The following is a 52,418-nucleotide window of genomic DNA, read 5'->3' on the forward strand; positions in this document are numbered from 1 at the left end:
TCGGAAAGGAAAAGGGCAGTTTTCCGGCGATTTTTAGGCGATACTTCCGACAGTCATTCTTCTTCTCCGGCAACATATCCATGATCCCAATTTTTAATTATAAGTATATTTTCGAAAATTTATTAATGCTATGAAATAGATTCTCATAATTTATAAAATGATTGATGAATGATGAACGATGAATGATGATAAACAATGAACGATGAACGAGATGATGAACAATTTTGACGTAGATGATTTAAGGAATTTAATTTTATGATTTCTAATTATAATTATAAATTTGAAAATTAATTTTATTATAAAACTAGATTTTCATAATTTATAATTATGTATTTCTAAAAATAATTACATGTATTAAAAAAAATGCAAAAAAAAAATTACAATTTTTTTTTTGAAGCAATTTTAATACATTATGGATATTAAAATAATTCGAAATGAAAATAAAAATACAAAATACAGGCCAATCAGATTTTGCCACATCAGTAAGTTGTGGTGTCATTTTTAAAGAATGACATTGTAAAATTTTTACCCAAAATTATACTTCCTCCGTTCTGTTAATATTGCAACAAGGAGGAAATTATGCATCCCAAACATATTTTATATGCTAAATATCTATAATTGTGTAAGACTAAAAATTACAAAAAGTTGATATTGTGAAAGTATTATATGAGACGAATCCAACAAGATCCCACTTGACTATATTTTGTTTAACGTATAACTCATATTATACGGTCAAACAAGAGTGATGAATAGTGCAAAAAGTCCATTGTTGCAATATTAATAGAACGGAGGAAGTATTTTCTATGAAAATTGTATTTCAAATGACTACCACTATTTTAAATTGAACGGTTGTGATTTAATGATTTATATATAATAATAAGAATATTAATTAATACGGAGTAATGATGGTGGTTCACATGTGGTCATATATCACTATCCCAAATGGAAATAAGAATACTCTATATAAATTTGAATATTTGATGGTCTTTCGCTTATAGCTTCAAATTTATTTTGCTGCCTACAATTTCATAAAGTGCGCGACTTTTATTGACAATCAAGTTGATAATTTTCTAGTTTTGAACGTTAGATGGGTTAAGATTGCACTTAAAGTCAAGTTGATAATTTCATAAAGGGATGGAAGATGATGAAAAGAAAGTGGTGCTCCATGGTTTTTTTTCAAGCCCTTATGCTAGATGGGTGAAGATTGCCCTTAAAATCAAGGGCATACCCTATGAATATGTTGAAGAGAACTTGAAAAAGAAGAGCCAAATGCTACTTGAGTACAATCCTATACACAAGAAAATTCCCGTACTTGTTCATAAAGGAAACCCTATTTTGGAGTCATTGGTGATCCTACAATACATTGATGAAACATGGAAGAATTCTCCTCATCTCTTACCATGTACAATACATATACATTTCTTTTTCTTTTCTTTTTTTCTTTTTTTTTTTTTTAATTTATTTATTTTTTATTATATAGATAGATATACCATTAACTTATATTGTGTTTATACAAGTACTATAGTAATATGAAATTTCATGTTTTTTAATAATAAATAATCTTTATGTATTAATTGTTAAATTTGTGTGTTAAACGGTGATGAAATATTTTATTTTATTGTTTTATGATAATGATATGTATTAACTTTTTTTTACGGAAGTAAGTTATTCCCATCAATTGTGAAAATTTTAAGGTGTAGGCGGTTGTACCTTGCTTGGTACAGTAAAAAAACGCAAAAAGAACATGTAACTATTTTGTAAAGAGCATTTATTTTGTAAAGAACATATAGTTGTTTTGTAACGAACATCCAATTTTATATATTTTTTTCATATCTAAAGAACTTCTGTAATATTAATAAAGAACATGATAATATTATGTAATAAACTTTATCTATTTATAACCACCCTAATTTGAAGACAAAATTTAATAAACATTTCACATTAAGCAATGATCATTATGTTGCAAATAAAGTACATTACACTGACTAATCAATGAACATAAACATATGTTCTTTTTATTTATTTTTTTTGGTGCAAATATGTTCTTTTCTTTCTAGGTATATGTTCATTACATTTTGGTAGTATGTTATTTTTACTTTAGATATATGTTCATTACATTTTAATAGTATGTTATTTTCACTATAACTATATGTTCCTTACTTTTATATATCATGTTCTTTCCTACAAAACGACTGTACGTTGCACCGTACAGGCGCCTGTAGGAACCAGCTATTGATCAATTGTGTTAGCTTTATTTGAAATCTGGTCGTGTGCTTGTCAATATAATTAAGCTAATTGGTGTGTTTGTACTAATTGTAACAGCTTTTAATGTCTTTGACGAGGGTTATAGCAAGTCAAGGGACTGAAGAAAAGTTCATAAGAGAATTTCAAATGAACTTGAACATTATAGAAGAAAACATGAAGGTTATATTTCCATATGATGCACCTTCTTGTAATGAAGATATGAGGATGCTAGACATAATGTTATGCGTTATTCCAAGCACTGTCAAAGCCCTAGAAGATGCCTTAAATTTGAAGTTAATGGAACCACAAAAATATCCATTGACAACCTCAAGATTGGCATCTCTTTCGGGCCTCAATGTGGTAAAAGACACTGCATCGCCTCATGAGAGGTTCGTCAAATTGTATCGATCGACCCCGTAGGAAGTTATCTCAGCTTCCATATTGTAATACCAAGTGCAATCCCTCATGCATGGTTTATATTGTGTGTAATAGCTATAAACTACGATGATCTACCTTTATCAATATTGTGTTTTTTTGGTTCTATATGCTACTCAACCTTTGTCTCATTGGACCCCTAGCCACTACGACTGTGCCCAAATCGCAACAATTCTGCCAAGCAAGTGTTGGGATTTTGTAGGTAATTGAAGAACACATGCAGCAAATTACCACATCAATTATAACATTGCTATTGAGTATTAACGGATGAAAATGTTCCCTAATTTATATTATCTAACAAATATGTTTATTATACTTGGTATCTAAATGAATACTATCAATGGCAAATATTTTAAGGGTCGTTCGATATCACATAGGGCTAAATGGGCGACAACCAAAACCATGAAAACCCCCCTGATATGATTGATCAAATGGTAAGATCAAATAAAAAACCAAAAAGAAAAATCACCCATTTGATATTCAATCATGGGAAGAAATCAGGGGAGATAGCCCAGTCTTCTGCTATGGAGGTGGAGGGACAGGGTTTAGCGCAAGGACACAGAGGACTCACCCCTCTTCTGGTAAGAGAAGGCAATGACCAACCCATACCAAACATAGGGGTGACAACAAAATCATTCAGAGATTTGCTAAGAGATACTCAACTTGCACCTCAAAATGATATGGGGAATAACCTTGATCTGGAAGAGGAAGATGTGTCTGATGATGATGAAGCTCCGGAAGGTATGGAAGATAGTGATAGGTGCCCTATCATTTTGCTAACAAAGGAAGAGAAGAGGATTATGAGAAAGCCCTGGAAACATACCCTAATTATTCGAATGTTTGATGGGAGCTTAGGGTACATGGGATTAATGAAGAAACTTAAGCGCAAGTGGCAATTGAAGGGGGATTTAATTTTAACTGATATTGGCTGTAAGTATTTCATTGCTCGGTTTAATAACGTCGATGATTATACTTATGTTCTTACACAAGGTCCATGGCTTATTGATGACAAATATCTTACAATACGAAAATGGACCCCAAATTTCATACCAGAGGAAGCCTCTATTAATGTGTTAACTGTGTGGGTTAGGATCCCAAACCTCTCAGTTGAGTACTTTGACAAAGAATTCTTGAAGAAAATTGGTAAAGTAATTAGAGTGGATAAACCCACTGCGTATGCGGAGAGAGGCCAATTCACGAGACTCAGTGTGGAAATTGACCTCTCTAAACCCCTTCTAGCAAAGTTCTGGCTTAAAGGGAAAATTTGGAGAATCCAATACGAGGGTATTAAGATGCTTTGTTATAAATGTGGAAAACTTGGCCATGTTGAGAGTCAATGTGCTTCGACATACCCGACTGATAATATGATTATCGATGGTGTTAATGCTCAGTTGAAAGTCATCGATAATCAACATAAGGACCCTCCTGCTAAACCTGAACTTACTGACAATTTTGGAGATTGGATGTTGGTGAAGAAACCGGGTCGTAAGAGAAACCCAAGGATGGAGAAATCTGGGTCGGGTCAAGGAAAAGAGGGTCAGAACCTAAACAAGGAAGTTAGTCAACAATTACCCCGTAATCCTTCTAGAGATACAGGGGGTATTGAGGCTAATAAGTCAAGTTTTGATATACTTGCTTCCCAAGATGCGCTAGAGGATTAAGATTTTGGAAATTCTTTGGGGAAAGATAAGTCTAAAACTGTTATCAATTTGGAAACGGGGGAACTTACAAAAGATTTAAATATATCTTCTACTAATTTAGAAGAGAATATTCCAACAGTAAGCCTTGGAGAACAATCTCAAAGCCGGTTGGTCAGCCTTCCAAATATAAATTCCTTTAATCTTGGGAAAATTATTCAAGGCACTAAAAGTGGAGAAAAGAATAAAATCAAGAAGAAAGAAGTTAGTAAAAATACAAAATCTGTTATACAAGGAAGTGGACCACTTGTGCCTATTACAAATATTCACACGTCCAAAGATCCAGCTCAATTATATGTTGCCAAAAATACAAAAGGCAAAGAAAATTCTGATTTTGACCCTTCGAAGATTGTTGCACAGAAGACTTTAGAGGAAATTCAAGAAGCCATCGAGACCGTGCCACAAGATGAATTTTCGAAGGGACTTATCCCATGTTTCCCCCACCTTCGGATGCCATACAACTAAGGATACCGACGGACAAAATATTATGTGTGGGTCAACCAATGGAGATACCATATTTGGGCATAGCCGACCCCCTGACGAATGTAATGGAGGTAAGGATCGAGTCATGGATGGAACCGATCCCAGAGCCGATGGAATTGGTGTTCACCTTGAGGATACCCAATGAAGCAAACCGCTTAATGAGATTCATCTCTAGTGCCTATGTAAGTTCTCTGCCTACTATTCCTACTTTAATGGAAGACACTATACCAAATTTAGCTCCAAATTCCTTGCCTATTTCATGCATGGTGTGGAATGTGCAAGGGGCCGGTAGTCGTACTTTTATTAGTTCTCTACAGGATGTAGTAAGAAACCATAAACCTAATGTTATTGCTCTAGTTGAAACTCATATGGGGGGTCAACAAGCGGAACGTATTTCATCTATTCTAGGATACACAGGACACACTAGAGTCGATGCTCAAGGTTTTAGTGGAGGTATATGGATATATTGGAAACCTGACCTTGTGACAGTGGAACCAATTTTACAGCATAATCAACATATTACTATGGATATTAGAAGAGTTGGTGAGGAACCATGGTATTTCACAGCAGTTTATGCTAGCCCGGATCCAACTAAAAGAAGTGATCTCTGGCGTGAATTACAAGATTTTTCTAGAACTCATAATAAACCATGGATGATTGCAGGAGACTTTAATGATACTCGTTTTACTCATGAACGTAGCACTTGTTGCCCCGAGACTTCTAGGCGGGTAGCAAGGTTCAATGAATGGGTTGAGAATATGAATTTGTTAGAAATTGAATTTAGTGGCCCGAGTCACACTTGGTCAAGAGGTAACAGTATTGACACTCGTACTAGTGCTAGGCTGGATAGAGCATTATGTAATGGAGAATGGAGCTTGAGATTTACTCATGCTGAGGGTAAAAACTTACCCGCAATCCAATCGGATCATTGCCCTATTCTAATTGCACCAAATGGTTTTGCTCCGGTTACATCCGTTAACAAGCCCTTCAAATTTCAGGCTGCTTGGTTAACCCATGAGCACTTTCGTGAGTTTATAGAAGATAAATGGGATAAAAATAGGCCTCTTATTCCTTTATTGAAGAAAGTCAGTGAAGATTTGCAAGAGTGGAATAAGAATGTTTTCCACAATATTTTTTTTAAAAAAAAGGAATTTATCAGCACGGATTGGTGGTGTGCAAAAATGCCTAGCCGAACAAAAATCTAGAGACCTCATCAAACTTTAAGCTAAACTACGCAGAGAGCTTGATGAGGTTCTTATCCAAGAAGAGCTTCTATGGTATCAAAAATCGAGGGTCGATTGGATTCGTGATGGTGATAGGAATACTTCCTTTTTTCATTTGAGTACGATTGCTCGTCGTTGGAGGAATAATATTACTGCAATCAAGGAGAGTACAGATGGAGTATGGATTTATGAGAAAGACTGAATACAAGATCACATTGTCTCGTACTTTACCAAATTATTTGCAGATAAAGAGCAGCCAGAATGCGGACCTTTGCCATCAGATATTTTTCCTGAATTCACGAATAGAGATTGGGATCTTTTGTCAAGGCCGTTTGCAAGATGTGAAATAGAAAAAACAGTGTTCGATATAGGGGCTATGAAAGCTCCGGGTCCAGATGGCTTCCAACCTTTGTTTTTTCAAAAGCATTGGGACTTAGTAGCGGAAAATGTGTTTAAAGTGGCTCTTGATGCTCTAAATGGTAAAGGATTACCGGAAAATTTGAACGATACTTTTATTGTTCTTATTCCGAAGGTGGATACTCTAGAGCTTGCTTCTCAATTTCGACCTATTAGCCTTTGTAATGTGGCTTATAAAATTATTACGAAGGCTATTGTCAACCGTATCAAACCAATGATGCCTCACTTGACTTCCTGTACGCAGACAAGTTTTGTGCCTGGAAGACAAATTACAGACAACATTGTTATTGTTCAAGAGTTCATTCACACCATGAGAAATAAGAGAGGAGGTAAGGGATACATGGCAATTAAAATTGATTTTGAGAAAGCGTATGACCGTCTCAAATGGGAGTTCATTCGAGATACTTTATATGAAGTTCGATTCCCTATTCTTATAAATGAACTTATAATGGAATGTATTACTACCTCTTCGATGCGTGTTCTTTGGAATGGTGAGCCTACTAGGCCTTTTAAACCGGAAAGAGGAATTCGTCAAGGAGACCCCCTATCTCCCTATTTATTTGTATTGTGTATGGAGAGATTAAATCAATTGATTGAAGAATCGATCTTAGAGCAGCGGTGGAAACCAATATATGCTAGTAGGAATGGGCCAAAACTCTCGAATTTATGCTTTGCGGATGATATAATCCTATTTGCGGAAGCAACAGTTGAACAAGCCGTGGTGATTCAGGAGTGTTTGGCTCGTTTCTGCAGTGCCTCTGGTCAGAAGGTGAGCTACCCCAAGTCACGTATTTATTTTTCCCAAAATATGTGTATGGATGAAAAAGTTGGTATTTGTCATGCTTTGGGAATAGACGAGACAGATGATCTGGGTAATTACCTTGGTATGCCCACGCTTACAAGTAGAGTAACGAGGGATACTTTCGCATATTTGTGTGAGAAAGTGGACCGTAGACTTGCCGGATGGAAATCGAAATACATATCTCTAGCAGGTCGTATCACACTAGCAAAGACAACTTTAACTACTATGAGCTCGTACGCAATGAAGACAACTAAGCTTCCGAGAAGTATTTGTGACGAAATTGATAAGCGAATTGAACTAGATGGTTTGTTTGGGGTGGGGATGAAGATCATAGGCTGTAGACACCCATTTGTGTCTCCCCAAAACCAAACCAGTGATGAGTGTCTTTCACGTCGAATCATAATCGAATGAAACGAAAGTGTGGAAAGGTCTAGTGTTACGGAAAGTTTTATTTCTTTTCTTTTCTCTTCTCTCTGTTTTTGAAAACTTTATTTTGAGAAAACAGCCAATCCAGTTTGGTTGGTCCATGATATAGGTCCAATAGTGGTGTAGTTGGATGGGGTTTGCAAAGACCTTTCCAACGATATATTATAAGCCCAATTCCGATGAATATTGAGGAAATTATGGCCAATTTACTAAACTGGGCCCAGTTTGAGTTTTAAGTACGGCCCAATGATCTAGAGGAGGGCCTAATATGATTGATCATTCCTAATGTAATTAGGAATGGTTTTGGTCTTCTAGAACATTCTAGAAGGTTTTATCATTCTTAATTCAATTAGGACTCTTCAGAGTTTTAATTAGATCAAATAGCATTTTCGACTGAAATTATATTATTTTATCTTCCAGTACGGTAAAATTATCAGATTTTCGAAAACGCGTTGAATTCCGAAGTGGCGTCCAACCCCAGGCCTTGGCGCCTGGAACCAGGATTGGCGCCAGACGCCAGCATTGGCGCCTGGCGCTAGCCACTGGTCCTGGCGCCAATGAGCCAGGGCTGGCGCCAAGTTAGTTTTGTGGTCTTCAGACTCTGTTTTGATAAATCATCTTTTTTGGATGATTTTCTCTATAAATATCGTATCGAAAACTCCGTTTTCAATCATCAAGAGTCACCAATTCTCTTCAATTCTTTTCATCATCTTCATCTCTTTCATCAATAATTCTTAACATTTATGCATTCTTTCTTCTTTGCTTTTTAATACAAAATTCCGCATTCACAAGATCTTGATACTCCTAGCCATATTCGAAGTCGCCTTCGCCCTAGACGTGAAAGAAAGAGGTACGAGGCATCCAAGGAATTGGTATTTGCAATCACGCTTAATAAGATATTAATAATCTTGTTTAGGGTTAATTGTGATTATAAATTCAAGTGATCGCCAATAATAGTTTATTTGTGCATTAATGTTCAACCAACAGAGATTAAACAGGTTTAGGGTTAATTCCTATTGATTGTATGTTAATCAGAAAGCGCACATGAATACGAGCAGAATAAAGTAGAGGCCTATTATTAGGGCAAGTTCAATCTCTTTTAGGTTGGATTTGTACCATCATCTCCGAACCCTTATTTGGTTCATGACCTTATGGAGTTGACGATCTCTTGGATCGTTAAGGGGTGTAACCTTCACCTCGTGAACGGTTTACAAGTTCCTTAAAAACTTGTTGGCGACTCTTTTGCTCTATCTTCTTCCCTTTTGGACGCCACCGTACTTTAGTGTATGATCACAGTGGGGTTCAAGCTAGTGGGATTTTAAAGGCTTGAAATTATTCCCTACAGTTTTTGGCGACTCCATTGGGGAGGATTTCTATTTTAATTCCTGAATTTGTTTCGGCAATGATTTAGAATGAGTGGATGAGACTCGAAAAGTTCTAAGTATTTCATGTGCGTAATTTTGATTAACATTGTGTCATATGCATAAAAAGGTTCTAATTGGAAAGACCATCCGTAATGAGTCAAAAACATAGGATTTTACACGTAGGAAATTTGAGAAATGTCTTTCACAACTAGGACTGAAATAACACCGCGCGAAACAGGATGATTTTATTGAGCACAGAAAGCTACCGAGGCATGTGGGAAGTAGCGTCAGGGGCCAGAGCTTGGCACCACACTTTTTGCCGTAGCGCCAGACGCCAGTGTTGGCGCCAGGCGCTGCAGTTAAAAGTTGGCGCCAGTCTCTGTTTGCTGGCCAATTTCCCCCAATACCGAGCCAGAAATATGCGTTCTAATTTCGACCGGTTTTTCGTATTGTTTGCTCGATCCTACTTCCTGATTGAATTTTTTTCTCACTTTTCTGAAACCCATATGTGTTCTACATATGGACATAACCCTCTGGGAATTCATGCTCTATCTACCCGATTGAACGCTCCTGGCAACAAAGGATACATCTGAGATGTTGAATTCACCAAACCATGGAAGTGAGTTTTTTTCTAAAAACTCGCAGTGTTCTATCCACACGCGTTAACCCTTCACGGTTAGGCTTCTACGCGGTGCATCTGGACAATTAACCATGGACCCTATTTGACTAAACCATATCCTGAACTTCAGAGAACTAGAGCCATGGTTAGGTTGCGAACTCATTGCATCATATTGTGACTACTTGCCTAATTGTGCATTATTTGTTGTGCATATATATCCTATGCTCCTCCTAACCGTTTGTTGATTTGTGTTGAGATTAAAATTAATGACTTAAAGAACTTTGCCTAATTAATTAATTAATTAATTAATTCGAGTCAATAAAGTTTTTTCTTCTTTTAATCGAAATCGACCTAGTACGACTTTAGGCATACCCCAGTTGACTAATAATATCGAAAACAGTCCCAGACCGAGGCTCCAATATTGGTGCCAAAATCTGAGCTGTAGCGCCACTGTATGGTGTGTAGCGCCAGACATTTACTAAAAAGTCTAACGCCAACCATCGTACGGTGACGCCAGTTCTGTCGCTTGGCCGACAGTTCGGATTATTTGTCGAGTCATCACCTAATGTCTAATTAACGAGTTTACTAATTAATTCGGTTAATTTTCGCTGTCAATAACACCTTGTCAAGTCATTAATCGAGTCTTGGTCACATAGTCTAGCCACATGGTCATGACACGAGTCTTAACGCACCATCTACACTCACTAGTCTTAGCACACACTTTGAGTATACATCACCATGGCCATGTCTTAGGTTCATGCATGAGTCTGTCTCTTCCGTCATTTGAGTTGAGGGGGTACATTCTACTCCTAATTCTTCATATCCCCCCGTCTAAATCTTCTTCACATTCTTCCATCTTTCTTCACCTCCTCCATCCATGGCATGTTGAATAAAGTTTGAGTCAAATAATTAACAATTAGTATCCCCAAATTCCTTTCCCACAGTACTTGGTCGAGGAGAGAAGGGCGATTAATCAAGGACAACACCTTTGTTCAAGTCTTACTTTTTGATAAACCGATTCGTCAAAAGAGAAAGGCTAAGAAGATAATGGCAACTCAAGAAGAAGTCAATGAGCTTAGGAATCAATTGGTTACCATGACTGAGACACTAAAACTCCTCACACTTAAGGTCGATGATCCCGTGAAGCAACAACGGATGGACCTCATGCAAGAGAGTCTGAGCAAGTTATCTAGTGACTATAAATTTCAGGGCATGAGCTCGCAAGGGGTCTCGCTGGATAAAGAACTTCTTCCGCCTAAGTTTAATGCCAACGACATCCCAAAATTCAAGGCAACAGATAATCCTTACTTCCATCTAAAAGCTTTCGAAACTATAATGACCATCAAGGGTATCGATAAGGAGGTTTTCCCCTCTCTGTTCCCACTATCTCTTGAAACTGTTTGCCAACAATGGTTCTTCTCCCTTGACAAGGAGAAAAACTCTACCTGGGAATCGATAGTAAACGCTTTCGTTGATAGGTATAAGTGCAATATCCAAGTTGAAACCGATCATAGACAACTTGAGATGCTAAGACAAAAAGAAAATGAAGGCTTTACTTCTTTCTTTAATAAGTGGAGGGAAACTTCCGCTAAGATGATTGAAGTCCCTACCGAAAAGGAATCTGTGAGGATGTTTATCAAGAATCTCCAAGAAAAGTATTCGAAGCACCTAAAATATCAACACAATTTGAATACTTTCAAGGTCGTTTATGACATCGGAATTGAAATCGAAGATGACCTCGCAAAGCAAAAAGCTACTAATAATAGCAACCACGGTGGCTGGAAAGGAAAGAAGAGCGACAATCCTTCTTCTTCCGAAAACGCCCACTCTAGTAACAATGTTAGTACCTTTGATCTCAGTGAAGTCTTAGCCATAGATAACCAACGATCTAAGAAGCAACTAAGGAAAGACTTCACCCCCATTGGGATGAGCTACGATACTGCCTTCGATCGACTCCATGCCAAAGGACTCATTACTCCCATTGGACCTATTCAAGATCCCGCACCTGAAAAGAGATTGCCTAGTTGGAATCCAGACGAACACTGCAAGTATCATCAAGGTAGGGGTCATACTACTGAGAGCTGTTGGAAGCTAAAGGAGGCTATCCAACATTTGATTGATAATAACAAGCTTCCCATGCCTCCAGTTAACAAGAAGAGCGAGTGATGATAAAGGAAACAACACAAGACAAGAGGCGAGCTTCAACGACAAGATTTTATGACCTCTTTTTCTATTTCTTTTTCATTTTACCCCTTCCCCAATAAGTCTAGCATAGGCACCTTTTCTTTTCCTTTAGATTAATTTTGTAGATTTTTCCTTTTTCCCTTTTTAATAAAATGAGCATTTAATTCCTTATATATGATCATTCCATTACATTGCATAAAAAAAAAAAAAAAATCCATGTCGAATTAAGCACAAGGTATACCAATGATTTGAGGCACCCCTTGTAGCCACATCATATGTCCTTTCACCCTTCAATTATACAATCCTTTCTTCATAAACCATTTTGAGCCTCGCCTAACGATAGACCCTTCTTTTTTCAACCTACCTCTACCTAACCTTGGGATGGGATGGCGTGCAACTTTTGCAATTCTAGAGAAAGCTTGAGCAAATTCAAAGATTAAAATAGCAAAAAAAAGAAGCAAAAAAATAAACAAGTGTACAAAAGGGTAAGTGTTCCAATGTCTTTGATATGAAAATATCTTCGATAAGAACACGTCTCAGATTGCGTCTCTTACCGAGTGCTCGGTACCGTGCCTGAGAAACATGAATGCCAAGTGAGTGATAGATCGCATGATCGGGATTGCCCACACTTATTAAAATAAAATAAATGCTAGAGCAAAAAGAGCTAAAAAGAGTAGAAACTCAAGCATAAATACAAAGATTCAAAAGCGAGGTTGCACACCTTGGGGGCTTATCTAGGGTCTTGAGCCTTTATCCCCTTCTTCTTCAGCCTTTAGCCTAACCACGTTACAACCCTTAAAAAGATCTTTTTGAGGTATACACACTTGTGCGAGTTTTGGCTAGAGATACGTTCGGCCTGATTCCTAACGGATACGTAGGCAACCTCACATCGAGGTGCGGCCGTAATAAACATGCATTCATATTCACATTCACACACTTACACCATGATCATATCAAGGAGTTCCCTATGCTCATCCCTTTTCATTTAGAGCTAGACTTGGGGGCTTGATCCCTATATTATTAGCTTACCTAGCCTAAGAGTCACCACCATTTGACTCTTTTCAATATATTTTTCCACACACTTAGCTCTTGCGGCCTAACTTTAGTGTCACTATCACACACTGCACATATACATGACCAAATATACTTCCCTTAGGAACCCTTTGTCATGAAATCTTAATACAACGTTGAAGCATGCCTTGTCATATCGAAATCGCTCATCAATCGTAATCATCATTGCATCATGAAGTATGAAGTGCTTGGCCTCCGTGCCTAAGTTACCCAAATACTTTCATCATGGAGTCAACAGTTGAGATAGCCTAGGATGGATTAATCCTTGAACCTTGAGAGATAGTATCAAACAACATTTGACTAAGCTCATTCAACATGCATCTTCAAACTTTTGATTTTCTTTTTCACGTCTTTCCTTTTCGGGAGAAAGTCGGTACCCTCCAAAATTGACGGAAATTTTTTGGTTTTTGCATTTTTCGAGTTGCACGATCACATTACAATGCACACACAAGTCATGTACACACTGAGTCATGTCATGTCATATCACTTTGATTTGAGTCTAACACATGTGTCATTTCACTTTGAGTCGAGTCAATCTCGAGTCAGTCAACATATCGAGTCAAGTTTATGCCTTGAGTCGTGTCAAGTCGATGAGTCAAGCAACGTTAAGCCTTAGGTCAACCCTAAGATGATTAAAAAGATTGGCAAAGTTCTATAGTAAAAAATAAACACAGGTGCAGCAGAACAGGGAAGACCCTATCACAGCATTCGGCGACAGAGTCAATTCTTGGCTCCATAAATATTTCAGCAACGACAGAGCTCGAAGCCTCCCAGAAAGGTGATTTCGACTTCATACAGCAATTTCGGGTTCCTTGGTACGCCAGTTAGCCCCTATAAGCAATTTGACATGATTAAGTAGTCAGTTGGATTACAATTGCATAAAGTGATCGACCTGATAAAAAGATCGTCTCACTTAGCTTAAAGCGCCTAAGCATTGGCTCATTAGCAAAAGGCACCGACATATAGGTTCATTAGCAAAAAGCACCGACATACAGGTTCAAGAGCAAAGAGCGCCGACGTACAGGCATAGCAAAAGCAAGGTTCAGGTGAACTTTTAAAGATCGACGGGCGTGGATCTTCGGTATTTTCCTTTGGGAGATTATCGCATCAAATGAGGATGACTTCAAGAGAAGATATCTTTGGCGGAAAGTTGTCACAAACAACTGAAGGTAATTTCGGGCGAAATTGTCTTCGATCATAATTCCTGAGGCATGGAAGATGATCATAATGCGGATGAGAATTATTTCAAGAGAAATAATTTTCGATGATATTCCCTTGGACGTGGAATATTATCATAGCGGAGAGGATAGTTTCAAGCGAAGCAATCTTCTAAATGGAAGCAGTTACAAGGCGTAGCGGTTTTCAAGCGGGATGGCATTCTCTAGCTTGCAGGAGGTCGTCAAAGCACAACAACAGCAACAATCGGTTACTTTCAGAGACGTGTGCTCGACGGTGCAAGATACGCGTTTCTTAACTCTTTTATCTGTTTAACTAATGCTAGTTTTGCAGGTATCGGCGTTACAAGATTGATTTAGGATCGCAGAACGTTCTGAATCATTCTCCGTCCCTATCGATACTTTGACTTTCGTTTTCGAAACTTGCGTTTCTCCAAACTCAGTCAAAGTGGGGGCTTCTGTAGACACCCATTTTTGTCTCCCCAAAACCAAACCCAGTGATGAGTGCCTTTCACGTCGAATCATAATCGAATGAAACGAAAGTGTGGAAAGGTCTAGTGTTGCGGAAAGTTTTATTTCTTTTCTTTTCTCTCCTCTCTGTTTTTGAAAACTTTATTTTGAGAAAACAGCCAATCCAGTTTGGTTGGTCCATGATATAGGTCCAATAGTGGTGTAGTTGGATGGGGTTTGCAAAGACCTTTCCAACGATATATTATAAGCCCAATTCCGATGAATATTGAGGAAATTATGGCCAATTTACTAAACTGGGCCCGGTTTGAGTTTTAAGTACGGCCCAATGATCTAGAGGAGGGCCTAATATGATTTATCATTCCTAATGTAATTAGGAATGGTTTTGGTCTTCTAGAACATTCTAGAAGGTTTTATCATTCTTAATTCAATTAGGACTCTTCAGAGTTTTAATTAGATCAAATAGCATTTTCGACTGAAATTATATTATTTTATCTTCCAGTACGGTAAAATTATCAGATTTTCGAAAACGCGTTGAATTCCGAATTGGCGTCCAACCCCAGGCCTTGGCGCCTGGAACCAGGATTGGCGCCAGACGCCAGCATTGGCGCCTGGCGCTAGCCACTGGTCCTGGCACCAATGAGCCAAGGCTGGCGCCAAGTTAGTTTTGTGGTCTTCAGACTCTGTTTTGATAAATCATCTTTTTTGGATGATTTTCTCTATAAATATCGTATCGAAAACTCCGTTTTCAATCATCAAGAGTCACCAATTCTCTTCAATTCTTTTCATCATCTTCATCTCTTTCATCAATAATTCTTAACATTTATGCATTCTTTATTCTTTGCTTTTTAATACAAAATTCCGCATTCACAAGATCTTGATACACCTAGCCATATTCGAAGTCGCCTTCGCCCTAGACGTGAAAGAAAGAGGTACGAGGCATCCAAGGAATTGGTATTTGCAATCACGCTTAATAAGATATTAATAATCTTGTTTAGGGTTAATTGTGATTATAAATTCAAGTGATCGCCAATAATAGTTTATTTGTGCATTAATGTTCAACCAACATAGATTAAACAGGTTTAGGGTTAATTCCTATTGATTGTATGTTAATCAGAAAGCGCACATGAATACGAGCAGAATAAAGTAGAGGCCTATTATTAGGGCAGGTTCAATCTCTTTTAGGTTGGATTTGTACCATTATCCCCGAACCCTTATTTGGTTCATGACCTTATGGAGTTGACGATCTCTTGGATCGTTAAGGGGTGTAACCTTCACCTCGTGAACGGTTTACAAGTTCCTTAAAAACTTGTTGGCGACTCTTTTGCTCTATCTTCTTCCCTTTTGGACGCCACCGTACTTTAGTGTATGATCACAGTGGGGTTCAAGCTAGTGGGATTTTAAAGGCTTGAAATTATACCCTACATAGGCGTATGCATTTAATCTCTTGGGAATGCTTACAGAAACCAAAAGAACAGGGTGGCTTGGGACTGCGGTCTTCAAGGCAAGCTAATGCTGCGTTTTTAACTAAATTGGGATGGCGTGTGTTAACGGAGCCGAATGCTCTCTGGTCTCGGGTACTTAGAGCAAAGTATTGCAAAGGGAGATGCGATATTGATATGTTTGAACCTAAATCGAACATGTCAAATGTTTGGAGGGGCATTTCGGAGAATGCTAAGTTAATTAGTGAAGGGTCTCGGATAGCTGTTGGCAATGGCGCTAATACTTTATTCTGGGATCATAATTGGGCCATGCCTAGTCCTCTTCGAGCTGCTGTGATTGCTACAATTCCCCCCCCCCCAGCTCGATAAAGTTAAAGTTGAAGAACTATGGGATGTAGAAAATGGGTGGAAATGGGATATTTTCGCTAATTTGCTACCTGCGAATGTGTTGAAGATTATTGAAGCTCATGCTCTGAGGATTGACTCAAATACAGGGGATTTACTATATTGGGGAGGCTCCTCAAGTGGTAAATTCACAATAAAATCAGCAATGCAAATTATTAGGCGAGATGACGTGATTGAAAATGATAAAATTTGGAATTTAATATGGAGTTTGAGAGTGCAGCAAAGGGCAAAAAAATTTCTCTGGCTTGTTACTCATGATTGAATCATGACAAATGCAAATCGTCTAAAAAGAAACCTTACTGACGACCCCTGGTGCAAGACTTGTAATAATCATGAGGAGACTACAATTCATGCCCTTCGTGACTGTCGTGCAACAAGAGAAGTGTGGCGTCAAGTGGGAGGACCTGCCTCATCTCCGAGCTTTTTTAGTGGATCCCTTCGTCAGTGGATTATGAACAATATTAAAATTCAGCAACGAAGTAATCTCTCTTCTGAGGTTTGGCCTACTTACTTCTCAATTTCCTTGTGGTGGATTTGGAGATGGAGGAATAACTGTGTGTTTGATAGAGCAAGTGAAAATCCGATTGATATTAATCAATTTCTACTTGCTCGTTTTGAGGAAGTCTGGCGTGTGTTGGGAGTTGATGGAAGCAATACCAACCATCGTACTAGGACTCGAGAAGAATCTTTCATCAAGTGGCTAGCCCCACCAATTGGCTGGCTTGCTTTGAATACAGATGGTGCTGCTAAAGGTGCTCTGGGTCCAGCTGGGGGAGGAGGCTTGATTCGTGATTACACTGGAAAGTTCATACATGGTTTTTCTCTTAAACTTGGTAATTGCAATGCTTTTATGGCTGAATTAAAGGCCATTGAATATGGGTTGGAATTGGCGAAAAGAATGAATGCAGCAAAGATTCAAGTGCAACTTGATAGTCAAATTGTAGTAAATGCTATTTGCAATGAAGATGTCCACCGAGGCCAGGGGTATCATATAATCAACATGTGCAAGAAGCTCATTGAGGAAGGCAATTGGGAAGTCCAAATTCATCATGTCTATCGTGAAGCAAATAGAGCCGCAGATTGGCTAGCTAATCAAGGTGTCGTCCAGAACAACAATATAGAGTTGATTCAATTCCCTCCTATTGAATTAGGACGTATCTTGCATGATGATATAGTAGGGGTGGCCTTGCCACGTTTAATTTCTGTTTAGTTTCTTTTAGTTTTGTTTTTGTTCTTTCCCGAGGCTTGTGCCTTTCATTTGCAGCAAAAAAAAAAAATCAATGGCAAATAGAAAAAAGGAATACCATCAAGGGCTATTGGTATCTAAAATAATACATCAAGAATTGTTGGAAAATACCATCAAGAAATTCGTTGGTATGATAAAAAGTATCATCAACAGTAAAAGATAGAACAAGAACAACACCAACGGTTTGTTTCCGTCATGTTTTGGCGCCAAAATTTGTCACATGTTAAGAACTCCATTTGAGAAAATAGCAGAACGAAAAACTCAATTTGCCGGAATTTCTTTTTTAAGAAATTAATATTTGTTCTAAACAGAACAAAAAATTGAAAAGGGCCTTTTTTTTTTTTTTATTTTTTTTTACAGATTTTGTTTAGCTTTTTCTTACCGTAATGTTTTTTATAATTGCTTTTTTTAGATTTACCTTTTTGCCCTTATTAAAGTCTTTTATGACTCTAATAGTTAGAGCCCAAGAATTCTACAACATTAAAAATATATAGAAAGGGAATGAAAGAATAAAATGTGTACCCACATCACCCAATTCTATTTAAGGGGTGTTTGGTTCACATAATTAAGGTATAAGGTATGGGTTTAGAATAGTTTAAACCCATACCTCAAACCCCCAAGGTATGGGGTTTAGAAATCTTAGGGGAGGAGGTAGGTTTGACTCATTCTTATACATTAAGATGTTAAATAAAAGAAAAACATTGCATTTTATAATCATACCAAACATATGGTATTAAGAATCAAGTTCCAAACTTATACCACTATGGTTTCATTCCTGATTTCAATCTCATACCAGTTTGCGAACCAAACGTCCCCTTATAGTACGTCTAGCTTACATTTTACTATCATATTGATCAAAGTAACAAACAATGGACGTTCGTGTATAATTCATTCAGATTTTCTCAGGAATTTTTGCCGCTATTAGCTAGGTACAACCGTACAATAAACTTCTCTATATTATTTCTATATTTATAGTACTTTCGCTTACATTATTGTCGATCAAAATATAGTAACATATGTTCAGTCGTCTGTCATTCATTCAGGTTTGTTTGTTTTTTTTTTTATTATTATTATTATTTAAAAAAAAAAGATTTTTTGCCATTATTTGGTAAAGTAGACTTTGTTAAAAAAATTGTAATCTAGAAAAATTTAAGTAATATCAACAATTCTAGAAAATTAGGTGTAAAATAACCTAATATTTTGAAGACTCTAGCTGAAGTAAGAAAGTAAAGAGAAATCTAGAGAAAGCTAGAAAATTAGGTGTAGAGTGTAGTACGTGGGTGGAGCAAGTAAACCAACATATATCATTATAAATACTAGGAACTTCCCATGCAAATGCTGAAATGCAAGCAATTTCCCATGCAATAATACTTCTAATTTCAACCCACCACTAATTTTTTTTCTCTATTCTAACAGTTTTCTAATTTGACACATTTTGAGTAAGATTTTTATTTGCACATTTTACGTTGACACTATTTTAAAAGATTTGCATGTAAAAAATAAGATAATTAATTAACAATGAGCCAATGAGGGTGGTTCACATGCGGTCATATATCACCATCCCTAATGCAAATAAAAATACTCTATATAAATTTGAAAATTTTATGCTATTTCCCTTAGCTACAAATTTATTTTGCTGCTTACAGTTTTATAAAGTGCGCAATTTCTATTGACAGGTTGATGACATTCTAGCTTTGAACGAAGGAAAAAGAAAGGGATGGAAGATGAAAAGAAAGTGGTGCTCCATGGTTTTTTTGCAAGCCCTTACGCTAGATGGGTGAAGATTGCCCTTAAAGTCAAGGGCATAACCTATGAATATGTTGAAGAGAACTTGAGAAAGAAGAGCCAAATGCTAATTCGGTACAACCCTATATACAAGAAAGTTCCCATACTTGTTCACGAAGGGAAGCCCATTTCCGAGTCATTGGTGATCCTGCAGTACATTGATGAAACATGGAAGAATTCTCCTCATCTCTTGCCATCCGATCCTTACTCAAGGTCCATGGTGCGAATTTGGGCAGATTTTATACTAAACCAGGCATGTGAATATACTTTTCGTTTTTTTTTTTATATATATATATATATATACTACCTCCGGTCCAAATTACTCGCAACTTCGGGGTATTATTTGTGAGATATAAAATATTCCAAAGTTGCGAGTAATTTGGACCGGAGGTAGTATATATATAATGGACTTATAGCATAATAAAACTTATTTTTGGTTGATTGGTAAGTAAAAAGGTTCGACTGGACTAGAATCTCTCAAAGGTTCACCCAAAATGGGTTACGGGCTAGGCCCTTTAGGAAGGGGGAAGGGTAAAGAAATTCCCACCCAAAGCCTCTAGTGGGGCTTAGTTAAACAACTCTAAGTCCCTGATATGCAAAATTAGTATGCACTTTTGTTACTGTTTTTGTATATTTGATTCACTATAACTCAATATCATCTACTAGGTTTTTCAAAAAAGAAAAAAAAAAAAAAATCATTAGTAGGTTAGAAAAGAGAAAAAAAAAAATACAACCCTTGTGATATTAGGAGAATTGTACCCTAAACAATTACTACCTCCGTTTTTTTATTAGTTGACACGTTTTGACTTTAACACTATTCACACACCTCCCTTTGACCATGTTTTGTGATTTATATGCAAGGAAAAATATAGTCAAGTGAGATCTTGTTAGATTCATCACAATGTACATTTTCATAATATTAACTTTTTATAATTTTTTCTTATCGATAATTAAAGATAATAATGATTTAATTTGTGTATTGACAAACGTGATTAAAGAAACGTGTCAACTATAAAGAAACGGATCGGAGGAAGTATTACATAGCAGTTAATGGGTATTAAAAATCACATTTATGTTAATTGAATTGGTATCATCTCTATTATAATATAATTGACATAGTTTGACTTCTTGCCCTTTTTATTTATTATTAACCACATGCATGTATATTGTGTTTATGCAATCACTATCATGAAATTTCATAGGTTTTAATAATAAATCTTTATATTAATTGTCAAACTTGTGTGTTAGATAAATATGTTAAACGGTGTCAGCTATTCATAGACGTATATAGTAATTTTTTTTTGTTGATATGTTACTTCGTATTAATAACTTTGACCATGCCAAAGTTATTCTCAATTGTGTTAGCTTTTGAAAACTTGGTCGTGCACTAGTCTGTTAAGCTAATTGGTGTGCATGTACCCATTGTAACAGCTTTTAATGTCTTTGATGAGAGTTATAGCGAGTCAAGGGACTGAACAAAAGCTCATAGGAGAATCTCAAAAGAACTTGAACATTCTAGAAGAAAACATGAAGGTTATATTTCCATATGATGCACCTTCCTGTAATGAAGATATGAGGATGCTAGACATATTGATATGCGCTATTCCAAGCTCTATAAAAGCCGTAGAAGATGCCTTAAATTTGAAGTTAATGGAACCACAAAAATATCCATTGACAACCTCAAGAATGGCATCTCTAACGGGCCTCAGTGTGGTAAAAGACACTGCACCACCTCATGAGAGGTTGGTCAAATTGTATCGACCTCGTAGGAAGTTATCTTCCAATCTATAATACCAAGTGCAATCCCTCATTGCATGGTTTATATTGATACACAATATTACCAAGGCTCATATAATTACGTATTCGTGATTTTGTATACTATAAATAAGTGAGTCTTATGATAATACATTATGAGAGTTGTATGACTTTTATTTTCACGTTTAAGGGTCTGTTCACATTTACTGAAGCGAGCTGAACTGAACTGATTAGAGCTGAACAGAACTGAAATGAACTGATTAGAGCTGAACTGAACTGAACTGAACTGAAATTAAGTAAATGTGAACAGGCCCTAAGTTATGACACATTTATTTTATTTTTTGATGTTAAATTTTCTCTATTTCTACCTCTTGAAATTTTTAAAAAGTTTAGCATATGTTATTGTTACGCCAAAGTGGTTTGAGGAAAACCTCATTTCTTGATAATGCCAAGGAAATCTATATCTATATTATTATTAAAACTCCAAGACAAGGAGTGCCATTTTGCCATTTGTCAATTCTTTTTTGTCATTTCGCCACATCACTTTAAATTTTTTGCCACGTCACTTTTGCAATTGTAGTATTGTATCTAAATAATGTGTTTGATAATAATGATCACTTTAAATTTTTTTTCCACGTCACCTTATAATAATGATCAATCAAATATTGATTCTAAATTTAAAGAAAGCTAAGAGAAGATGTTAGTTACTTGCAAACCAATAGGCTAGCCATTATTAGTATTTAGTTTGGTCACAATTGATAAGATGAATAATTAAAATGTTTTAAAATTGCTTTGACCCATTTAATTTGTAAAATATGTAACCGATATATATTCAATATATTTATCCCTATAAATTAACTATCTAAGGAAATGATATACTAAATGGTCTAAACCTCTTGGAGAAACATTTTACTAGGCCAGTATTGAGCTAGGTAAGTATTTGTTTACTCTACCTACCTTGGAATGCAATGGATATATTTTGCATACTTAACTCATATTTTTACACTTTTAATAAATCACCCCAAATTAATTATGGGCTATATATGTTTTAATAAGTAGCATTTTGGTTCGATGATTGTGTAATATGTAAGAATTGCTATATTTTAATATGAGATTTCATTGGTTGATTTTCTTTATAGTTCACTCAAAGCTCTAAAAGTTAGTGCGTGTAAAATTTTTCATTATTCACTACCTATGCTCGGTGGTTGAATATTGGTTTGATGATCCATTCGTGCATCCAATTTGAAAACAATACTGCGGAGTACATTTTTTTTAAAAGGATATAATCCATGTAATTATTTGTCATGTACGTAATTGAATATGAAAAAGATAAACAAGCCCGGGGCATTGCCCGGGTCACTAACTAGTTCCTTGGTATAATTGTATAAAGTAGGAAAAATAATGCTTGTTGCTTTGATTGTAATTCACATTAATTGAGCACGTACTCTACAGTTCTTTGTCAGTTTTCGTTAAAATGACGGTCATTATATTAATTTTAAAAATTAAATCAATAATTTATAATAAATTTTAATATTAAAAAATAAATCAAAATAAGCTAATAAAAGATTAGTATAATGAACACGTACTTTTTGTAGTGTACAAGTCTATTAAGAAAAATATATTAAGACTTTTTTTAAAAAATAATGAATGAATAATAAATTTGTAGTGTACAAGTCTAATAAGAAAAATACTCTTTATATGTTTGAAACTTATTACATACACTAGCTAGCTTATTATATACACTATCTAGCTACATGCCTACATATATAGCTAGGGCTGGCAATTCAGTTCGAATCTGACCTTATTTCGCCCCGATCTAAGGGAAAAAATCTATTGAGCATCCAAAAAAAAAGTAATTTGAGTCCGACTTTGTTAACGCGGTCGGATCCCGCAAAAAATTCGAGATAAAAAATCCGACTCCAATGGATTATTTGACTCTGATGGATTGTGAATTTGGTTGTGGGTCGTGGTGGCAGTGGGTGTGGATTGCAAAGGCCCAAATAGCCTAATTTCTCAAAATATATATATTGGATAAACGAAAAAAAACTCGTAGTTGGAGTCAAAGGCCAGTTATTGAAGTCGGTGTTGGATTCGAAGTTAGATTTAGCCTCCGCCATCCTGTAGGGTCGAAATCAGATTTAACATAATCCATTATACCTATTTGTAGCAGACTAGCAAGTAGGTGGGATATGAGTAATTACTAGGAGTGTTTTTATAATGGTTCTTTCAGTTGGAGTTTAGGTAGAGAACTCTAAATAAATTGTTCAAAAGAGTTAATTTCTCCCTTGTCAACGTATTTTTCATTACTTCTAAAATTAAGCCAATTCCTTGATTTATGCTCAATAAGTCAAATTGCTTTAAACTTAATTGGAGTATTTAAATGCTAGCTGTATTTGGTCTAATTTATGACCAGATTCGTTGTATCTGGTTCACTCTCATAACTGTATAAACATATGCTTTTGTCCCCTTTTGGACACAGAAAAAGTGAAAAATATCCTCTCTTAAAATGATTCTTTATGACCTCCTTTTCTATTGAGCATTGTTCAAAGGTATTTTCAATCTAACTCTCTGAGTCCGTGTGTACATGTGCGGGGCAAATTCGACTTTAGGGCAATGATCTATTGTCACGCCACGACATTTTCCAGATAAACCTTTTAAATACTTTAATTGCTATTAGTCATCTTTCCTACACTTTCCACGTAATATTAAAACTTTGGCATAACTGAATTTTTTGAATTAATAAATGTCCATACAGCCATGCTGCATTTCTTTTAAAAAAAAAGAGGTTAAAATGTCTGATAAAAAGTTGGTGCGTAATGCGTTAGCCGTTAGCCTCATGTGGAGGATTGTGGAGCATAATATTGTATATTTTCACTACGTGGATTGGTTACTCAATGCAAAATTTGTGGACAATAGATGGCCAAGATTACATGTTGTCAGTTGCAATTCAATTTTATGGATAAAAATAAAGCCTAATTAATCATCGACGGTCGACCCACCCATCATAATTGTCACGTTCATAAAGCATCAAGCATATATCATAGTAAACCAATCAAATTATAATTACCAAATTTTATTTTTTTACGAACAAATTCAACCAAAAATTATGGCAGAAACAAAGGATTTGAAGTTGCATGGAATGTGGGCAAGTCCTTGGGTTAGAAGGGTAACAATTGCCCTTAAAATTAAGGGTGTATCCTATGAATACTTTGAGGAAGACTTGAAAAATAAGTCTCAATTGCTCCTCAAGTATAATCCAGTTAAGAAGTTGGTTCCAGTGCTTGTTCATCAAGGGAGACCTATTCCTGAATCACTGGTTATTCTTGAATATATTGATGAAACTTGGACAACTTCACCAAAACTCTTCCCTTTTGATCCTTATCAACGAGCTAAAGTTCGGTTTTGGGCTAGTTTTATCGATCTTCAGGTAGTTATTAATATGCTTGCAATTTAGTTTTGTGTAGTACTATTAGTAAAATGTTGCATTTTAGCCTACATTTATTGTGTTATCTTGTTAAAATCCATCCCACATTGAAGTATCGACTAAAATGCCTTAAAAAAAAAAGTCTTAGCTTACGGAGTTAATCTTGATAATTTTAATTTTACAATGGAATCATTTCGGATTTTATGAAGTCACATTTTAAATTACAATTCCATTTGCATGTACCCGGTGTACAGTATTTTTACTGTACATCGGGTTTTTCTCACGTGCAACTTATTTATTGTTTTTTTTTTTTTAAATCGCGGAATTTAAAATCGAGGAATTTTATACCTAAAAATCAAAAAAACGCAGAACAATGGAGGAGAGAGAAAGTGAGAAAACGCAGCTCTCGATCATCCATTGAGGAGAGAGAAAGTGAGAAATCGCAAAAATTGCAAAAAACGATCATCAATCGAGGAGAAAAAAGGTTAGAAAACGCAAAAATTGCAGAAATCGATCATCAATCAAGGAGAAAAAAGGTGAGAAAACGCACAAATAGAAGAATTCGATCATCAATTGAGGAGAAAATAATTGAGAAAACTTACAAATTGCAGAAATCGATCATCAATGGAGAATTCGACTTTCGATACAACAAAATGCAGCAATCTCATTCACGAATTGCTACAAAAACAGAGGCAAGTTGAGACTGAATTTGAAATCGATTTAAATCGATCGATTATAGAAGAAGAAGAAACTTATTGTTTTGGAGATGAATTCGTACCAATATTCAACCATCCAGACAATGCAGATGAAGCAATTGATAATGCAAATGAAGCAATTGATAATGCAGAAGACGTAATACACAATGCTGAAAATCAAGTGGTTCCTGATAAATCAATTGATTCAAATTCAGAACAAACAACCAAAATAAATGCAACTGAAGGTAATTTCTATAAATTTTTGAGATTGTATGCAAAAAAGAACCCTTTGAATACATAATTGTTACCCTTTTTATGCATAAACGTGACCCTATTTATGCCTAAATGTTACCCTCAGATAGAATGCAGAACTTTTGAGATTGCATGCAAAAAGTAACCCTTTGATTGCCTAAATGTTACCCTTTTCATGCTTAAAAGTGACCCTATTTATGCACAAATGTTACACTCATGTTGTATGCTGAAAATTCAGATTGTATGCAAAAAGTAACCCTTTGAATGTCTAAATGTTACCCTTTTCATGCTTAAAAGTGACCCTATTTATGCACAAATGTTACACTCAGATTGTATGCTGAAAATTCAAATTGTATGCAAAAAGTAACCCTTTGAATGCCTAAATGTTACCTTTTTCATGCATAAAAGTTACCCTATTTTCACACGAATGTTTCCCTTTTTTTATGCTGGCTGTGGTTATTATCTGATTTGTTTGTATTAAATAACAGATACAAATCCAATTGATGCTTCTGGTTTAGATCTTAGAGGATCATTTGTTGGTGTGGTAAGAGAAACTTTTGAAGAAATTTTGGAATTGTATGAAAAACATGCTGCTATATTGGGATTTTCAATAAGAAAACATACAACTAGATTCAAACAACACACAAAAATAGTAACTGAGAAAAACTATGTGTGTTCTGCTGAGGGAAAGAGACATTCAGGTCAGAAGAAAACAAAGTTAGTTGAAATGGTTGATGAAGAGGATGTAAATGTAAAAGCAAGAAAGCCAAGACAAGTAGCCATTACAAGATCAAATTGCAAGGCATGCATAAGAGCAAAAGTGAATAAAGAAGGACAGTTTGAGGTGGTGTCTCATGTTATTCAGCATAACCACGAGCTAACAAAGCCACAGTGGCATTATTTGCATCGTTCTGAAAGAAAAATGACAGAGGAAAAAGCTGAAGCAATCAAAACAATGAAATCTTCAGGTTTAACTACAATGGACACTTACTATTACATGGCTACAGAGGCTGGAGGAGAACAGAATGTAGGCCATAGTGTTGTAGATCACCTGAATTTCTGCTCAAGGTTAAGAATGGAACAAATTGAGGCTGGAGATGCTCAAACTTTAGTGAACATTTTAAGTCAAGAACAATCAGAGGATCCAAACTTCTTTTTTAGAGTGAAGTTTGACAAAGAAGAAAGAATTTGCAATATCTTTTGGAGAGATTCAATAATGCTAGAAGACTATAGGATATATGGAGATGTTCTTGTCTTTGATACAACATACAGAACCAACAGATATAATCTTATATGTGCTCCATTTGTTGGCATAAATAATCACTGGCATAATTGTATGTTTGCATGTGCTTTTATTGGGGATGAAACAACAGATTCATTTGTGTGGTTATTACAAACCTTCTTCAAAGCTATGGAGGATAGAAAACCAACTTCAATATTCACTGACCAGGACCAAGCAATGGCAAATGCAATTCTGGAGGTAAAAGATTTATATTGACATCTTACAGATTTGAGATCTGACAATAAAGTTTTTCTTTTCACATAAAAGTTACCCTTTTATCTGCATAAAGTTATCCTTTTTAGTGCATAAAGTAACCCTTTTAACAGCATAAAGTGACCCCTTTATTTTCAATGCAGGTGATTCCTAATACAAGGCATAATCAAGTCAACCATCATCCAAATCAACCATCCTAGACTCCACTTTTGACAAATGCAGAGGTTGCTTCTCAGTAAGACCATAATCAAGTCTCCATGACTGAATGATACGTTTATCTACACTACCTTCTTCAGGAGTCTTCTGAAGTTCAGGAACAACAATCTCACTCATAGGCAAGCCAAAGACATCACATATATCATTTTTAGTAACTACAAACTCTTTACCAGCAGCAATAGTGAACATGCAGCTACCACCATTAAAGTGTTCAACCAGCCAATGTAGCATTTGACGATTCAAAGTTTTCAATTTCAGATGTAATAAACCACCAAAACCTATTTCTTCAACAGCTTTTTGTTGATTAGGACTAAAAGTACTCATCATTAATTCCAATGTGTGTGGTCTGCACCTTGCAATCAAGGGTCTTTTTTCCCTAAGTAATAATAATATAAGTAAAACAATATCAGAATCAGAATCATGATATATATGATTAAAAAATACAAAACAAAAAACATTTATACTTACACAACAGTATCAGAATCAGAATCAGAAACTACTTGCAATTCAGCATCTGCTTTGGCCTTCTTAGATACAATTTTAGACTTCTTAGGAGCTGCTTTAACCTTCTGAGGCTCTGCTTTGGCCTCCTTAGGAACAGTTTTAGCCTTCACAGTTTTAGACTCTGGTTTGTCCTTCTCAGGAGCTGTCTTGTTCTTTTTAGCAGGCTCTTTACCCATTCCTTTTCCCCTTGAAGGCAATTTATAACGATATCCACCTATTGAACCACCTATATCTAATTAATACAGAGGATAACCATAAATTACAAATTCACAAATTACTCATGGGAAAATTTAGAATATATGCATAAAAATCCTTTTAAATGCAAAAAGTGACCCTTTTAAAAGAATAAAGTGACCCTTTTTACTGCATAAAGTCACCCTTAAAATACAACAAGTAACCCTTTTAACTAAAAAGTAACCCTTTAACAAGCATAAAGTGACCCTTTTAACTATATAAAGTGACCCTTTTCACTGCATAAAGTCACCCTTTAAATTACAACAAGTAACCCTTTTAAATACAAACGTGACCCTTTTGACAGAATAAAGTGACCCTTTTCACAGCATAAAGTGACCCTTTTCAAAGCATAAAATAACCTTTGTCATGCATATAAATAACATATGTATATATTACTCACACACAATGCACAATGCACAATGCACATATTACTGGTACTCAAACACATATACACAAACACAATGCAGATATGCATACTATTCTCATAATCTAACTAAAACCTAACATCAAAATTTGAAGAATAATGAATAAACCTTCTAAAAACAAACATGCAAAATTTGTTTAACATGTAACAACACCACAACACATATATATCAAATTTTGAACCAATTATCACAATGAACAATAAAATAAAGCAAAATTAAACATAATAACTTCAAAATTGAAATTCAATTATCATAATATGCATAATAAATCAACAGAAAACAATAAAAAATAACATACACTACTAATTCGACATATATAAGCGAAAATTCAATTGAAAATTCGAAAAAATGATGAAAAATTTAAATAAACACACCTTCTTTAGCATCTACAGCCTTCTTTGTAATCTTCTTCTTCACCATTGCTGAAACTAACACTACAAAAAACGAAAACAAAATCAAAATAAAAAAACCTAAAAATCGAAGAACCAAAACAATTTAAACTAACAAAAATCTCAAAAAAATAAGTAAACTAACCAGAATTAAGCGATAAACAACTTCACAAGTGAAAGAAAAGAGAGAAAAAGCTCGAAAAGCAACAATGGAGGACAGAGAAAACGATCGCAATCGCAAGTTAACTGGTTTTAGAGAGAGAAAAACGAGGAGAGAGAAAGCAAGAGAAAAACGAGGAGAGAGAAACTTTTATTTCTTTATTCAATTTTAGCAATCATTACACCGCACGTGCATACCCACTACATTGCTTGCCCGAAAATTTCGCCATTCATTAAATTAATGAACACCGGCTTTTTTTAAAAATTTGTGTTTAAATTATAGTTAGTTCATGTAACCGATCCCATTATATACCAAAATTAAGTACGTCCTTAATGGTGTATGTGTATGCACAGATATTTGAGAAACTTCGGGATGTTGTCAAAGCCCCTAACGATGATGAAGAGGATAAAATCATCAAAGAAATCCAAGATAATATGAACAAATTGGAAGCAAATGTAAAGGATTTACATTCAGGAGGTACACATGTTAGTGGTGAAAGTATGGAAATCCTAGACGTTTTGATGATCACTTTGTTGCCAATAATAAATGGTGTTGAAGAAGCTATTTCTATCAAATTCATACACCCTGAAAAATTTCCCTTGGCTTTTTCATGGATGAAATCCGGTGATGGACTACCAATTGTTCAAGAATCTGCTCCAAATCATGAAAATCTGGTCAAGTTTCTAAGAAAACTTAGACAACTATTTAGAAGAGTGTAATTTTCTCCAACTTTTTGACATCAATTTTATGCTCTACTTTATCTTTATGATCAATGAAAGAATTTTGACTAGATGTTCGTTGATTACATACTATGTATTAATAAAATTGTTCTTGTATATATGTAACAGTTTGTCACGTCTCTAAGAAAAATTATGTCTAGTTTGGTAATTGAAGAAGAAAAGAACAAGAATGTCAAGGTGAATTTGAACATTTTAGGAGAAAACAGGAAGGTTTATTATTTTTCCATGTAACTCACCTTCCTGTAGTGAATATATGGAGCGATTGCTATCAAGGATCAATGGCACCTATTTGTGACCTTGCAATGGTAAAAGGCACCACCCAATCTCATGGGAAATTGATTGAATTTTTTCGAGCCTATAGACATATTAATTCCAATATATAGCGTATATTGTAACGTTGCAATTTCAGTTCTTTTGAAGAAGATCTAAGAAACAATAGATATAACAAAAGTCCCGCAAAGTCTAGCTAATTCTTCTATTTTAACTTTTTACACTAGAATATTTCAAAATAAAAGTGTCACTACTCATTATGCTTTTCCTAAATGGCTTAATCGAAGTGAATATACGAAATATTATATGGTTAATTATTAATAGGACACACTTAGTGGATTGGAGATGAATAAAAATAGAGAATGAATAAGTGGGTTTGCAAATGAAAAATTTAACAAATAAGGAATGAAAATATATAAAGACATCATCTTTTAATACTCGTATATCGTATGAGAGATATGATCGTATGAGAGATATGAGACCATCTTTTAGAGGCGGCTGATATCAAATGAAGGGAGAAGTTGGTGCAGCACAATATATTTCCTTATATTGATTGGTTGCTCAAATACAATTATGTGGACAGCAGAAGGCCAAGGTTTATCTTGTCAGATCCAAGATAGTGCTCATGGCCTTTTAGGTAAGCCTCACTTTAGCATCTATCTACCTAACTAGTCATATCTACCAATATCATAATTGTTACCTTCATAAAATATCAAGCATATATTCTATAGTTTCATATACCAAGTAAAAAATAAAAAATAAAAAAAATTAGCAAAAAACATTATGGCAGAGACAAAAGAAGAGGTGAAGTTACATGGCATGTGGGCAAGTCCTTGGGTTAGAAGGGTAACAATTGCCCTTAAAATTAAGGGTATATCCTATGAATACTTTGAGGAAGACTTGAAAAACAAGAGTCAATTGCTCCTTAAGTATAATCCAGTTAAGAAGTTGGTTCCAGTTCTTGTTCATCAAGGTAGGCCTATTCCTGAATCTTTGGTCATTCTTGAATATATTGATGAGACTTGGACAAGTTCACCAAAACTCTTACCTTTTGATCCTTATCAACGATCCAAAGTTCGGTTTTGGGCCAATTTTATCGATCTTCAGGTACTTATACTCACTACGATTTTGTGTAGCACTATTAGTACAATGTTGCATTTTTAACCTAGATTGATTATATTGTGTTATTTTGTTGAACCCCCCTCAACGTTATAGAGCTCATTTTTAAATACATTCATGTTGATCAATGCCTAATGTGACAATATTGCTAATTATACAATGGTGAAAAATTTAAAATCACATAAGCTTATAAGCCTCACTGAGCTAATCCTTAAATTGTCAATTGATTTTATGATGAAATCTTTTAAATCTTGGTTCATGTAACAGATTCCATAATTTACAACTGGCGAGTCACTAATTATGTATGTGTGTACAGATATTTGAGAAACTTCGGGATGTTGTCAAAGCCCCCAACGATGATGAAGAGGACAAAATCATCAAACAAATCCAAGAAAATATGAACAAATTGGAAGCAAATGTGAGCGATTTATATTCAAAAGGTACACATGTTAGTGGAGAAACCATGGATATCTTAGACATTTTAATGATCACTTTGTTGCCAATAATCAATGGTGTTGAAGAGGCTATTTCTATCAAATTCATACTCCCTGAAAAATTTCCCTTTGCTTTTTCATGGATGAAATCCGGTGATGGACTTCCAATTGTTCAAGAATCTGCTCCAAATCATGAAAACTTGGTCAAGTTTCTGAGAAAACTTAGACAACTATTTAGAAAAGTGTAATTTTCTCCAACTTATTGACATCAATTTTATGTTCTACAGAGTACTTTATTTTTATTATCAAGGAAAGATTTGACTATATGTTAGTTAATTGCGTATTAATTAAATTAAATTGTTGTTGTATATATGTAACAGTTTGTCATGTCTCTAAGAAACATTATGTCTAGACCGATAATAGAAGGATAAAAGTACATCAAGAACTACGTCAAGATGAATTTGAACATTCTATGAAAAAACATGAAGGTTAATTATTTTTACATGCAATATGAGGATGCTAGACATATTGCTTAGGGCCTGTTCATATTTACTTATTTTCAGTTCAGTTCAGTTCAGCTCCAATCAGTTCAGTTCAGTTCAGTTCTAATCAGTTCAGTTCAGTTCAGTTTTATGCATTTTAATTTTTCAGTTCAGTTCAGTTCAGCTCCAATCAGTTCAGTTCAGCTCCAATCAGTTCAGTTCAGTTCAGCTCAATTCAGTAAATATGAACAGGCCATTAGTCCTTCACCACACTCCATTTCTTGAATAGAAGGCAACCTCAATACGAAGTTAATGGAATCCGGAAAATAACCATTGATATTGTCAAGGATGGCATCTATTTGTGGCCTCGCAATGGTAAAAGGTGAAGAAGAACCTATGAAACAATGGATATTGGATATGACAAAGGCCTTGTTTGGGTAAAGAGCTTTTTGAAAAGCTTGACCACTATTAGAGGTTTGACCATTTTAAAAAGCTAATTTGGGTGTTTGGTAAGTAGCTTATTTAAATAGTTTTTTGGATCCAAAATGAGCTTTTTGCAATTAGCTTATTGAAGAATTAGCTTTTCAGGTATTAAATACATTAAAACAGCTAATAATAAAAAGCTATCTACCAAACACTTTTACATAATCAGCTATATACAACTAGCTAGTCAAATAAACTAATATAACCGGCTAGTCAAACTTATAAATACAATCAGCTAATCACCAAACAGGGCAAACATCCTGCAAAACCTAGCTAATTCCTCAAATCATCACTATATTTTGACATAACTTACGAAAGATTATATTGTCGATTACTAAATTATTGAGGAGGAGAGGAATAGAGATAGAGAGCAAGTGGGGGTTGCAAGTTGAAAAACTTAACAAACAAACAAAGAGATAATCTTTTAAGGACACCATCTTTTGGTACTCCCTCTATCTCAAAATTAATGATCTGACATCTAAAACTTGGAATACATGTCAATGTATTAGTTTTTTGTCTCTAAAAGATTGTCACATATACTCCATCCGTCCCAAAATACTTGCACGTTTGACATTTTTTTCATTATTTATATACTGTCTTTGACCATAGGTTTCTAATAATATATCATATACAAATTGATATCAAATTGGAGGGAGAAGTTGGTGCAGCACGATATATTTGACAATATTGATTGGTTGCTCAAATACAATCATTGTGGACAGGATGGCCAAGGTTAATCTTGTCAGATACAGTATTATCTCATGGGCTCATGGCCCCCTTTTAGGTAAGCCTAACTTTAGCCTCTACCAAACTAGTTATATCTACCAATATCAAAATTGCCACATTCATAAAACATCAAGGGAAGCATATAATCTATAGTTTCATATACCAAGTAAAACAATATTAGCAACAAAATTATGGCAGAGACAAAAGCAGAGGTGAAGTTACATGGCATGTGGGCAAGTCCTTGGGTAAGAAGGGTAACAATTGCCCTTAAAATTAAGGGTATATCCTATGATTACTTTGAAGAAGACATGAAAAACAAGAGTCAATTGCTCCTTTAGCATAATCCAGTTAAGAAGTTGGTTCCAGTTCTTGTTCATCAAGGTAGGCCTATTCCTAAATCTTTGGTCATTCTTGAATATATTGATGAGACTTGGACAAGTTCACCAAAACTCTTACCTTTTGATCCTTATCAACGAGCCAAAGTTCGGTTTTGGGTCAATTTTATCGACCTTTAGGTAATTATACTTAATATATACTTCGTATGTTTGTTGTTTAAATTATTGTGTAGCACTATTAGTACAATGTTGCATTTAATTTGTAACCTAGATTGATTGTGTTATTTTGTTGAACCACACTCAACATTATAGAGCTCATTTCTTAATACATTCAGCTAAACTTTCGTGTAGATCAATGCCTAATGTTGACAAAAATGACGTTCAATATCTCTAATAATCACATAAGCTTATAAACCTCGATGAGCTAATCCTTATATTATCAATCGATTATATGATGAAATCTATAAAATCTTGGTTCATGTAACGGATCTACAATTACAGAGTCACTAATTATTTATGTATGTGTGTACAGCTATTTGAGAAACTTCGTGAGGTTGTCAAAGCCCCCAATGATTATGAAGAGGACAAAATCATCAAAGAAATCCAAGAAAATATGAACAAATTGGAAGTAAATGTGAAGGATTTATATTCAGGAGGTACACATGTTAGTGGTGAAACCATGGATATCTTAGACATTTTGATGATCACTTTGTTGCCAATAATTAATGGTGTTGAAGAAGCTTTTTCTATCAAGTTCATACACCCTGAAAATTTTCCCTTGGCTTTTTCATGGATGAAATCCGGTGATGGAGTTTCAGTTGTTCAAGAGTCTGCTCCAAAACATGAAAATCTGGTCAAGTTTCTAAGAAAAATTAGACAATTATTTTAGAACTATGTAATTTTCTTTAGTTCCCACATCAATTTTTTGCTCTACTTCCATCTTTATGATCTAAGAAAGAAATTAGACAAGGTGTACGTCTACGTGTTAAGTACACTATCAACTAGATAGGCAGGCTAAGCTGCTTTGATAAAAAAAAATTAAACAAAATGATTGTTCGGATTGGATTTGATTGAGTTATTTAAATTGAATTTGAATCAGTTTAGCTCCATTCATTTAAATTATATCCGTGTTTATTTTTTTTTTTTTTGAAAACATATCCGTGTCTATTTTTACTTGGTTACTATGAAATACTATTCATAATTAGACATTCGTTATTAAGGTCGGGCTACTTAATGCTTGAATATGAGCATATTTCCTAGATTTAGTGAGGAAACAGATGATTAATTTAAGACCATAATATATTAAATATTCATTAAGATTGTACTACTAAATTATAATGCACTAGCATATTACTGTAGTAGTCTTACTATGGGAAGAATCATAAGAAAATGATTGTTATCAAAACCCAATGATTCATAACCTAAGCCATTTTCTGATATTCATCATCAGAACAATGATTAGCAGTTCAGTATACCAAAAGATATTTAATCATGAATTCATGATTGTCAGGATCTTGTTCATAATGTACTAGTTTCACTTAAACTATATGCTAAGAAATAGTAACGTATGAATCAATCAAGTTTTTGACATAAAACTAATTTAACTACAATTTATAAGCAGATACAGAGCATGCTCTGGCCCTGTGATCTTTAAAATTTTGGTTTAAGATATTATATGGTATTTAGAGACTGTTCCACACAAAAAAACTTGATTTCATTAGCAAACACAACACTTCATACAAAGCTACAAGCCCTCGACGTATGCGTGCTTATGCACAATATTGCACATGACTAATCACACTAAATGACTTGTACAAACAAAAACAATTACCAGTTCTTATGTTATTAGAAATACACATCACCTGTTCTCAGCATCAGAGAATAAATTAGTTACTATAAGACTCGAGACTATGATTGCAAAGCTTAATTTTCGCTAACTAGCACCCCTTCCCCTTGTGATGCTTCCCAAGTTTATGATAGTGAATTTTTTTATCCTTTTTCGTTTTCCTATTGGGTGATGAAAGTGGAGGAATACTCTGCTCATGCCTAAAGAAGTTCTCTGGATCGAATTTCGTCTTGATTTTCACCAACCTATCGAAGTTATTCTTGTAATACTTCAAACCCCAAGTGCGAGCCTCATTAACATTAGTGTTACCATCCTTGTTCATACCCAAATCGAGATCCCTATAGTTAACATAAGCTTCCCTAGGGTTCTTAGACACATAAGGCTCCATAAATTGATACAAGTCCCTAATCCAAGCCATGCTTGATTTCGCGCTAACCTCACCATCCATCCAAGTTGCAACATACTGGATCTTGTAGATAGTCCCCTTTCTATGAGGGAACGGGGTGTCAGACTCTGGTACCCTACTCATCATCCCACCATAAGGATTCCATATCATGATGTAGCTTTCTGCCTCCATCAACTTCTTCCATAGTCCTTCAAGCCCGGCCTCAGGGATTGGTTCCCTAACGAAATCTGACTTGGCCTTAAAGTAGTTCCTAAACAAAGGTTTCGCTTGGAGCAAAACATCAGTGCTAGTCCCGGTAGGGTACCCTCCAATATAGACAACTGACTCGATCCAACTCATTTCATTGCAGTCTTGTTTAGTCAGGCCTAATTCAGGAAAAGTTTGGGCCATGGACCTAAGCAATTGATTCGCGCTGCCTAAATACAGCGCGTTAAATAAGGCTTGTACAGTCTTCTGAGTGGTGTTGGGGATTGTACCAGGCATGATCTCTACCCTGATAAAGAGATTTTCATCAAGTTTATCAGCTGCCACTTGCTGCCACTTAGTCAAGAGCTTTGTCAAACCTTGGTCTAACGTTTTTATGACTGTAAATGTTGTTACAGTCTCAGGAACAGGTACAAGTTTAACCTTCCATGCTAAAATTACCCCAAAACTACCACCACCAGCACCTCTGACAGCCCAAAACAGGTCCTCCCCCATTGATGCTCGGTCGAGGATCTTCCCGTTAGGATCCACCAACCGAACATCAATCACATTATCAACTCCTAGACCATATTTTCTCATCATAGAGCCATAAGCTCCACCAGTAATATGACCACCTATACCCAAACTGGTGCACAGTCCTGCAGGAAATCCGTGCACCTTACTCTGCTCAGATATCCTATAGTAAAGCTCCCCAGTCGTAGCCCCAGCCTCAGCCCACGCACTGTTATCGTCGATATCAACTATAACAGACCGCAATTTCGACATGTCAATAACAACAAATGGATCACCCATCTCAGAGGCATAAGAAACACCCTCATAGTCGTGCCCCCCACTACGTACCCTTAGCTGAATCCCAAGCTTTTTGGCACATACAACAGCAGCTTGTACATGGGATTCATCTAAGGGCATGTAGATCAGCTGTGGTTTTTCAACTGAAGGTAACAAATACCTTAAGTTATTCGCGGTTGAGTTGAGTATAGCAGTGAAGGAATTATTGTTAGGAGTGAAACATGATGTAGGAAATGGGTTGGGTGGACTAATGTTCTTAGAAAGACAATGAAGAAAATTAGCTTGGACATCATTTGAATATGCTAAAGATGAACATAGTGAGAAAGTTAGGAGCAATGTTAGTGGAATAACACTACTAAAAAAACCCATGATTTTATTCTATGATATGATCTTAGCTTATGTATTTTTTGAGGGAGAAGTTGTGAATAAAATTGGTTATGGTAAGGTAGTATTTATATGAGTTTTATGATGACTTTTAATTGAGGTAATGCAATCGTCATGCTTTGATTATTATTACATTGGTGTTTAAATTTGTGTTTTATAGTCAATGTTATGAAAAAGTTGTGAAAATGGAAAAAATGGATGGAGTTGCATGTATGTCCACTTTAAAGTGGGGATTGTGGGATAAAATTTGGTCAATAGTTTATACAGTGGTAAAGAGTGATTGTAATCATGGGTTGTTATAATATTGTGATTAATAAGATAAGAAAATTTGGAGTGCAAGTTTTCCCACAATTTAGGCCACAATCTTGAAGCCTCCAATCCAACTTTGGTATTGAGACAATTGAGTTCCAGACTATGATGTCAATTGTAAAGTGTTTTCCATTAATTATTTCATTTATTTAGATACGGAGGGATATTTTTTATTTTTTGTTTATTTGTCTCGATAATTCTCATTATATTTTATGTTCTTTTCTCTTAATATTAGTATTTTTTGTAAGTGTTTTTTAATAAAAAAAATTCGTCTCACTTACCAATGTTATTATTTTCACTTCGGTTGAATTGCATGTTTTTGTGTACCCAAATTTACTCTATTAATTTAAATTATTGCAATGTTGTTTTATTTATTGATTATTCTTTTCCAACTTTGCAACAATAATATCAATTCTTTGAGTGGTGTCAAAGAAATTGGATAGGCTTTCATTGCACAAGTTCATGTGAAATATTCAAATCCTTTGACGAATGATTATTGTCATCATACTACAAGCCTATAAAAGTCATGCAGAAGTGTTAGATTTTATGATGTAAATTTGTTATATTAAATTCATAATTGATCAAATTTTATGTTTATTGTAGTAATCATATATATATCATTGGAAATCAAAGAAAAAGATTTAGATAAAATTAAGAATATAATAGTGCATAAGGTGAGTGTAAATCCACAACTAAATTAAGTAATGGCCTAATAAATAATTTTATACACTTGCTAGTATTATATATGTTGATCCCATGCGTTGAAGACAAGAGATTATGGCATAATTAACCTTTGAGGTTTCTTGGGGTTGTAATTTTGTAAGTTCTTATCTATAAAACATTATCATAATTTGATGCTAATTAAACTAGATAAAGTTGTAATTAGTGGAAGTTGGTTTAAGAGATTCCTCAATTCTTAATAATTTCCAAGCATTCATTAATTTAGATTATAGTATCTACCTTAATTTTGGACCATTGTCATGTGCACAAACTCCACTTATTATTCTCCCTTTACAAGTTCACGCTAATCACCCAAAAAGTTACACCAATACTATTGTTAATGCAAAATTATCTATGTGATGTTTCTTGCTAATTATGTTGTTGGTTGATTGATGAACTAATAAAAAAGTTACGTGCACCAAAAAATATTACTAACAGTTAGCTAAATAAGGAAGTTATTATAGTTTATTAAGCACATCGCTGTTTGATGGTAATACGTACAAATGAATGTAGCTTTTTGTATATATATTTATATGGTCATATGATTAATTATTTGATTTTCAATTATATGAAGTGGAAATGTGGAATTACATGATAAGACCAGGACCCTCCTCGTGAATCCCCCAATTAACTTTAAAAAGATAATTCTAGAAAAATTCAGGTGTCATATACATAAAATGAATCTGTTAATCTGCTATGGATGTGTGCTTCATTATTTCTAAATTTACAAGGATTGATTATTTTGAAAGAATAAGTGAATTTTTTATGACATTTAAATATTTTAGGTGGATACTATTATCTCACTCCTTGGCATATATATTACGTATTACAAAAATTTTTAATGCGGCAGGAATTACTTGAGTTTTGGAGTTACTTGAGTTTCTCGCTTAGGGGTTACATGAGTTTTTCAATTAGGGGTTTACTTGAGTTTTCGGAGTTACTTGAGTTTCTCGGTCATGAGTTACTTAAGATTTTTGGTCAGGGGTTAGTTGAGTTGCCGGGATTATTCAAGTTTCTCGGTCAGGGGTTACTCGAGTCACAATTTTTGTATGCGGCCTGACCGAAAAACTCGAGTAACCCCTGACTGAGTAACTATTAACCGAGTGAACCCCTATCCGCATCCCTCATGTAACCCTTGACCGAGTTCCTCAAGTAACCCCTGATTAAAAAACTCTGATAACCCCTAACAAAAAAACTCGGATAACCCTTGTCGCATGATATGGCCTGCTGCACCAAAATATTGATAATTACAAAATAGAGGTTTCCGTGGAAAAATAGTCGTGACTCGTGAAGTTTTATGTTCTTGCTCCTATATTATTACTCATTTTTCTTTTGTTCTATTTTACTTTTTGTCATAGGGTTTTTTTCCAACCTTTTTCTACCTTATTTTTTTTTAACAGCCAATTTTTTAACCCTCTTACCCCATAAATTCACCTTTTCACTAAATTTCTTTAATTTGATCTTTCTTACATACACATACCCAAAATTTTTAACTTTGTCTCTTTTACTGTATGGCAGTATGTCTATAGTATTTTAGTGTATTGCACAGATCAAATAACCAATTACTTGTGTGTTGTTTTCCTCAAAAAATTACTTGTGTGTTGTTGAAATATTATATTTAAGATGTGTTGCATGCATACGCGATAAGGTCCACACTAATTTAAAGCCAAAAACCACGGCAATTAGAAAATAAAATTTGGATGATAAGGGCTGATTGCAACTTATTAGCATTCATTAAGTGTACTTGATAAGGTAAATTTGTGTTCTCATGATTGAAGACTAGTCCATTAAGCCACCTTGATGAAGGGATTAAAGAGGTAATTATTGCACATAATCCAAGTGTACACTCATAACCAAACTTTGTAATTGATAAATTGATGAAATTTTTTTATAATCCAAAAAATTAAAAAGTAAAAGGATGTGAAATGACTTAAACTTTTCCTGGGTCCCAATCTTCCAAACATAGTCATAGAGTTAGACTTATAAAGGTGAATAAACTTGTTCGTTTTCCTAAGGGTGAGGGCCTAATATGTTTTACAAAAGCATGTTATTTTTAGAGAAAGATCAACCTTCAATAATACTCCTCACCTACTAAAGAAACTAAATTGATGTCTTTCACATTTATTCCCCAACAAGGAAGCTATGGTTGGCTTTATTATCTTCATGTAATTATAAATTTTAAAGTATTACATTTTTATATTGGCAAAAATGTTAAAGAAAATAAATTTAGATCATTAAGATTGTGTTTATACCTTCACAACTTTTGACTCAAATTTAATAAATGGTAAACATTGTCCCATGTTGTGTATTGTTATATTCTCGGCCTTTATGTTAATTTATTCACAATAATAATTTTAGTTTGACATGTAGTTTAAAGATATTGTAGGGTAGAAAGACGGACAATCCTAGAGAAAATATCATAATATAAAGTATAGTTAGTGTTCGATTTATTGTAGTTCTAAATTGAATTCAATCTGATATTATTAATCTACACCCTTAAAACTAAAAACAGAGTACAAAATATGTTAGACATAGACAATCAAGAAAACAGTTAATGAAATTAGCTAAAAAACACAAACATAAATAGTCAAAATATAATTGGTTGTCAATGTCAACAAAAGATTTTGGATACCCCTTTTCAAATGGGGTGGTCCAAAATTGGTACTATACTTCAATTGATCAAACCCACATAAATTGTTGTGCAGTAAAACTTTTAGGTGAAATACCAATAATGCATTCTTTGTATCAAGTTTTAACTATTTTTAAATAATTTATTAAATTGTGTTATGTGGACTAGTGGGAAATGGACACAAATATAGGTCCATGATACACTCTTGTAATAATTTGGTGCATCTTAAATTCCAAAATCATCAGCGTATCCGTTAAGCATGGGAGGCTCCCCTCGACATGGAGCTGGAGAAAAATTGGTATGTACCATACTAGTACAACTACCATTGGACTATTGTACACCCTTTATGTCTCGGCAACCGTATTTGTATCTTTGTGTAATTTTTAAACAACTAAAAATACCTTCCAATTCGATTTTAGAATGCATAAATTTATACAGTGTCTATTTTTTTACGGATTAAGAGACCCTCTTTACTAGAGGAACTCCTAACGCCACTATTTTTTGCAATAGTGCATGTTACTTTTACTATGTTACATTAATACGGAGTAGTATATAATGATATATTATACATTTATTATAGAATGTTCGTTACAATATAGGAGTAACTCTTACTCCGTATAAAGCAAACTTTGACGAAGCAAAGCATCTGCCATTTGAAAATGCACTAGCTTGAGTGAAATTTAGGGTGCAAGATGTTGTATGGCAACTTTCAAAAAAGTAAAGTCTTTCTTTTTTAAATAAAATGTGTAGAAAAAGAAAATCTTGAAGTCTTCTAAAGTTCCAGCTAACAAAGTCATCCAGTGGACAACGTGTGGAATTAAGAAAAAGAAGAAAAAAAATATCATGGAATTAAGTAATTTTTAAAGAAAATAAACCTCAATTAAAGTTGAATCTTAAGGTTGTTTTCCATGTTCAAATCCAAATTTGATGTTTTGGTCAAAAAGTATGTTCTATGTTATAATTTTGGCTTTTAATGAAAGATTAAGCTTAATGTCTATGATTATTATGGCTTAATGGGTTGCCATTGTAAAATGGTTACATCCTCAAAGTCAGTCACCTAATAATATGTCTTGATTTGATGTGATTTTACCGCAGCTCATCATGCCAGATTGCCCGGATGCTTACTCTATGCATGTTTTATTACTGACCTTTGTTGGCCTAGTACTCCCTCTGATCCACAAAACATCTAGTTGTGAAATACAATTGGAAACTAGCATTCTTTTCCGGTTTGAAGAGACAGGTTTAGTTTACTCTTCGAGAGAGCTTCATATGTCTCGACACTACAGCCTTCTATCAAGAGCTTGGCTGTGTATAACGTAATCATTTTTCCAAATAAATTTTGTAATAAAAGTATCTTTTAGACATGTAGTAGTCACTACTCAGAAAATTGTTTTGACTAAGCAAGTATAGCTTTACAAGGATTGAATTTTGCCCTAATTTTTTAAATTCTTAGCAAGTACTTTACAAAGTACTAGTTATTTCTGAAGTGTGGTAAGCAGTATTCAGCTAATTTATCTAATACCCTAGCAATAGATAGCATACAATTAACACAACATAGAGTGATAGAATTATATGCATCTCGTCATGCAGATAGATATGAGCTTTTCCCGCTAGCATACCTGTATGGGTTGCTGCATCTGCTTAGGCTGCGGAACCAAATTTGAATGTCTGAATCTGCTATGCTATTAATCCATGCTGCTGCAGAGAATTGGGTTAGCCATAGTAACCTGATGATCTAACCCATGGAGATCAAGCACTCTTCAACTATGAGTAGCTTGTGCTTTCCTCCTGTTTGTTTCAACATGTTCTGGCAAACAGTCATATACATTGACTGGTGAACAGTTGAGCAAGGAATCTGACAAAAAAAAAAATCTCAGGTCGGGATAACAAGATAAATGAGATAATAGGGGAGAGAGTGAGGGAGGGGAGACTTAAACATTAAGGGCCATACAACAAAATTATTTCCACAACAAAATGCAATGATAATGGGATTCAACCCACAAACCCATGGTTTGAGATAATAGTACCAAATGACCACCCCACAGAACTTCCAGTCCATACTCATAGGCTTGTGTGATTAGTCAAAACAGTCTTATAACACAGATTTTCCTTATTCCAAACTTATTTAGTAATACTCTAATGCACTTATGCTCAAATCATCGAGTAGCAGTTACCTCATGTACACAGATTGTAATTCTCGGAAGCAAACAGATTGATACAGCATTAGTTTCCAGCCTCCATATAGCCTCTGCATTCCAAAACAGGTCTAATTATAATAAGTAATTAGGTATTCTATACTCATATATGATATTTTTTACTCTTAATAATTTCATATGACAATGCAACTTGAAAGAGAAATAAATTATAATCAGTAAATGTCCCTTATCAAATAGCTTGACCATTTTCTTTTAAGAAGACACCATAAGTTCTGAAGTTAAACCATATTAGTATCCATCCAGCTGAACAAATGAAGAAAATTAAGCAGTGTACAATGCTACAAGCTTACTTAATAAGTAACTATGGGAATCAGAAGCAACTTTAAGGGTCCAAATCATGGCAACCAGGTCCAACACAGCCAATATATTCATCAAACTGGAATGAAAATTCTAGAAGGGAATTCATGCACAAATGGCATAGTTGATATTTACCTATTTGAACATCTGCTACCATCCAACAATGAGATCCTTTTATGATAGCTAATGTCATGGTAGCTTCTCCAAGGAAAAAAAATCAACCAATAAAAGACCTTCATACAAGGAAACGGCAGTGAATTATGGTTGCTGAATTTTGAAGAAACAAGCAAGACAACCACAGCTAAAGAAGATATAATTAGATAACGAATGTTAGCATTACCCCCATCTTCGTTCATGATATAGTTTTTTGTGTTCCAGGAGCATATGAAGGAAATTGTGCATAGGTTCCTAGTGCAATCATCAAATGACAATATCAAATGCTCACGAAAATCCTGCTGGAAGACACTTCAGAAACCTTCATGGAAGAATTTTCCTCAAAAGCTTTTTGTCTCTAACACCATCATATAGGAGTTCATATGTATAATAAGTTATATAGCTCTTCTTTAGCAAGTTCTCCACAATAATCTTTGGTGCTGCTATCTCCCTTTTAGTAGAGCTGAAAATACCCTCCACAATATCTGGAACAATACCTTCATGCACCATAATGTGGATAATTTTAACAGCTTCATGGATCTTTTGTTTCAAGCAAAGACAATTGAGTACCCTTCCACATATTGTGAGTGATGGCGTAAATCCCTTCTCAATCTTCTTCAGGAAGAATTTGTAGCCAGCATCGTCATTACCTGCCTTGCAGAATCCATCTACTAATGCACGATAAGTATAACTGTCTGGAGGGCAGCCCTTCTCAATCATCTCATGAAAAAGCCTCTGAGCCATGTCCATATTCAGTCTTTCACCAAATGCATTGATCACAATGTTGTATGTTGCTGTTGTATGTGAAAGTCCATATTGCTGGTAAATCTTTCTAAAAAGCTGGTATGCTCCATCCAAATCACCCTTCTTGCAATAACCATTTATCAATGTGCCAAGAACTACAAGATCTGGTGTCAGACCCTTGCACCTCATTTCCGACAGCAACGCTAAGGCTTCATCTAGCTTATGAGCCTTGCAGAAGCTGTCTATAAGTATATTGTATGTAATACGGTTAGGGATGCACCCTTTTTCCACCATTGTTTCAAAAGTTCCCATTACAGCTTCAAATTTTGCAGCCTTGCAAAGCCCATCCAACAGAGTATTGTATGTAATAACATCTGGAGTAACACCATGATCCCACATTTTATCTACAAGTTCAATCGCCGTATCCAACTTCAACTGTTTGCAGTACCCATCAATTAGAGTATTAAAAGTGAAAATGTCAGGTAAACATCCTCTTGCAATAGCGTCATCCACCAGGTTATTCGCATCAGACAAGCAACCCATTTTGCATAGGCCATTTATCACTGTATTATATGTCCATATATTGGGGGAGCAACCAGCTCTCGCCATATCATTTATCATCTGTAATGCTTCAAGAATCAGACCCTGTTGTGATAGGCCTTTGATCAAAGTGTTGTACACAATAACTTTTTCCTTCAATCCCTTCGTCTCAGCCTCATTGAATATGACCATGGCTCTCTCAACATCACCATTCTTACATAAGCCATCAATTAAAGAGCAATATGTGTATTCATCAGGTGCAAATCCTCTGTATTTAGCATTATGGAGTACCATCTCTGCATTTTGTACCATGTCTAGTTTGCAGTAAGCATCAATGATGGAGTTGTATGTGAAAGAATCTGGATCAAACCCTTTATTAATCATTTGATGCAGATAGCGTTCAGCATCAACAGCCCCCGTATTTTTACATAGTCCACGTATCAGTAAGTTGTATGTCACTACATCTGGAGTAAAACCCTCAGTCATGATGTTATCCAGTAAACCAGTAGCTTCACTGACTGAATTATTCTCACAAAAGCCTTCAATAAAGATATTGAAAGTAAACAAATTTGGTGAAGTCCCCCGCTTGAAAACCTTACTTAAAAGCCTTAGACTTTCTTGGACATCACCCTTCCTACAGAGAACATGTATCAGCTTGTTAAATGTAAAAATATCAGGGCAAAGTCCAAGGCTAAGCATCTGACAAAACAACTTTGACGCTTCAACTCCATATTCTTGTTCATAAAGACCACCAATGAGGGTACAATATGCAACTGCATTGGCGTCGCACCCATGAGAAGGCATGTTCTTAAGAAGCCTCAAAGCAGCATTAAACTTCTCAGTCCTACAAAAATACTTAATCCTGATAGTATAGGTGTAAACATCAGGACAAATCCCTTTATCTCTTAACCTCAAATAAACTTTATGAGCTTGATTGAAGTAACCATGTTCAACCAAGATATTCATGATGGCATTATACGACATAACTGACGGTTCACATTCGTAAAAATCCATCTTCTCAAACACATCAACAGCCTGTTGAAGTTTCCCTTTCTTTCCATAATTCTTCATTGCCCCAATGTACACTCCTTCCACAATCCTATTATCAATATCCATTCTCATATCCGAAAGCAAAGCCTCCATAGCTTCAAATTTCCCATATGAACCAAGCTTATCTATCATACATTTATATGTCAGCAAATTATGCTTGAACCCCTCCTCATTTTTAACTGATTTAAACGTTTCGAGCGCCTTCAAAGGATCTTTCTGATGTTTTATAACAGCTGCTACATGTTTTGCTAATAAGGGTCTACTCATTACAAAGAAAATCTCCCTAATCCCAAATTTCAAGCTTCACCCTTTTTAACCATTCAAAACCAATACCATGAAACAGGGCAAAACAGAACCACTGTCATTTCATCGAACAGGTGGTGGGCACAAATCCAAACAAGAAAAAGCAATAGAAATCACAATTAGCAATACCCAGAAGTTATTTCTTCTTGATTAGACATTCAATTGAACTTATATAAATTGATTTTCGTAGAATATGGAGTTTTCGAGTTTAAAAATGATAAACAAACAGGTGAAAATTCAAAATTGAATCAGAAATTTAGAATGTACCTGGAATTAAGATAGTGAGGTTTATACCAATAAAAGAAAGTGGGTAATTGAATGAATGAAGCAAGATGAACTGAAATTAAATTGATGAAAGGTGGAAATACAAGTTCAATACCGAGAGTGAGGCAGAGGTTAGAGAAAGCTTAGAAAAGGGAAACACAAAGTATACAACGGCAGAACTTATCGTTCAAACCAAACACATGAAATTGAAACCGGTTCATCTTGGCATTTTCGTAAAAATATCAACAAAACATTTCACTTAGCATGACATCTTCGTAAATAAGTCAACAACTTATATAAAAATGGGTCCCATAAATATTGACTTTTATAAAAATGAGTAATTGGAATGTTTTGTTGATTTATTTACAAAAATGTTAGATAAACTTGTATTGTCTTGGAGATGAGACCAATAAGATCGTTTTAACTAGTTATAGCCTTATAGGATTTTTTTTCTATACTTGGAAATTCTCCTAGGTATGAAAATAGAGTGGTATAAACTTCTGAAACACATACAATCATTGTATGTAGTCCCTATATACAACACCATTAGAAATTTGACACATAATCAGAAAAAGGAAAGAAAATTAGAAGTCAAATATAAATTGAATGTAATGGAACTTGGGCCCATTATTCTAGCCAATAAAAACATGACAAATTAGAGTTGTATGTGTAGCATTTTCTATTTTTCCTTATATGGCCTTAAACATTTATTTGGGGAGCAAAATGTTAAGAAATTTTCGAAGTAACAAGCACAATCAACAAGGAAATTCAGGCGAACTTAATGAACCAAACAATACCACAAAAATCACAAACCCCCCAAAAGTGCCCAAACTTTAAAGGAAAAATTGTCCGCAATAATCCAACCTTTTGCCCGTCCGCTGAAAATAATCCCACCTTTGGATTATTTTTTAATAATCCCACTTTTACCCCCCGATCTTTTTTATTGGTCCCAACCGGTTAGTTAACTTGTTATAGCAAGTTACTAGCCACGTGTTGGCACCCAATTAGTCCAAAAAATAAAATTTAAAAAAAAACAAAAAAAACAATTAATTAATTTAGAAACCACCCACCAGCCAAACCACCTCCCCTGCCACCAATCCGGCGTGCCGGCCTCCCCTGCCACCAATCCCGGCGCGTCGGCCTCCCCTGCCATCCCTCCCCTGAACCACAGTCGAACCCCCTTCCCTGAACCACCATCGAACCCCTCCCTCCCTCGAACCCCTCCCTCCCTCACGAACCTCCACATGAACCACCCTCGAATCCTCACGAAACCAAGCCAACCCCCAACCGGCCAACCCCATTCACGCGGCTCCGGCTTACCCTCCCCCTCCTATGAACCACCAATCCTCTCCCTCACTCTTACCCCCATGAAAACCCAACCCTTAAACCTAGGCTCCGTCCGCGAAAAACCCACCAACTCTCTTAAACCCAGCTCCGGCGCGCCGTCCTCCCCATCCCCAGATTCTGGTAGCGTCGCGTCTCCCCCGCCCACCGTTTCCAGCCGCGTCGTCGTCGTCCACAGAGGAGGGGTTGGGTTAAATGGTTAATGGGGTTAAGGGGTTGCCGATTGGGTTAATGGGGTGGGATTCCGGTCAGCTTGGTGGTTTCGAGTGTGGGTGGGATAGTGGTTCTAGGGTTTAGGTTGGGTGGTGGTGGCTGAATTGGGGTGGCTTAGGTGGTGGTGGTGGTTTTTTTACTACTTTTTTATTTTTATTGTTTTGACTAATCAAGGAGCGACACGTGTAAATTCTACTTTTTTTTTAAAAAAAAAAAATTACCTGCTCAACCGGTTCCAAGTAAAATGAGACCATTTATAGCGGAATGGGTATAAAGGTGGGATTATTAAAAAATAATCCAAAGGTGGGATTATTTTCAGCGAACGACCCAAAGGTGGGATTATTCCGGACAATTTTTCCAACTTTAAAACCCATAAAATGTGCTTAACAAACTTTCATATTTCCCCATATTAACTTAACAAACCCTGATTATAACAAGGAAAAAAATACATTAGAAAGCATCAAACTGCAAAGATCCATTAAAAAGAAAACTAGTTATTGGCCTGGGCGATGCCCCGTATCATTATAATTTTATAAGTTTGATCAAAACTAAATTTATAACATTAATGTTCAGCCAACTTTATAATTAAGTGAATGAATATATAATAATAGTAATTATTTAATTGCATTGATATATATAGGATGTATCAAATTTTTATTATTTCATATATCTGCTACTAAATATTACTCTATACCTACCATATATGATAAAATGCACATAAAAATAAAGATGCATGACTCAAAATTTTAATAAAATATCATGAGCGAATATTATGCAGGGGCGGATCTATTAAGGTGCACAGTGAGTCACGTGACTCACCAGCACACACACAAAAAAAAAAAAAAAAAAAAAAAAAACTAAGAGACCGCCTATTACAGATAGGCGGTCTCTTTGTTGCTTCTATTTGAGATTAGTCCACTGTCAGTTTTTTAAATATCAAAGAGACCGCCTATTAAAATATCAGATAGGTGGTCTCTTTATTGCTGCTATTGCCACCACGTCATTAGAGACCTTCTCTAGAGAACAGGTCTCTTTTTGTCAGCCATTGAATTAGAATAATTTTTTGCGCTGCTTTCATTATTTCATTAAAGAGACCTGTTATATTTAATAACCGGTCTCTTAAGTTATCTTACTTTTTAAAAATAATTCTTGTTTTTAAGTAAAAAATCATAAAGTTAGTTTAATGTAATAGTTTTATAGTATGTATTTTTATATCCTACTAGCATAGTGCCCGTGCGATGCACGGATTATAAATCAAATTATTAAACTCGTAGGAAAAATAAAAATAAAAACAAAGATAATTCATTTACTATTAAAGGACTTGTACTAATGGTCAATAAAAAAAAATTAAAGGAACGTTATTTGAATAGTATTTTATGTTATTTGAATTTCTTTTAATTTTTTATAATGTTATTTTATTAATTGAAAAATAATTGAATAATACTCCACATAGCTATATAAGAAGTGGACTAATTTATTTATATCTCCCGTTGAGAAAAAACTAAAATTTTCTTATCATACCATCCGCATCAGTAGCTACAATCAATCTAATATATACATGTTTTATTTACCCGTCGCACTCATTAAATCTATAGACACAATAATAACCTTATATTTGACCTACCAGAACATATATTTTCCTAAGTTAAGCATTGTGCCAAAACCTATATATTATATAATAGTCATATATATAACCAACAACTGATTAAATATAGTATACGACACAAATACTTCGTATATAGGTATGGATACTGATAATTTTATATAAATAAAATATACGGAGTATATATTACTAAGATTTATCCCTACCTTAATTATAAAAAGGTTAACAAAACTCTTATAATAGTGAATGGACAGTTATATATCTAAAAATGTTCTTTTTACGTATATTTTCCCCCATTTAATTTTAAATGCCTTAAAATTGTCTCTTGAATTCGCTAAATTGATTTAAAAGGTTATGTTTATTTCAATATTTAAAGCCATTTACTATTTTCATTTCCTTTTGTTTTAATTTTTCTATTTAGAATTTATTAGACTATTAGGTTTCAAGATCGAAGTCAATATCTTTTCACCGTACAATCACTAAATCAAAGTCGCTCAACTAAAGTTTTGGACATTGCATAGCTACACAACATCCAACACATTTAATGATTACATGCAAATAATTTTAATAAAACTACGCATTCGATATAAGTTATTAAACAATTTAACTATATATACAGTTTGATAGGTTTATATCTTTCATATTAACAAAAATTTACAAATGTTATTATCATATTTTGAAAAAAAAAATAGACTTTGGAGTTTTGTATAAGATAGATAAAGGATAAGTTAATTCCCGTCATATATGCATTGAGTTTTGGGTGTTCTATCCGGTTCACCCTTTGGGCTAATCCAGATTTGAGGATCAGTTCTAGGTTATTAGGTTCCACTCCCTTTCTGATTGTTGTTGCAGGGGAGCACACAGGTCCTCCCTACCAAGTGTAGTCTCAATCACCACTACACCAACAACCAATTGGTGTAGTGGTGATTGGTACTACACTTGGAATGGAGGACACGTGTTATAAAATATTATATTATATACATATACTTTTTTATATTATAAAAAATATTATATTATATACACATACTATTATAGTTAAAAGTATTATTATGTATAAAACAACATAAATTATTGCACATGATTGTTATATATCTAGTATAGTACATGAGCAATGCACGACTTTTAAATTAAATCAAAATGTTAGTTTTTCTAAAAAAATTCATAATTAATAGCATTGTTAATACGAATATTACAATTTAAAACATGAGTAATAGTTATAATACATTTTATATCTATCTCTTTTCCGTCAAATGTCTAATTCAATTTAACTTTTATTCCTCTTGTTTAGATTGGTTATTGGTTCAATTTTTTTTTTTTTTTTTTTTTTTAATGCAAGAAAAAACAAAAGGTCATTGTAAAAGATATTGTATAGAAAATGAAAGGCCGATTAAAATTAAATTTATGTTCAAGATTATGTATTTTTTTCCAAGACAACATTTCAGCTCAGCATTCAGTGTTTGTCAAGGAGTAAAACAAACGATAAAAGTAATTTTTACACTATTTTGTATCTTTATCAAAAACTTTTGTATTCATCCGATTACTTGAATTGAATTTAGGATAACTTGTAGACTATTTTGGGTAACTTTTATCAATAAAGCATAAATAACTTTCATTCATTACAGGGTAGCTTTTATAATAGGTGCACAATATTTTATTGTACATCTGATTTTTTTAAAATGTTTGTATTTATTTCATAATTGACGTCAAACTAAATATTATCGATTTTATTTAATTTTCATAATAAAAAAAAACAATATTAGCCTTTCAAAATACGAAATATTTGTTTCCTTAATTATGCCACTTTAATCATATTGCTTCAAATTAGTTATTATTCTTTAACTTAACTATAAATAAAGATTGGAAATATTTTATGGATTATTTGTAGTATTTTTGTCAAAAATAACACCACCTTTGGACGGTCTTCCCAAAATAAAACCACCTTTTGATTATCCTGTAATAACACGACCTTTGATAACCATCTGCTAAAAATAGAATGCTACCGACTGATAACCTATTGAACAGGTTGATGAGACACGTATAGCAATGCGATAGGTTGGTTTTTTTTTTTTTATACAATTTATTTCTTATTTTTAAGAAATGATTTTAATAATAATAATAATAAAAAAAAAATCACCACCCCTGCCATGAACCCAATCCTTCCACGGTTAGTGAACTCAACCCCAGCCTTCGCCATCGCGAACCCAACTCAACCCCAACCCCGAATCCTGACGCCAACAGCGAAAATCCAGTCCAACTCTTGCATATATTGGCGAATCGCACTCCAACCTCCATTCATTTTTGTGTGAGATTCAACGATTGGGGGTTTAGGTTGGTTAGTGGGTTTGTTTTGGGGTAGTTTTAAGGCAGTTTCAAGGAGGTTGGGTGGTTAAGGGGTGGATATAAGGTCGGTTTTAGGATGTGTGGAATGGGAGAGGGGGTTTTAAGGGAGTGGTAATGGTTTCGGGGGTGGCTGGGGGATGGTTTCGAGGGGGGCTGCAGGAAGGTTTTGTGGATGTGGGGTGGGTTTTACGATGGTTACGAGGTGGGGTTTTGGAGTTGCAGATGGTTGAGCGGTGGCTGAGAGGAAGGGGATCGGAGGGGCTGCAGAGGTGGTTAGGGGGTTGTAAGGTTCAAAGGAAGATAGGCTTTGGTGGTGTTGTGGGCGGTGGCTGACTGTTAGGGGAGGGTAGGAGAGATAATTTTTTTTTAATTGTATTTTTGTAATTAAAAATCAATTCTTTTAAAAGAAAATTGGAAAAATAATCTTAGCCAATCACAGT

At 34.8% G+C, this 52,418-nt stretch overlaps 5 protein-coding genes and 2 pseudogenes across 8 annotated transcripts; 5 read left to right on the forward strand and 2 right to left on the reverse strand.

The window, feature by feature from the left end:
- Positions 1-1,134: 1,134 nt before the first annotated feature.
- Positions 1,135-2,664, forward strand: LOC145576587 (glutathione S-transferase U9 pseudogene; annotated as a pseudogene).
- A 2,215-nt stretch (positions 2,665-4,879) lies between these two features.
- Positions 4,880-16,717, forward strand: LOC145576596 (uncharacterized). Its single transcript, XM_081634327.1, has 5 exons — positions 4,880-5,964; positions 6,098-6,171; positions 6,328-7,616; positions 16,072-16,383; positions 16,505-16,717. Exons 1-5 carry the CDS (start codon positions 4,880-4,882, stop codon positions 16,715-16,717), a joined length of 2,973 nt encoding a protein of 990 aa, XP_081490453.1.
- Positions 16,718-19,383: 2,666 nt separating this feature from the next.
- Positions 19,384-21,277, forward strand: LOC145576613 (glutathione S-transferase U9 pseudogene; annotated as a pseudogene).
- A 2,946-nt stretch (positions 21,278-24,223) lies between these two features.
- LOC145588879 (glutathione S-transferase U9-like) lies at positions 24,224-29,825 on the forward strand. Its single transcript, XM_081645476.1, has 2 exons — positions 24,224-24,668; positions 29,389-29,825. The coding sequence occupies exons 1-2, from the start codon at positions 24,348-24,350 to the stop codon at positions 29,752-29,754; spliced, it is 687 nt and encodes a 228-aa protein (XP_081501602.1). The 5' UTR covers positions 24,224-24,347; the 3' UTR covers positions 29,755-29,825.
- A 772-nt stretch (positions 29,826-30,597) lies between these two features.
- LOC145601831 (glutathione S-transferase U9-like) lies at positions 30,598-34,719 on the forward strand. Of its 4 annotated transcripts, none has more exons than XM_081657911.1 (3): positions 30,598-31,152; positions 31,481-31,842; positions 34,157-34,719. In XM_081657911.1, exons 1-3 carry the CDS (start codon positions 30,829-30,831, stop codon positions 34,239-34,241), a joined length of 771 nt encoding a protein of 256 aa, XP_081514037.1. In that variant the 5' UTR covers positions 30,598-30,828; the 3' UTR covers positions 34,242-34,719. The 4 variants fall into 4 exon arrangements, with proteins under 4 accessions (XP_081514037.1, XP_081514048.1, XP_081514040.1 ...); XM_081657922.1 differs by lacking the exon at positions 34,157-34,719 and adding an exon at positions 33,173-33,258; XM_081657914.1 differs by lacking the exon at positions 34,157-34,719 and adding an exon at positions 32,250-32,337.
- A 587-nt stretch (positions 34,720-35,306) lies between these two features.
- On the reverse strand, positions 35,307-37,277 carry LOC145588885 (monolignol oxidoreductase AtBBE-like 15). The gene has a single exon (XM_081645480.1). It carries the CDS (start codon positions 37,236-37,238, stop codon positions 35,562-35,564), a length of 1,677 nt encoding a protein of 558 aa, XP_081501606.1. The 5' UTR covers positions 37,239-37,277; the 3' UTR covers positions 35,307-35,561.
- Positions 37,278-42,180: 4,903 nt separating this feature from the next.
- Positions 42,181-46,640, reverse strand: LOC145588893 (uncharacterized). The gene is made up of 4 exons (XM_081645485.1): positions 43,765-46,640; positions 43,560-43,657; positions 43,086-43,159; positions 42,181-42,766 (listed from the first exon to the last, which is right to left on the reverse strand). The coding sequence occupies exon 1, from the start codon at positions 46,176-46,178 to the stop codon at positions 43,902-43,904; it is 2,277 nt and encodes a 758-aa protein (XP_081501611.1). The 5' UTR covers positions 46,179-46,640; the 3' UTR covers positions 42,181-42,766; positions 43,086-43,159; positions 43,560-43,657; positions 43,765-43,901.
- Positions 46,641-52,418: the final 5,778 nt, after the last annotated feature.

The sequence above is a fragment of the Chenopodium album genome, chromosome 2, assembly GCF_948465745.1.
Source record: "Chenopodium album chromosome 2, dcCheAlbu1.1, whole genome shotgun sequence".
In the NCBI taxonomy this organism is placed as follows: Eukaryota; Viridiplantae; Streptophyta; class Magnoliopsida; order Caryophyllales; family Amaranthaceae; genus Chenopodium; species Chenopodium album.

Excerpts from the sequence above, each read along its gene's own strand:
- LOC145588885 (XM_081645480.1), bottom strand. The coding sequence starts at position 37,238 with ATGGGTTTTTTTAGTAGTGTTATTCCACTAACATTGCTCCTAACTTTC.
- LOC145588893 (XM_081645485.1), bottom strand. The coding sequence starts at position 46,178 with ATGAGTAGACCCTTATTAGCAAAACATGTAGCAGCTGTTATAAAACAT.
- LOC145576596 (XM_081634327.1), top strand. The coding sequence starts at position 4,880 with ATGGAGATACCATATTTGGGCATAGCCGACCCCCTGACGAATGTAATG. Across the intron at positions 6,172-6,327 it reads GGTCGATTGGATTCGTGATG|ATAAAGAGCAGCCAGAATGC; the intron begins GTGATAGGAATA and ends AATTATTTGCAG. Across the intron at positions 16,384-16,504 it reads CTAGTCCTCTTCGAGCTGCT|ATTATTGAAGCTCATGCTCT; the intron begins GTGATTGCTACA and ends AATGTGTTGAAG.
- LOC145588879 (XM_081645476.1), top strand. The coding sequence starts at position 24,348 with ATGGCAGAAACAAAGGATTTGAAGTTGCATGGAATGTGGGCAAGTCCT. Across the intron at positions 24,669-29,388 it reads CTAGTTTTATCGATCTTCAG|ATATTTGAGAAACTTCGGGA; the intron begins GTAGTTATTAAT and ends GTGTATGCACAG.
- LOC145601831 (XM_081657911.1), top strand. The coding sequence starts at position 30,829 with ATGGCAGAGACAAAAGAAGAGGTGAAGTTACATGGCATGTGGGCAAGT. Across the intron at positions 31,153-31,480 it reads CCAATTTTATCGATCTTCAG|ATATTTGAGAAACTTCGGGA; the intron begins GTACTTATACTC and ends ATGTGTGTACAG. Across the intron at positions 31,843-34,156 it reads AGACAACTATTTAGAAAAGT|CTATTTGAGAAACTTCGTGA; the intron begins GTAATTTTCTCC and ends ATGTGTGTACAG.